Source organism: Microtus oregoni, unplaced genomic scaffold (assembly GCF_018167655.1).
Source record: "Microtus oregoni isolate MIOR12 unplaced genomic scaffold, Mior012 000061F_ref0000440, whole genome shotgun sequence".
Lineage (NCBI taxonomy): Eukaryota > Metazoa > Chordata > Mammalia > Rodentia > Cricetidae > Microtus > Microtus oregoni.
In genome coordinates, this window is record NW_024543871.1 from 1,354,209 (window position 1) to 1,426,297 (window position 72,089).

Consider the following 72,089-nt stretch of genomic DNA (forward strand, 5'->3'; position numbering starts at 1 on the left):
CTTGGGAGGCAGAGACCAGGTGATCTCTGGGAGTTCAAGCCCAACCTAGTCTATCAAAACAAGTAGCTGGACAGTTAGGGCTGTTACACAGAGACACCCTGTCTTGAAAAAAGAAAAGGGGGATGCATAAAACATGTAGCTGTCACAAAATAAAATGCGAACATTTAAGAAAAATTGAGAGTCAGTGCTAAGTTCCTTCTCCCACCAAAATATCCGAATTTATGTAAACAGAAAGGAGTATAGTTATTATTTAACCTAGTCATCTACTAAATGAGTGGGCAGAGGGTTGAAGGGAATTCAGGGAACCTGTCAGCTCCTCTCCTGCCCGTTGACAGCATCTATTGATCAGAATGAACTTCATCGGGGCTTACAAACATGTAAGTACATTTATCAAGAACTTAGCTTCAGTAGCTTGAGATAATGGCTCTATATAGCATTTGATGGCACTGGTTGGGGAAAGAGGGGGTTTCTATAGAATGTTTCTTGTTTCAGCTCCTTTGGTTTGGGTATTTTCTTGGCCTTTTCATGACTCTGTAGGACCCCATATTTGAACTCTCTATTAAAAGGGTTCTAGTGTCTGTCTTCCTTACAATGGGACTTGGTCAAGTTGAAGACCTTTGAGATCATGATTCAGGCTGGCACATCAAAAGAACAGGATCTTAAAGATAAAAATCAATCTAAGCTCTTACGGCTGTGCGCACAGAATAAAAATGAAGTTATCCATGGTGGCATGGAATATATATCACCTTTATTAGCTTTAATGTATCAATTCAAAATCACACATAGGAGATCAAATGAATACCACAGCATACTTTATTTTTCCACGATTCATTAGTTCCTTAAATGAATAAATCCAAAACTTTAAAGAGCAGCAAGCATCAGTTCTCCCAAAGAGGCTTAGGTGGAAAATGATTTGCCTATCATGAGTTCAAAGTCCTAGTCCAATCCACTGTTGCTTTGATAGAAAATGAACTCACCGAGAAGAGCTAATTGAACGCTCAAACTCGGTTCACAGCCTTTAAACTTCCTATATTCAACTGGAGTTGAAGCAGCTTTTTAACCTTCTAGAATTATTTTGTATTTTAATGCTCAGAGAATAAAAGACATGTCTGCTAATTATCTAAGATAAAGCCATGATTCCTAACGAAGCATTAGATACATTCGTTTCCTGCTCAAAAAGTAAAAAGGTTTTAAATAAACCCATACTTTTGGAAGCTGTCCGATTATTCAAGTCATATATTTAGCAAGCCAAAAAGTCCATTTACTTAATCAGGCTTCTAGATAATCATCCCAAATATATGTCAAAATGAAGCCATTGTTGTTTATAGTACCAAGTGACTTTTACTGCATAACAAATAAGCATAAGCCTTTGGAGGACATCTTTTTAAAGCCATTCTGTGTATACTGGAGCAAATGGAGCACTTGACTCTGCTAAAGGAGATGGGACTGCGTAATCTGGCACTCTACCCAGTTGGGAGTCTCTGCTTTTGGGATGGACATAGAGGTAAGATAGTAGGGAAGCAAACTGACAAACTTGCTTTCTTTTTAACAGAATTTCATAACCACAGTTAATGGCAAAATATCCTGGCAACAATTCACAACAGCAGCATAGTGTTGAGCAGCCGCACTGTGCTGAGAGGTAGATTGGGACTTGATCCTGGGATCTGCTACCAAACTGATATCACTTAGACTTTAGATCAATATTTTAGGCTTAACCAAAATCTCTGAAGTGAATCTCTGGATTCTTTTGTTTTTATTTGAGAGGGAAAAGGCTCGAGACAATCAGCATCTGCCTCCTCACGCTAAGATCAGGCGTGCAAAGCTGACATTTGGAACCTAAACATGCACAGCATTAAACTTCCAGGAATTCAGCAGCTGAAGCTCTTCAATCCAGAAAACATACGGATGAGTAGTCTCTTATTGCCCTACTCCAGAAGCCAGAGTCATCGGTGGCTCCTACAGGGATATATGTCTATCAAGATCAATACATTTCTAAGAACATCCCAGCCGAGTTTTGGTTGGCGGCCACTTGACGGGTGGCACGCCGGGGCCCACTAGATTCTACAGTTAGCATGAGCGTCTGTGAGAGGAAAACGTCAATGCATTAGAAATATCAATTTGAATTCACTGAGGCACAAAACGTATAGAGAAGCAGTTTTCTTTTGTTGTGCAGGATGAATTAACATTCTGAACAAGTTAAAAGCAGGGAAACAATTCTAAATCATAGCCTTAAAAACCACAGAGCCCATTCCAAATCAACACCTTACAAAACACTGAGTGCTGCTTCGTCTTGCAGCATAAATATAACCAATGCGTTCCAAACTGCAGAAGCACACCCCCCCCCCCGGAAAAAGAAAAATTCTTGTTGAAATATTATAGTTCTAATAGTTTTCTTTTGAGTGCATTTTTGTTTCAAAACGTTAAGCTTTGCAGTTATGAGGGCAGAACTTAACACTTCACATAGACATGCAGTACCACTGGGGTATACCCCAGACCTCCTCTGTAAGTAAAAGAATTACACAGGTTTAAATAATTCTCTTTAGAAGGGGAAGAAACTCATTATGAGTCAAATTTTATGTTTGCCAAAGAAGATGAATTGATTAAGTTTTAAACTTTATTTGGGGAAGCAAGTTAAATTCTCTTATCAGCTTTGATTTTGCAAATAACATCAAAGTAGCAAAATACAACTAACTGCAACATATAAAATTATACTTCAGTAGAAACGCTTTCAAAAATTGGATCCAGATGCTTAAAATGATTTCCTTTAAAGAGACGTAGTCTAAAGTGTAAGTGCTCTTTCAGTTACATCTTAACAAATGTAGAAGAAAATGAAGGGGGGGGGGGAGACTGGTCCTAGTACATTTTTCAAACACGACTCATGCCCAAGGCAGCCTGCAACTCACTGTAGTCAGTCTGGAAATCTGAGGCTAGCGCACAGCGATTCTTTGCTGCTAGCCACTGGACGCGCTAAGACTGAGCTGATTAGACAGACTGATAACCAGTACGACTTTTCCTTCTTCCAATCAGGTAAGATACAAACACAGCAATTATAAGGAAGCCCAAGGCCACACCCACTACAACAGGAATAAGAAAGCTGAGGTCAGAGTCAGCAGCACATTCTTCAGCTGTTAGAAAAGAACAGACAGACAGCAGAAAAAGGAAATTAGTAAGGAGTGCAATGAGATAGGGAAAAGCAAACAAGAAGCATTTTGAGAGTGTAGGCACACGCTAATCTTTGTAAAGTGTTCCCCTTATTTCCCCAATATCCACCCAAGCATTCCGTAGCCACGGATCATTGTTTCTTACCATTTCGTGTAAAGCCAAACAAATTTCTCAGTACACAAGGGGAAAATGGGAAAGGGTTCAAATTGAGAATTGAGGTTATATGATTGAGCATATATGATTTTAGAGTTGCCTGACAGTATTAGGGAAACGACTGCCTCTGAATCACCCCATTTCCTTTCTCCCTTGCAACACCTAGTCTTAAAGTGTTAAGTGTGAATGGGGACCCAGCTCAATGTTAAAGTGCTCACTCGCCTAGCATCCCTGAGGCTCTTAGGCTCTTAGGTTTCCAAGCACACTTGAAAAAGAAATTCTGTGTAAAAGAAAGGATCGTGATAATGTGCCATAGTTCTTTTAAAGATTAATTTCTTTGTATTTTATCTATGTGGATGTTTTGCATATACGTCTGTCTGTATACCGCCTGTTCAGTACCCTGGACTGATGTTACAGGTGGATGACAGCTGTCATATGGGTGCTGGGAACCAAACCCAGATCCTCTGCAATAGCAACAAATAGTCTTAGCAATCTCTCCAGTATCATTCCTTTAACACAGGTAGTAGGTAGCTCCCAAGTTACATGGAATTCTTTTCAGCTAATGGCCTGGCTGAAGAAGAATCTAAGGCCCACAAGTCCATCCCATGGTATGCAGACCACAGCATGAGCAATGTGGATACTAAACTGACTAAAGACATAACTGAACTGGAAATCAGACTCTTTGTGGTGCTACCTAACTTAAGGGCTTTGCCAAGTTATTTAAGCTAGGCCTCACTTCCTTCAAATACTAAAAGGGAATATTGACACCTACATTATAAGGTACTTCAGGATTAAAGGTATTTTTAATACCACTGCAATGGAGCCACAATTACTCATTCCCTTGCCTTTCCCTCCTATATTTGGGATCAGAAATCCTAGCAGGTGTGTCTTGGTAGATGACTGAGATGCCCTATATTCATTATTTCAAAATGACTGGAGCAAAACAAAGGACTACGCAAAGTGCCCGCCACTCTCAAAAGTTCACGTTTCACATCAGGCATCATGTTACTATTGAGAGGCTGCGTTTTATTGAGATTTTAAACCAAATACTAGCGAGTTCGTTGCCACCAGACAGGGAACGTCAGTGGAGTCGTGTCCCTGTCCATACAATTGTGGACTTCAGAGTAAATAATCTCTAAGGGCTTTTCAGTACAAGGCTAAAGCAATGAATAAGTGATAATGTTTTGTGTGATCTGTGATCCATTAACAGCCGGCATGTATCCTCTGAGACTTCCTCTCCTTACAGTGTTGTCATTCACAGAAACACTGGCATGGTGCGGAAGACATAATGTGAATTTCAGTAACTACAATTAGCCTCTCTTTTTTTTTTTTTGGAGGGCTACTGTTTTACTGAAAGCTCCCTAACAGACAGTGACAGCTGGGGTACCTAAACACATTTGTCCTGCTAATTAGTACGTGACAGAAACTGAACAAGCCAATACACACATTGGAATGAATTAATGATCGTCTCAGTGTGAACATGGTCTCATCTGCTAAATCTCTGGGTTTATTTATAAATTCCATCAGCCCCTCACTTTTACCATGAACATGTTTCACTGCCGATGGTCTAGCTAATTTTCAGTCCCTTTCTACCCCCCCACATGGTGCCCCTCAGTGGCTGTCTTGGAGAAGCAAGAGCGTAGCTGTTATGCTTCGCTGCCTCCCTTCTGAGATTGCTGTTAGCTTACATTTCATAAGTACCAGTCTGATGACAACACTAAATAGATTTTAATGCTCCAGAGATCAACAAGATGAGGTAGAGAAACACAACACAATCTGTCCTAATTAGCTCATAGAATCTTCTATTTTTCCATGTTAATCAGGCGTCCAAGGGGGAGGGAAACAAGGCAAGTGGTTAAATATCTGAATCTCTTCCATTTACACTGCTGAAAAAAATATTTTCTTAAAAGCTCGGGTTGGGCATGGTAACACGTGCCTGGGGTCTTTGCATTTGGCAAGCCAAGGCAAGTGGATCTGTGAGTTTGAAGCCAGCCTGAACTACAGAGCAAGCACCAGACCAGCCAAGGCTACAGAAACTCTTGACTCATAAAACAAGCCCCCCCACCACCAGCCAGGCAGTGGTGGCGCACACCTTCAAACCCAGCACTCGGGAGGCAGAGGCAGGCAGATCTCTGTGAGTTCAAGGCCAGTACAAGAGCTAGTTCCAGGACAGGCTCCAAAGCTACAGAGAAATCCTGTCTCGAAAAAACAAAACAAAAACAAAAAAAAAGAAAGAAAAGAAAAAAAGAAAAAGAACCCCCCCCCAAAAAAAAAACCTCTAATTAAGGAGCCAGTTTGAGTTCTGTTATAGCCTCCTCAGTCTGTTTTTAATCTATGGAAACAATCACAAGTTTGAGAATCTAATTTCATATTTAAGTGGAACTCAAAGGCAACAGTGGAAGTCATAACATTAAAAAGATGCAACACTCTGGCTTCTCTTCAGGCTTTATAAAAACTGTGGCTGGCCCTGATGCCTATTTCTACTTCATACCCTTGAAAACCAAGTCTGAGCCTATCTGCTGGGCATTTTCAGCATGGTAGTGATGAGCTTAAATCAGGACAGCTGTTACACACCGAAACAGAACACCAGTGGTGAAGCAGTATTTATTAATTCCAGTAAGATACAACTCCATTTATCTTTTTATTATGGGCATGTTAATAAGTTTAAGGCATCTCAGGTTAGGATCCCAATTTGGCCAAAGCTTCTTAAGACAGATCTTAAAACATTGCACATACATCATACATGTTCTTTTTCTTTAAAGCCAGTCTGCATTTTAAGCCGATCAGAGGAGAACATTTTTTTTTATGAAAGAAAGACTAATCTCAAAACGCTGGGGCTGATTTAGGAATGAAAGTTCCAAGGTGTCTGTTTTAAGGAGCAAAGTGCTTCATACACTGACAGGCAAGAAAACCTTGTTATCTGAATGTACTTTGGAATATAATCAATCAGATTGTAGGTTCTAAAACTGCTCATATCCAGTATGATGGCGCTTGAGACCAATAAAATAAGCCAGCAACACTAGAATAAGTACTCCTGCCAGGGCTGCTCCCACGACTATGGGCACAAGGAAGTTGTCTTCATCTGCACTGCAGTCTTGAGCTGGATGTGGAGAAAGGACAATTGAGAACAGAAACAATGACATTTCCAATGTCTCCATTTTAAGTTCAAATGACAGCACTTTCCACCATACATATTTTTACATCCAAACAGCAAGTCATTGGTATTCAGTATCAGTAAATGAGATGTTGCCCAAAAGAGATCCCTTTAAAAAACAAAAAAATAAATAAAAAAATAAACAAACAAAAAACCAGCACTTTTATGCAGTCACCCCTCCATAAAAAACAGTCACTGGGGGAGAAATGTGTGCAGTGATCACATATTCCCAGGGATCTTACAGAAAAGAACAATGAATAAATATAATTTGATTTCCCTAATCAGTCTTGAGCTTTCAGAGGCAGCTATCATGTTGAATTCTGAACGTTATAAGGCACTAAACTAACTCACCAAATGAACAGCTATTTAAGGCTGCCACGAGAGCTCAATACGCAGTATGTGAGCTCACTTGGTAATGAGGCAAGCTAATCTGGCCCTGCTGGCCTGTTGGCTTCATGATGTGCTTGTAGTATAGGGAAAGAGGAATACTTATTCACTACTGGTAGGAATGTAAATTTGGTTTCGCCACCATGGAAATCAGTATCAAGTTTCCACAGTGAGGGATTGTGAATCTGGAAAAGGGACTGGTCAGGAAGGGGGCGCACTGATAGGGATGGGAGGGAGAGAGTAATCAGGACACAATATATAGATATATCAAACTGTCAAAGAAAATTAATCTGAAAAATTAAAGAGAAATGCCATACACAGTGATCCAGAAATTCTATTAGTTATATATCCACAGAAAATTAATTAAAAAACAAGACACCCTAAAAATAGAATTACTGTACGATCCAGCTATCCCACTCCTCAGTATATATCCAAAAATGAAATCAACACGTCCGAGATACCTGCATATTCACATTTATTGCAGCAGCGCTAGTCATAAGATGCAGTCAAAACTTAACTTAGATGTCCCACAAGTAAATAAATAAGGAAAGTGTGCTATATATACAAACTGGAATTTTATGTAGCCATAAAGAAAAATGAAATTCCACTTGAAAAGAAACTGATGGAACTAAAATCAGCCAGTCTCAGACAAATACCACTTTTTATATGCAGATTCTAAATGTGTGTGTGTAAATACAAAGGAGACCATGAATGGCAGAGGAGCTTCTGAAGAGGCAGGATGATATAGATATGAGATATATATGCACTGCTATATAGATGACATGAAAGCAGAAGGGGAAGCTATTTGTCAAGAAGGGAGCATGAAGGACAGGGAAGACAGTGAGGAAGGAGAAGATGAGAACAAAATAGAATGGAATGTATAAAAATGCTACAACAAAACACTGTATTCTAACTTAAAAAATAATCTGTGTAGTCTAGTGTAAGAGTGAAACACAGAAATCAGTGGTTAGAAAAGCAAGATATGGCCAGGCGTTGGTGGCGCACGCCTTTAATCCTAGCACTCGGGAGGCAGAGGCAGGAGGATCTCTGTGAGTTCGAGACCAGCCTGGTCTACAGAGCTAGTTCCAGGACAGGCTGCAAAGCCGCAGAGAAACCCTGTCTCGAAAAACCAAAAAAAAAAAAGAAAGAAAGAAAAAAGAAAAGCAAGATATGCTACGGTGAGACAAGCAAAGCACAAGGTATGGAAGTGGTTCAGGGACCTAGACAACTCGCTTTAGTTACAGAAGAGAACTTGGAAAGGCATCTGAGCTGGGTTTGAAGACAAGGAATTAAGCATGCAGTAGTGGGAGGCATTGCAAGTGTAATAAACAGTGCAGACCAAAGCACAGAGGGTAAGAAAACATGGAACTCCAGGAGCAATGCAAGGCAGATGACATAGAACTATGGATGGGTTGGATGGAAGTCAGCTCACAAAAATACTTCACACTCTTAGGTGGTTCTGCCTTATCCCAATGGAAACAAACAAATAGCAAGAAAAATTCAGCAGGGTACTTGTTTCAAAATTGCAGATGGAAGATTGCAGGTAGTAAGCTAAGAGCCACCACATCTATTCCTAGCATCCAAGTGACCAATATAATTTTTCCTGAACTGGGTGAACGAAGTGTAGATGCAAAAGTGGGAGACTACAGACCCGTTTTGAAGGCAAAATTGACAAAAATGGGTGTAAAGTGTGCAACAGGCTGCAGTAACAGGATGGTTCCCTTGAGTGGTTACAGAGATGCTGGTGCCATCCATCGTGATAATCCAAAGGAAAGAAATGTGAATTTTAGTCTTGTTGCATTTGGAGTTATTGAGGATGAGTGGGACAGAAAGTGAAAGGGGATCCGGAGAAGAGAGAGATACTTGGTTTTGGATCGAATTTAAGATGGCTGTATCCCCAGGTATAGCATACACATAAAGGGGTCTATCCAATAGTAAATACCTGCACATCTTTATCTATTGCTGCACTGTACAGTAGTAAACAAATACATAGTAGGAACCAGCCTACCTGTCTATGAAAAGGGAACTAGATAACGAAAATGTGGTACATATACACAATGGAAATGAAACCATTCCACCCAAATGAATTTTGATGGGACTTAAAGTTAGCATGTTAAGCAAAATAAGCCAGACTCAAAGACAAATCCCACATTTCTTTCATACTCAGACACCATATTTTAATTTGTACATACGGTCATGAAACTAGACCACGGGAGGGGAAGCTATTTTTCAGGGAGGAAGAGTGGGATACAATACATGTAACACGAAGGCGGGAGAGGGAGGGGAGGGAAAGAGCATCAGCAAGAATGGGTGGTTAGGAAAATGTGGTAATGAAAACCCTTCCCCTATATAGTTGTATAAAACGCTAACAAAAGACGTCTAGGTACCAACCAAAATATCTATAAACTGGGACAAGTAAAATGAAAAGGGTCCATAGAGAAAACCCTAGGGATACTAGCATTACAGGGGCAAAGGTATAAAAAAGTAGGGAAGGCAGGTGTCACAGCTCAGGAAGGGGAGTGATCCAATTAGCATGGGAGAAGAGCTTAATATTTTACAGAATTCTGGAATGCTGCATATTGGAGAAAGCCATGTGGAGGATAAGGTATGAGTCAAACTACTGCAGAGACAGTGAATGGCAAGTGAATAGCTAGTGACCAGTCCTGATGCCCAGGGCTAAGGAGAAGGAAGTCGTTTGCATAAATTTAAGATTCCGAGAAAGACAGCAGGGTGGTACTTAAATAGAGACATAAAGAAAGGGGGGTGTCTGAAATGCATCTGTAAGATGAGATAAATGTTCAGAAAATGAGGGAAGAAAAATGTTCATAAAAAGAGCAAGGCTGGGCCGGGCGGTGGTGGTGCACACCCTTGATCCCAGCACTCAGGAGGCAGAAGCAGGAGAATCTCTGTGAGTTGAAGACTAGCCTGGTCTACAAGAGCTAGTTCAGGACACCCAGGGATGTTACACAGAGAAACAGAGAGAGAGAGAGAGAGAGAGAGAGAGAGAGAGAGAGAGAGAGAGAGAGAGAGAGAGCGCGCACAAGGCTAATGCTTCTCTTCCATTGTGTCACAGGCAAAGTGTACTTTGCTAGAATGTGAGTTCTCTGCAATATTTCAGCAGATTGAAGAGCAGATATGGAGTTATAGTTCCCCTTTATGAAGATATGGAAGTTTTTAAGACTTAGTGTCTTCAATTACTATCTTTGGTTTAAAGAAATAGTTACATTTAACAGAAAAAAACAGTAAATTTTTAAAAAGAGCAAGGCTAATGACATATTGAAGATGTTTAATGGACTGTTTCCTAGGACATAGAAGGAATGAGATTCCAGAAAACACTGATCAAAAAAGAAAAACGTACTATGACTGCAGGGAAGGATGGAGAGAAAAGACAATTGCAAAGATTCACAGAGGGTCAAGATACTAAAACACCACTGTTTAGTACTCCCGACTCCCCTACTTGTGTTGCCTGGAGTTTGCTTCCAAAGATTGGACTCTACCAGAGGTTGATTGACCACGTTGTTAAATAAACTTACTAGGATTGTGTCAAATAAGAATAAACAGGGTTGGAGTTAAGAGTACTGGCTGCTCTTCCAGGACCTAGGTTTGATTCCCAGCACCCACATGGCAGTTCACAACCATCCGTAACTCCAGTTCCAGGGGATCTGGTGCCCTCTTCTTCATTCCATGTTGAAAGGGTACACAAGTGGTAGACAGACATTATGTGTTGGCAAAACACTCATTTACATAAAACAAAAAGGAATAGGATGAAATGTAGCTCTGATCATGATTTGCCATCACAAAATGTGCCAAGCTCTTTTCTGACGGCCAGCCTCTAGGGCAGTAACTGGGAACCAGATGCAACCCTAGGGTTTATAGGCATTCTGACATTGACTTTGGCTGCCAACTTGATGGTCATTTTAAACTGGGTTCTACTAAGAATCCAGAGAGTTGACAAGGCCGATTTGACTTGTGAACAGATGGTACTAAGGAGTTCCCAGTTAGCTCCGCCCCTTCAATTTCCCAAATTACCAACCAGCTTATAAACTATTAGATGGCACATACCATAAAGTATTATGCCTTCGATTTAATAACTATTGGATTTTTAAAAATTCATTAGTATATTAATGTCTTATTTTGGCAAAAATCTCAACAGTCCTCTTGTCCCCAAATTGGGTGTTTGACCTAGTACTAAGATGACTTTCATAAATACTGCCAATAAGGCTTTCATGTAAGACAAATATTCCCAGAGCAGATCAAAAAGGCAATTCCACGAATACAAAGATCTTTCTAGATGTTGCCACTTACTTAAAATGCTCAATTAGTATGTGAAATATTAATTTATAATAACTATTGATTTTATGAATTCAACTTTAAAAGAACATGAAGGACTTGAAACGAATTTTGATTTTAAAAGTTGTTTTACTTTTTGTTCTTTGTTTTTGAAACAGGGTTTTACGCAGTCCAGATTGGTCTCAATGGTCTCAAATTCACTATGTGAGCAAGGATGACCTAGAAATCCTGGTCTCCTGCCTCCACTTCCCAAGTGCTGAGATTACGAGTGTGCTCCCTACCACAGTTCAGGTCAATAGGACTGTGTCCTGAAGAATAGCCTCAGCTATTTGCTTAACATACACTTAATAGTATAATGGAAACGTTTCTAAAAAAGGAAATAAACTGTATTTGTATGATTTTCTTAAGACAGGGTCTTAGTGTGTCATCTTGTTTGACCTTAAACTCGCTATGTAGACCAGGCTGGGCTTGAACTTGCAGGGATCTGCCTGCCTCATTCTCCTAAGTGCTGTGATTAAAGGGGTGAGTGGCACTGTGTCTGACTGTTGAAATCCCCCACCCCCGGCACTGGGACTTGAATTCAGGACCTGATACATGCTAAGAAAGTACTCTGAGATACATCACTGAAATATATCACCGAGATACATCTAATCCTGTGAAAATGTTTCCAAACCACAGGAGCAATAGAAATTTTTAAAGATTAAAAAAGTTTCATGCTCATTAAAATTTCAATGAAGTTACCTATAAAGAAAAAATAAAACCCTGCTAATCTTCAATTTTCTACTCAAAGATCTTTCAAAGATATTTTAGCCTAAGAATTAGAAAACACTTATCTATAACAATATGAAACTCCTCTTAAAAACTAATTATTTTTTGAAAGAGTCACTTGGTGACTCACCTTCTAATGTAACATCTTATGTATCTTTTAGATCTATATTCAAAACATTTCAAGTACATCACATGAAGCTAAACAGATACTTGGTACTAGAACAAGAGAGACGGCTCAGTGGGTAAAGTGCATATTGTGTAATATGCCTAGCATCGGGCTGGAGAGATGGCTCAGAGGTTAAGAGCATTGTCTGCTCTTCCAAAGGTCCCGAGTTCAATTCCCAGCAACCACATGATGGCTCACAACCACCTGTAATGGGGTCTGGTGCCCTCTTCTGGCCTGCAGGCATACACACAGACAGAATATTGTATACATAATAAATAAATAAATAAATATTTTCTAAAAACCACCTATGAGTGAGCACATGTGATAATTATTAAAAAAAAAAAAAGCCGGGTGGTGGTGGCGCACACCTTTCATCCCAGCACTCGGGAGGCAGAGGCAGGCAGATCTCTGTCAGTTTGAGACCAGCCTGGTCTACAGAGCTAGTTCCAGGACAGGCTCCAAAGCCACAGAGAAACCCTGTCTCGAAAAACCAAAAAATAAAAAATAAAAAAATAAAAAAAATATGCCTAGCATCCACTGTGTTCATCTGCAACCCCAGGTCAGCACAAGGGGAGGAGATGGTAGATCCAGGAGCACTCTGGCCAAGAAGTCTAGAGGAAACAGTGAACTCCAGGTTAATGAACACCCTGTCTGAAAAAATAAGGCGGAAAGAACACAGGAAGAAACTTGACCTCAATATAGACTTCTGGCCTTCACATGCTTACACTCAGACAACCACAACCACACGCACACAACATACACACATACAAGTACACACGCATGTACATACACAAAATAGTTGAAGCTGTTCAGTATAACTTATATATGTCAACACCAATTTCAAAGACATCATCGTTAAAAAGGAATTTAGCTACCAAGGTAAAAGAAAAGGAGATGAATAGAAGAGAAAGGAGGCCAAGACAATTTAACTTTCTCTACCTAAACAAACAGATGAAGGGCTACCATCTTAAAAATAGATGAATCTTCTAAAACTTCCCTCTGACAACATGCAGGAAGTGTAAGATGGTAAACTACTCCCTGAGTTTGAGTATGTGCTTGAAACACACCTTATGGCTTACCAGGTTTCTTCTAAAATACTCAAGGGTGTAGGTACCTTCCCTGAAATGGAAGGTAGTACTCGAGGAAGTTAAGAGTTGGCACAAGTTTCAAGTCTCCAATCCCTTAGCTGAAGAAACTGAAGCTAACAACCCCGAGGAGTCCAGCAACTGGGTCCAAGTCTCACCCGGTAGCTAACAATCATGTTGAGAAGGGTGATAACTAACTGTAATCCCAAGGCTTACCTCGGGAACCTAGGAGACAGCTACCAGCGGGGCTGCTACATTGTCGTGCATGGCATACTAGTAAGACTGAGAAACTATGTGGAGATTTTGGGGATGTTCTAACAGGCAGATTGTGTTATGGATATGAAATCCTAGCCTCAGCTTAGGAATTGAGAAAACGGTACCAAAAAGATGCTCTGAAGCTTTAACTATGAGACAAATATCCCTCGATTACTATTTTCCTCACTCGCTGTGACTGATTCAACAACGGTGCTTACATGCACACATGTGACACGCACACACACTCTGTATCATATTTGCCAACGAAAATCATACAGACCTGCAGTCTAGGTAAAGATGCATGTCTCATGTAGCTCTTATTCTGCAGCCATCCTCTGTCAGTCAAGCCTTTCATATGGGGTTTTCTTTCCAGACAGAGCAACACACAGACAAAATGTATTGAAAACAATCTAGTTCTACTTTTAAGCACTTCTTTCTAAGGCCGTTTTTTGTTTGTTTGTTTGTTTGAAATTACCATTATGTGATATACAAAATTTTCACTTTAATCAATGGGAAAAAATGTGAGCAAATTTTCCTTAAGAAATAAAAGTATCTTTATTGATTTAGAAGCAATTTTGGGCAAACAGACAGGCAAATATCTGAGAAGAGATATCGTACATCAACTAGCACTTTAAACATTTGAAGAAAAAACATGAAAAGTACTTACATGGACCAGTTGTTTATACAAATGCTAAAGCATGAAAAAACATCCCAAACCAAATAGAGTATTACCATCAAGGCGCAAAACCAGAAAAACAAAACAAAACAAAAATACAAAAGATACAAAGATTATGTGTCTCTAAGAAATAATATGTAAATAGCAGTACATAAACTGGCCCATGTAAAATACAAAAATATTCATTGAAGTCAGATCTTTCTATAAAACAGTGCTTTGGAGGTATTTTAATGTGAATCCGATATATAATCTAAATGTAAAAACTTTTAGAAACATTAACAGCATTAAGCCATTGCCACCCACTTGTGCCAATTAGTCTTTTAAAAAAAACAGTTTTGTTGATTCATGACAACTGTCTCTAATACCTATGTTCTTAAAAGCATAATCCTTTCTTTTACGATTAACAAGCTTATGCTAAAACAGTTTAAATGGAAAATAGTTTAAAAATCAGATTTGTTTTATTTCTAGCAAGTGTTTTAAGCTGGTCATGCATTTCCCTGTTTCTCTAGGAGACGGTTAGTCAGGAATATGATTCTGTAAGATTTTCAGGCTAAGTGGACAGTAAGTTAAAGTGACACAGCTCTCACTCCTATAGAACTCAAAAGACCGTTACAGACATACACATGCTAACATGCAATTGCCTTTATATGTATGCAAATGTACTACATATTCAACATAAGCATTTTGAAATCCAGACAGTTCATTTTTGGGTGAATGAAAGGCATATGATCTGCCCTCCCTAAATAATAAGAACCTTCTGTAAATGGCTACCGGTCAATATTTTAAGAAATGTTTGCTGGGTCATACCAATATATATGTATGCATGCATTCATATATGCATGCATATACGTATGAAAGATCTCCTAGAAGCTGCAAGGAATACATGATGTATTAACTATCCGGCTGAAATAATTTGCTCCCTCATGTAAGCATTAGGGTGCACAGCAAATGAACAACTGGTGCCATCTCTGAGCACAAAACTGAATACAAAAGCACCACAATGGACAGTAACAGTTAAGTTTTGATTACCACAGAACCATTTAAAAATGAAGCCAAATTAGTAAATGCTGTAGCAGTCAATGCGAACTGGAAATGAAGAATGTGTTGTTAATGGACTAAGGCAAGACCATGACTTTTCGGATTAGGTGCAAGGTATTTTATGAGTGTAAGTGCACTTCGTTATCTAGGTTCTAAGACATATTGACATTTCTTCTTGGAGAAAAAGGAAAGAACAAAGCACATTACCACCAACAAGGAAGACTGGAAGGTTCAAGAGAAATCTGCGTTCATCTGAGTGCTGCATGTAGAGGCGATTTCTGGGTACAGAGCACTAATGCCTTCATTTGGCACTGCCTAGCAATTATCTCTAAAGCACCTAAAAACAGACTGAAATGCCCAGTTGGAATTGCCTTGTGTCTTGCAATTTAAAAGATTGAAATATCCGGGTTTTTTTTAAAAAAAAAAAAAAGATTAAATAAAAAGATTAACATCTATTCTAAAATTTAAAAAGCTTTTGTGTTTTTGTCTTTTCAGCCACATTAAATACAAATGTATTCAAAAAGCATGAGAAAAGAATTGTACTGGCAAGAGCGTGATACTGCTGGGCTCTGCTCAAATCTACTGATATCTCTTTCATAGGTCACATATGGAGCAATGCCAAAGTAGCTAAGTCAACCTGCAAACAAAAGTCACAAACAATGCAAAAGAAGCAAGTACAAATTCTGGAGATCATGTTGTCCAAAGTCAACCTCATGTAGGCAGAGAAATCTCTGCTCTCTTTCCTACACTGTCCATTCTTGTCAAAATTTAAGTCAAAAGCTGCAGCACAAATTGCAGCAGTGAGACAGAACCTGCAGTCCAGGTAATTCTGTACATGTCTTTTGCTATAGAAGTTTTAAACTCCTTGGTCAGGGAAACCAAAATCACACAACTACTTGGTAGTTGATAGTATTTGGGATTCTTTTGTTTAAATTTGAAATCTACCATACCACCTAATCTAAGAGCAGGACTGTAAGTAAATGTACCTTCAATAATATTGCATACGGGAACTTGTACTTGCTTTATTATTTTGTAACAGATATCACATGTGGATTAGTGTTACAGAGTCTGATATCCAGCATAACTCTTTCTTCTGCCAATTAGGTAAGCAATCACTATAACAATAATCAAGCCTGAAAGACCAGCACCAACTATAATTGGTATTAGAATGGTGTCATCATCCAGCGAACACTCCTGGGCTGTAGGTGAGAAAAAGTGTGTAACAAATAATGAGTATAATCAAAAAGAAATGTCCCAAAGTAAAAGATGTTGATTCAAAAGTCAGAAATTCTTCTAAATTTCAACTAACGAAGGCAGGCATATATTTTTATGATAAAGTATAGAAAGTGGTGACCAGTTAAACCTAAAACCCTAAAGTGTATTTGTCTTTCATTTGTGAGTACATAAAAAATATTCCTATGTGTGGATAATGTAGACTCATTTATAGCTCTACGTAAAACCACATATCAAGTGATATACACACACTGTGTTATACTTCTAAGATGGGAAAATGACTTAGTATAACCTCTGAGTGGGAGAATATATCTCTGGGGAGATAGAGAACACCAGGGTTATCACTGGACTGAATAATTGCTGGCTCTGGAATGCTTAACAATGGGGGGCGAGGTCAAAACTACAGCCAATGGTCCAAACCTGGCTGAAGAGCTAAAAATAACATCGATATTTTAAATGACTGGAAAAGAAGACAGTCTTTTGTGAGACATGAGAGTTGCAAGAAATTCAAATTTTCATGTCCCTAAAGTTTTACTGGAATGCAGCCACACTCAGCTGTATGAATTGCCTAGGGCGGTTTCCAAACTCCAATGGCAGAGCTGAATAGTTGGGACACACATCTCATGACCTCACAGCTTGAGAGAGCAGTTTACAGACTTTTTCTCAAAAAGCTTGTATGTCCCTGGCTAAAAACATGTTGACTTGGGTGGGTGGAAGAATTAAGAAACTAGGACCCCTTACTAATTTGAGTGTGTTTACTACGTGTTTTATCAATCTGGCTCAGAATAGGAGGTCAGAGGGGCTGTTTTTTCTATTTATAGCAAGTAGTCTGAACTAATAATATCCAATCAACACTCTCCAACCTGACTGCAATTCTATTTCCTCTCTGAATACACTTAAGTATTACCTGGGTGTTATATTTATAGTTACGCACAACCAAGAACCTAGTTCCATAAATAGATCATGCATTCAATATCAGTATTAAATGTTATATATCTCTCTGGCACCGAAACGTTCAAATTAGGCAAAGAGCATAGCTCATCTGGGGCCACTGCCAACTAGATAAACAGACCTGAACTGAAAATAATACTGCGGTGGATTTTAAATTCTAAATACAAAACCTCAAATTAGGATAGTGTAGGGGAGCTAGATGATGACTTAGAAAATAAATCTATTTATAGGATCAAAATAATTAAAGTAATAGACAAAATAAACACAGGAAGAAATTGGATTCTGTTTTGGTTTTTTTGAAGCTGGATCTCATACACACCAGGCTAGCCTCAAACTGACTACATAGCCAAGGATGACCTTGACCTCCAGATACCTGTGCTTTGACTACCTGAGTACTGTTGGTCGCCACTCCTGGCAAGGAAAAGGAGTCTTGAAATTTTTAAGCTGTGATTAACCTTTCTTCCCCCAAGAATGGGAGGGTACAGGGCTTGTGTCTTTGGGCTGCAAGCGAGACCACTAGGCTTTTGGTACCCACTGCAAAGGCCGCTGAATAGTCCATAGCACATACGCTTTAATCACAGCTTCTCCATTTACTTATCGACCTCCAGATTAAGTGTTTGAATGGATGGGGATGACTGGAATAGCTCTGCTCAGCAAAGATCTGCTCCACAAAGCCCCAATTTTAAGTAATTGGCTTAAAAGCATAAGTCACTTAAGGAATTTGCTGTACTTTCTTTCAGTCATGCAAAATTTAATCTGCAATACCAAAAACATCTTTCTCATATTCACACAAATACAATATAATTAACCCCATATGAGGATTTCATTAAAAACCTGATAAAGGCCATCATTAGCCCAGAGCAGGTCTTCAAAAAAAGCCTTATTTGAATTAAGACGTGCTTTAAGAACTGTGTATCATTTTGGCTAGCAAGACTAGAATTCATGGGATGTGAGATCTACCTACCACTCTTTATCTTGTGTCTTAAGCAAATCAAACCAAACTGTTTTCATTTGGGTATGAAAATGTTTCCCAAGAGGATGGTCTCAAGAAGGCAGATGTAAGGTACTTAAAGCTGTTGCTCCAAGTGTAATCCCCACCCAAATTCAACCTTAGGTGAGCACCTGTTTTTGTTTTTAAGCCAGGGCTTCTCTGTGTAGCCCTGGCTGCCCTGCAACTCACTCTGTAGACCAGGCTGGCCTCAAACTCAGATATTCACCTGCCTCTGCCCCCTGAGTGCTAGGATTAAAGGTGTGCGCCACCACAATTGGCTGCACCTGTTTCTTAAAAGGGACCCTTAAATACTTTAAATGATTTTCAGATTTTAAAAAATTACATCTATTTTGAGCAAATGAAGCTAGAGGCTTCCAGGCTGTGAGAGCTCTTTATAAGAATCAAGAAAGGAATTCATAGTTCTCTATGTTCATGTACAGACTCAGAGGAAAGGCCACCATAGAGTGATAGAGCAACATAGTAAATAAAGTTTGCTTGACTCTTACCTGTGGAATACTTTCCTTTTGTCACATTAAAAGGCTGCACCTTTAGGTTAAAGGTGTTTATCTGAAATGTTGTAGACACGGATATCACCTGCTCTTTGTTGCACATGTAAGAACTTCCCAGAGGGGCATCCCAGAAGCTAAGGTTGTTATTTGCAACACTGAAAACTGCAGGAAAAAGAACAGGCAAGTTAACTACTTAATCTATCAACAAAAGAAAAATCAGTCGTTAGGGTTGTGTCTCGTGTGTGTGCGCGTGTATGTCTGTGTCTGTGTAGATGCACCTGGACCTACATGTGTATAAGCACGCAGTGATAGCCAGATGACATCCTTCAGTGGACAAAAGGTCTTTCACAGGCTTATGGTTTGCCAAGTAAGCTGGCCAGCAAGCTCCAGGGATCCACCTGTCTCTGCCTCCCTAGCACTGAACGCCCAAGTGCACACCACTGCACACACTTTCTTTTACTTGGGTTTTGTAAAAGTTACAAGCTCTTGAACAACTAAGCTATCTCCCTAGCACTTTCTTGAGGGTTTTCACTAGAACACAGCAATTTTACCATCACTCAGTTCAACAGCAACTCTTGCCATCACTGAGTTCACTTAACTTGTTTGTTGTATTTTCTTTGGTTTCTGAAACAGGATCTCACTATATAGCCCAGACTGACCTAGGGTTCACTATGCATCCCAGACTGTCATCAAACTTATGATCCTGTCTCTGCTTTCCAAGGCTGCAGTTCCAGGAATGCACCATCACATCCACTTCTCCCTAATCTTTCTGTAAATGGTTCTGTAGTCTAGAATGCAGTTGTTTCCTTAACAATTATCCACCATACTTTGAAAAGATGACCCTGCAAGGGAGATGATTTTGCAAGGGATAGTATACTATAGAGTTCTATATTAGATTTTAAGTTGTGATCAAGAAATACTTTTTATATAACATCTTCTATTTCATAAGACATGATCTTGCCATTAGCTAATTATTTCCACTCCTTCCACAAAACCCACACTCCTCTCCCCCAGGCCAGTGCTGTGCTTACCTGAGCCATTAGCCAAAAGCATGCTGACATTCACTTCCTTCAGATAGAATCGGTTTTCACTCTTCTGTTTGAAAAAGAGCTTCCAGTTAATCACAGCTGACTAAAGAAACAGTCAATAAATATCTTCAGAATAGCAATGTAGTACTGTTATACAGACAAGGAAACCAGGAGACATCAGCCAGCAGTATAAACTACAATTTAAATCTTCTTGCTAATTGTAACAAAACTATTTTCCAATCCATTTCATTTCTAAACTCTTTGATCATGGCATTCAAGCATTCCTGAATACAGGATGGTTCATCTCTCCTATTCTACTTGTCACTTGCTAAGTCCATACTAGCCTAGGTCACAATGTGACCTTTTTTTTGGAGACAGGGTTTCTCTGTGTAGTCCTGGCTATCCTGGAAGTCTGCAGACCAGACTGGACTTGAACTCTATTTTCTGAGTTCTGGGCTTAAAAGCATGTGCCACCATGCCAGGCTGGCTGCCCTTCTTTCAGATTCTCCAGTTCTGTTCCTTTATATGGACTGGATACTGCTGTGCTCAGGCTTCACAAGCTATGCCTGAAAGTCAGACTGAAGGCCTGCTGGGTATATTATTTTAACGTGTGTTACTTTTGTTTATGTTGCATTTGCTTAACTCTGTGAAGCTGTGTTATTTGCCTATTTAGAACACCTGATGGTCTAATAAAGATCTGAACAGCCAAACACCAAGGCAGGAGAAAGGATAGGCAGGGCTGGCAGGCAGAGTATATACAGAAGGAGAACACTGGCCAGGTATGGTGACACACGCCTTTAATTCCAGCACTAGAGAGGTAGAAGCAGGCAGATCTCAGTAAGTTCGAGGCCACATGGTCTACAGAGGGAGTTAAGGGACAGGTTCTAAAGCTATACAGAGAAACCCTATCTTGAAGAGAGAGGGGGAAGGAGGGAGAAAGAGGAGGGAGGGAGGGAGAGGGAGGGGGGAGAACTGGAAGAAGGGGTTCTGGAAAAGTTGGAGGACATCCGGGGTCAGCCACTCAGCTACACAGCAATCCATGGAGTAGGAATAAGATTTACAGAAGTAAGAGAACAGGAAAGCCAAGAGGCAAAAAATAAACAGGATAATTTATAAGTTGAGGAAATCAGGCAAGAAACAAGACAAGCTAAGGCTGGGCATTCATAACTAAGAATACGCCTCCATTTGTGGTTCATTTGGGAGCTGGGTGACAGGCCCCACAGAGAGTCCGAAGAGCTTACATACCACTACTACTACAAAGGCCTGTGTTGTACGAGGAGGGTGGCCCTTTGCTCCGGCAGCCCGGCTAGCCTACACCCGAAATAACCACACAGAAACTGTATTCATTTAAGCACTGTCTGGCCCATTAGCTCTAACTTCTTATTGGCTAACTCTCACATCTTGATTTAACCCATTTTTAATAATCTGTATTCACCACAAAGTTGTGGCTTACTGGGAAAGATTCAGCGTGTCTGACCTGGCATCTCCATGATGGCTCTCTGACTGCTTTCTTTCCAGTATTCAGTTCTGTCTACTCTGCCTAAGTTTTGTCCTATCAAAAGGCCAAGGCAGTTTCTTTATTCAACCAATGAAAGCAACACATAGACAGAAGGACCTCCTACACCAGGCCTGTCCTTTCGGTATTGAAGAGCCTGGTGAAATGAGATACTGACATTTGTTCTTGGGTGTTATTTTTTGAAACAGTGCCTACTGTCCAGTTAGCCTTGGACTCTTAATCCTCCTGCTTCACTATAGGTAGATGTATACCACCTTGCCTTGCCTTTATTTATTTATTTATTTATTTATTTATTTATTTTTGGTTTCTCAAGACAGGGTTTCTCTGTGGCTTTGCAGCCTGTCCTGGAACTAGCTCTTGGAGACCAGGCTGGTCTCAAACTCACAGAGATCTGCCTGCCTGTCTCCTGATTAAATCTCTGCTGGGTTTAAAGGTGTGTGCACCACTGCCCGGCTGATAGCTACTTCTTATATATCAATACTGAGACTCTATCCCCATCCCTACATATATAGTAATATGAATTGAAAGCAAAAGTGGTTTTTTATACAATTATATGACAGTACTGCTTGAGAATGGTGGTGGCTCGCCCATAACGATCTCCTATTCTTCATTCCCATTTGCTAGTATTGCACACGTACATCCACCAATCACATAAAATTAAGACTAGTAATTGCTTCTGAGATGTTAGAAATTAAGGTCAACTATTAATGGATGCTAGCAAGTAGAACAGGTATGCCTAACTGCTCAGAGTTCAGCTCTTGACATAAGCATGAGCAACATAAGTCTGAATGCTAGCACTATAGAGGATCCTGATTTAATGAGTCAATGTATGCACTTAACACAGAGCCTGTATAACAAAAGAATTGTCCCTCACAGTCTCAGAGGATTAGCACCAGGATCCACCAAAATCTAGGATGCCCTTTCTCAAAATGGTGCTATTTGCTTATGACTTACACATGTCTTCTGTATAATCCCTCAAATTACTTAAAATCCTTAAATATAAATGCTATGTAAAAGGAAAATAGTGTAGGGGTCTGGAGAGATGTGTCAGTGGTTAAGAGCACTGACTGCTCTTCCAGATGGACCCTGATTCAATTCCCAGCACCCACATGGCAGCTAACATCTGACTGTGACTCCAGTTCCTGGGGACCCAAAACCCATGGCAAAACACCAATGCACATTAAAATAAAAATAAATTTAAAAAAAAAACCAACTCCCAAAAGTTGTCTTCTGACCTACACACACACACACCCTGAAGCATGTAAAAATGAGAGGAATGGGGACCAAACACAGGGTCTTGAGCATTCTAAGCAAGAGTGTCTGCCACCAATCTTGAACCCCAGACCATTTTACTTAATATTGATTCAAGGTTGGTTTAATCTGTGTATGCAGGACCTAGAGAAACAAAGAGCTGACAATGCTCATTAATGCTAGCTATTACTAATACAGACACTATTATAAAAAATCTTAATGAAGACTGAGAGATGGTTTAGCAGTTGGGAGCAGTGGCTGCTCTACCAGGACTCAGGTTCAATTCCCAGCACCCGCATGGGGACTTGCAGCAGTTTGGGGCTTTAGTTCCAGGGGATCCGGCACCCTCACACAGACATACAGTTGGCACTCACCACAGCGAAGATAAAGTCAAGATACTTAATTTGGCTGTTGTTCAGTCTGAGTTGAGCAGTTTGAGGATGACAGCTGCCAGTGAAGTTAGTTGTAGTGGGGTTGATGTTAAAAATGAAAGGCACCTTCAGGAGAGAATAAGCAGAAAGAAGGTATGATTAACTAAAAGTCCATAGCACAGCCTTATACTCTGATAAAACCAACTTCGATGCACAGCAAAAACTCCTTTGTTTCAATACTTGAATTCATGGTGTCTTACTTTCAAGAAAACTTGGCACAAGTCCTCAACCTATGACTCAGTTAACTTCAACAACAATAACAAGAGGGAAGTTTCCTCAGTAATGAGCCAAATAAACACATTTTTACAGAGCACAAGAGCCATCTGTCTCGCATGTTTCAATCACAGGATCCTGAAAACAGAATTTGTTCAATGGCACTCCCCCTGGTGCCCCAATGAGGTACTGCAACCAAACGAGAACTTGCGCATCTATCTGGGCTCTGACTCATCAAATAGCTTCGTTCCGGCACATCAACCTACAGTGTGGTTCAAAGAAAAGGGTGAAAGAGCTTTGGTTTTATTTTTATTGTTTGGTGGTGCTGGGATAGAACCCAGGGTCTTGTGCATGTTTTGCAAGTGCCCCACCACGCAACTGTATCTATATCTATCCACATTCCCAACTGAACTATGTATGCTGGGCTACTGAAGGCTGGTGGAATGCATGAAGAAGTCTTTTAAATAGGCAGGTTTTCTACTGGTCAGGTTGCCTTGAGGGTGTCATTAACTCTTCATGGTTGTACTGGCATTTGAATTGTTTTTTTAATAAAGACTGGCAGAAGATCTGAGAGTAAAACAGTCCCACTGGTCAGCCTTACAGACCAGATTATGGTAACACACGCCTTTAATCCCAGTAGCCACACTAGTTGCCACAGAAACTGAACGGTGCATGCCTTTAATGACAGTGGTGCGCACCCTTAATCCCAGCCCTAGAGAGGAAGACAGCTCTCAATGCAGTCTCCCTCTGAGATTCCGGGAGGCAGGATTGCCATTTTCGGACTGAGGTGGAGGTAAGAGCCAGTGGCTGGCTGTTTTGCTTTCCACATCTTCAGATTGAATCCCAATTTCAGACCTTATGAGTTTTTATTAATCATGCTTCACATGGTTATAGCTATTCCAAACTAATCAAAACTCAAATCTGCATTTAAACTTGAATGATTCTAATAACAGCGCTGAAGTGCGTGTTAAGGGCTATACATTACTTGTGATGAAATTTTTTTGCTTTTAAGAACAAGCCTACCTTCTCCTCAGTGATGTTCAGCTGAAGCCCCATGGTAGCCAGCAGACAGTAAGTATTGCCATTAGTAACGGAATAGTTTCCAACCTTTGGAGTTGGAGTGGGTGTTGGAGTGGGTGTCGCAGTAGGAGATGGCACAGTAGTGTGAATGACGGGCACTACAGTGGTGACAGATCTGTCTTCCTCACACACGTATTCTAAAACAAAGGATAACACGATCTATAGTGGTCATCTTGCTTTACTAGGCCAGAGGAGAGCAAACTACTTCTGAGAGTTAGGTTCTCACAGTCTACAGTGTTAGTTCAAGCATATGAAGACCTTGGTGGTATATTTTTAACGTGGATGGAGAAGGGTTCTTAAACTACTGTTTCATATACAGATAATTTCTTGTAAGTTTTGGCCAGAGTAGACAAACTCAGAACACATGAAAAGGTTGTAGCTACTCAAGTGTGGCCACATACTCTTCTTTTTCTGGCCCACAAAGGTCTTTGTTTCAAAGAACTTCACCTGCCTCTGAGGAGAAATTCATAGCATGTTTGAAAATACCCCACCCCCAGCTAAAATGTCCTTTTCCCTCCAACATACAACCACTGTGAGGAAGAATACTGCTTACTTAAAAAAAAGAGTTTGTAAGTCGTTTAAGGATTTAAATACAAAGGAATCTTTCATTTCCATTACCCCTACAGCAGGTCATAGGCATTTAAATCCTTCTTAGGAAGTGTTAGTAGTTTTGAAATAATGAATATGAAATTATGACATTTCTATTAAAAGGCATATAAAATTATTTTAAAATCAACTTCTAAAAAGTCAAGGTTAGAACACAGAAATCTAATGGGATAATAGATTGGTACTTGTGAGTTATTATTTTGAGACAAATATATTGGTATCGATTCTTATATAGATACAAAGTTAAATTAAATTGACTATTGTATACATACATGTTTCTACCTCTGTTTAAAACATTCTTATGTATTGACATATATTGTATTGGTATATATTGTATATATTTACCATATTGCAGTGTACATTTCTACCTCTGATTAAGATACTTATATATTGTTTGTGTATTGATATATATTTACCATATTACAAAGTATATTTGTACATTGTTTATATTTGGAGGTAATTATCCTCATTTGTTACACAGTTGTTTATTATCTTAGTCTTTAAGTTAGATAGATATTGAAAATTATATAGATAAACAGTCATCTAAGTTTGTCATTTATAATTAGACTAATCAGGTTCTTTAGATACATAGAGATTATACTCAGTATAGATAGATAATCTTCAACCTCTTCAAAGAGTTGCAAAAAATGGCCTTTAATCTAACTCAGAGTTTCGTGATAGTGAGACACAATTGCTCCTGGCAGCACCGATCTATTCCTGAGAGAATGTTGAGCACCAAAGACACTCCACCTGGAGCCTTTTTTTTTGGCAAAACTGGCATTTGGGCAAAGAAATGCCCATACCTCAACCACTGACAGAGATACAGAATATCCATGAATGGAAAAAACAGGATTGTCATATCCTGCCAAGACAGGGTAAGATAGTTTTAAAAAATTGCTTGCCTTAGAAAATGGTATGTCAGTTAGGTTAGGCCTTAGCCAAAGTTGGTTGCTTCAACACTGCAAACGTGACTTTGGGTGATTGCCCAGGTAGTTGGTTGTCTCTGTGATTTGTTGCATGTTTTGGAAGTTGTTTTTCTGAACTTCCTAATTACCCAGGTAACATTATTTCCCTTCTCAGATCTTCGATGGGGTTGAAGACTATATAAATGTAGTTACTTTTCTCTCATGACTTGGCCAAGTTATTTATTATACAAGACCTAAGCTAGTTAGAAGAAGATATTTGTACTTATTATATATAATTTCGTAGTAGGTTTAAAACTCTCTTACTTAAACAAAAGGGGGCACAGAACTAAACTTTGGGCACAGAACTGTTAAGAGTACATGGCCAATTATTTGAAGATTTGATCAATGGTCAGGTTTTATAAGCTGAAAACATCATAGAAAGTATTTTTTAAAGACTATTCCAAGGGCTAGTTAAATGGCTCTATCTGTTCTTCCAGAGGTCCTGAGTTCGAGTCCCAGAACCCACATGGTGGCCCACAACTGTCTGTCACTCCACTTCCAGGAGATCAGACACCAGGCATGCATATGATGCACAGACATACATGCAGGCAAAACATCCATAAAAATTAAAAAAAACATCAAAAATGACCATTCCAGAGTCAGGCATGGTGGTATACATCTCTAATGCAAGCAGTCTAAGAAAGAGGAAGAAGCAGGTAGATCTCTAAGAGTTGAAGGTTAGCCTGGTCTCTATGAGTTCTAAGTCCTTTCTCAAAAACCAGCCAAGGCTGAGGCTGGAGATATACCTCAGCTGGGAAAGTTTGCTCTGTAAGTCTGAAAGCTGAGATAGTAACAGAACTCCTGTAGAAATCTAAGCATGGAGGCATATGCTTGCAATACCGGTAGCTCTCCACAACTCACTGAACAGCCAGCCTAACCTACTCAGGACTATTTTCCAGGCCAGTGAGGGACCCTATGTCAAAAACCCATGTGGAGTAGACCTGAGAAATTACACCCAAGGTTGACTCCTGGCCACCGGAGTGCATGCTCTCCCACTCCCCCCTCTACACACACACAACACCCCCCACACATATGCCATCCCTTGTGTATCATAAACTTGCAGCTGAAATTACGAGTAAGAACTGGTGCAGGAGAATTGTCTGTATTCTGTCAATCATGTTATAAATAAACGCTGATTGGCCAGGCAGGAAATATAGTCAGGAAAACTGGACAGGAAGTAAAAATGATGTAATGAGAACAGGAGAATTCTGGGAAGGAGGAAGTTGATTCCTCCCACTCCTGCCCAGATCACCAAAGCAGCAGGATGTGATCTGCCTCACTGAAAAAGGTACTGAGCCACATGGCTAACCTAGATCAGAAAAATGGGTTAATCAAGATGTGAGAGTTAGCTAGTGAGAGGCTAGAGCTAATGGGCCAATCAGCTTTATAACTTATAGAGATTTCTGTGTGATTTATTTTGGGGCTTGCCTGCTATGGGGTACCAGGTGGGACAAAAACCCCAACAACTAGCAGGACCCCTCATGTTACAAAGAACGACTATCACTTTTAAGTCAGGCATGCATGGTGACCATACCTTTAGTCTCAGGAGGCAGAGGTGGGAAGATCTCTGAGTTGGAGGCCAGCCTGGAATAACAGCATGAATTCCAGGACAGCCAGGACTACAGAGAAACCCTGTCTTAAAAAACCAAAACAAACAAAGAAGAATTTCTATCATACTGAAAATATTTAGACTGTGCCTTTAAGAAATGTTCTCAGATGATGCCCTCAATGAATGCTACCTGAAAATAAGAGTCATATAATATAAATCCATACTTTAGGACTCACCATTTTTACTCACTGTGCCATTTTGAACAAAAGCCTGTACATGAATGTCCCAGTAGTGCTGGACCACAGAACTCACATTGAGAGTTAATAAACTATTGCACCTAAAGATGTCATTCAATGGAATTTTGAATCTCTGAGAACTTTCAACAGCAACACTTCCTATAAAACAAAATTAACAATGGCATTTACAGGAAGACATGAGAAACTGTTAAAATGTTTATATTAACATACAAATGTAGATTTTCTTTTCTTCTAGGCCTCCCCACCCCATGCCAAAAGTGATAAAATGTGGGGCATGTTGAGAGGAATGACAAGTTCACTGTCACTGACACTGTAGAGAGCAGGGAAGACCATAAGGGTTAAGAATGAAAGCAGTAAGACTGGAGGAGATAGTTCAGTGGTTAAGAGCACTGGCAGTGCTGGGCGGTGGTGGCGCACACCTTTAGTACCAGTACTCGGGAGGCAGAGGCAGGCAGTTAGGGTTGTTAAGCACTGGCAGCTCTTCCAGAGGTACAGAGTTCCATTCTCTGCACCAACACGAAGGCTCACAACTGCCTGATTCCAGTTCCATGTGATCTGCCACCCTCTTCTCGCCTCTGTAGGCAGCAGGCACACATGCGATGTGCAGCCATACGTGCAGGTTTTCTACTTTGTCGGCACTGTTGTCATTAGTTTGGGTGCATGTGCATTCATTTGCAAGCTGGTTATAAACACATGTGGGGAGGTCAGAGGATGAACCACAGGAGATGGTTCTCTCCTATCACGGGGTCAACACTCAAGGTGTCAGACTTGCGCAGCACGGACTTGTACACACGAAGTCATCTAGACGGCCCCACATCAGTTTTTCTCATACAATACAATACATTTTCTTCATGTTTTCCTTCTCCCAACTCTTCCCTGGCCCTCCCCACCTTCTTCATGTTCCTCCCTCTCCCTATTTCCTCTCTCTCAAAACAAGCAAGAACACAACAATAAAAACTGAAACATGGCCGGGTGGTGGTGCACACCTTTAATTCCAGCACTCGGGAGGCAGAGGCAGGCGGATCTCTGTGAGTTCGAGACCAGCCTGGTCTACAAGAGCTAGTTCCAGAACAGGCTCCAAAGCTACAGAGAAACCCTGTCTCGAAAAACCAAAAAAAAAAAAACTGAAACAAACAAAATATAGTAAGATAAAAAAGTGTCAAAAAGTCCACAAAGAAACACACACAAAAAACAGGAGTCCATTTTTTTTTTGCAGGTACCAATTACAGATAGCTTCTTGGTTAGAAATGGGGCTTAAAAGAGGAAATAAAGCCTAATTTATTTTAAGAACTGTAAGAAATATGCAGCAATAGGCAGAAAAAAACCCTAACTTTTAACTAACAGGGGAAAAGGACAATGGGTTGCTTAGGTGAAAAGTGAGAGTGGAAGGGAAGGGGCTGCTAACACTAACACAGTGAGTGAGTGATTAATTAAAGATAGGGCTTAGAGACCATAAGAAAGGAAGAGCGCTGAGAATGTAGTTCAATGGTTAGAGTGCTGGCCTACAGGTACACCAGAAGTCCCAGGTTCAATACCCAGTAAACTGCACAATGAGGTGGTAGAGCCACACAGGCCAGTACTGAAATCCCTGGCACTCCAGCGCCAGAAACTGGAAGACTGACTTCAGGCTCATGTGTGGTTTCAGCCAGCTAGTGGCCCATCCGGGCAACATTAGAAATGACAGATCTTCCTTTCTCTTGGGCTACTGAGATGGCTCAGCGACTTGGTGCACAGCCTAGTGACCTTCGCTTAGTTCTCAGGGCCTACACAAAGACGAGAGAACTGACTCCACAAAGTAGTTCTTGGACCTCTACATAACATGCCACAGCATACACATTCACACATGCACACATAACAGTGATGATAATAATCATAATTTCTCAAAGAAAAGATAGAGTTGGATTAAACACAGATTTTTGTAATAAATATCCTTGTGCTACTTTCCACAAGCATGCTGCATCAACTGTTAACTTATTTATGAACTTTTTTCCTAGATGGAATTTAAAGATGATTCCAACTGGGCAACAGTGGCAGTGCCTTTAATCCCAGCACTCTGGAGGCAGAAGCAGGCAAATCTGAGTTCAAGGCCAGCCTGGTCTACAAAGCGAGCTCCAAGGCAGGATAGCCACGGCTGTTTACACAGAGAAACCTTATCTTGAAACTCTGTCTCAAAGAAACAAAAAATGAATGAATGAATGAATGAATGAATGAGAGAGAAAGAAAAATAAAGATGATTCCATCTCAGGAAATCTTTAGGTAAAAGAAATTTTTACTATGCCACTGTGAACAGACTTTTCACTGTAATGCCTATAGTCAAACTGCAAAATACTGAGATCATGCAAATCTAAATGGTTTAGTGTCTTAGAGAAGCAGAAAAGAAAGTATTGTTAGTATTCAGGCATCTGGCCTGGCCTGCCCTTGGGGTCCTGACAGGGTACATCCTCAGCTGCAGCCACTAAGAGCACCTCCTGTGGACATTCACTATGTTCCCTTTTAAAAGGGCCCTGCACACTTCCCCTCCCCACTTCCTTCTCTTCTCTCCTGCCACTCCTGTTTCCAAAGGCCGATCCCCCTCTTCCTTCCCCCTTTTCCCCCAATAGAAAAACCCCTTCACCTGAACTCTGTCGCAAGGCATCTTTCTCTCACATGCAGCATTTTTAATTCACAACATTGGTTCCCTGACCAGGAGTCAAATTCCGGTCCTCTGAAAGAGCGGCAAACACTCTTAACCACCTAGCTACCTTCTGTGCCTCTCCATCATATAACAAGGTAGCCACTTAATGTTGTCTTGGCACCCCCTAATGGACAGATGAGGTTTGAGCGTTTTTTGAATTTAAATTTGTTTTCCTAAAATTGTCTCCTTGTTATCAAAAAGGAACAGATGTGAACTTGCTATATAAAGACAGACCTCAAAAACAATGAAAGGGAAACCAGGCATGGTGGTGCACGCCTTTACTTCCAGAACTCAGGAAACAAGAGGCAGATGGATCTCTCTATATGTGAGGCCAGCCTAGTCTACATAGTTGACTTCCAGGTAAATGAGAACTACTTAGTTTTGCCCCTGTTTCAAAAACAAATAAATCAAACAAGCAAAAATACAACGATAGGGAAAAACAAGTTCTAAATATATTAGGGTTATACTAAACTATATAAAATTACAACTATTATTCATGAACATCGATAATATACATACAGGAATGCTACACCCTAAAGTTGAAAGGCTAGTTGTTTCTTGCAGGCAGGAAGGAAAGGGGAGCCAAGGAGTACCTTAAATGTATCTGTAAAGTTTTATTTCTTTCAAATAATGAAGCAGACAATTTAAAATTATATCTACTAGGCCAGGCACACTCCTTTAATCCCAGCACCCAGGAAGCAGATGCAGACAGATCTCTGTGAACTGGAGACCAACCTGGTCTACAAAGAGAATTCCAGAACACCTAGGACTATACAGTAAGACTCTGTCTAAAATAAAAAAAAATAATTCTGAGTAATGGATCTCAGTAGGTCTGCTATATTAGTCTGTACCTTTTTTGTATTTTAATCATGAAAACATTTTTAAATAGCAGTTTCAAAGTTACTTCAATTATTAAATGCCTAAAAATTAGTATTTCAAAATACTAAATTATTTCAAAGGCAATTCTCTAAAGTGCATATAAGGAAAGTATTTTAAATTCCAGATAGTTTTTGATAAATACAGAAGATAGTCATAGAAAAATTCATCAAGCACTTGTTTAAAATAAAACAAGGAAGGGGGTTAGTATGTCAGTGATTTTATCTAATGTGTCAGACTAAAGCCATCCTCCTTTAACGGTTGCCCACGTAGTTGGGACATGCATTGTGTCATCTCCTGATTAAAACAGCCTCTGAAGCTGGCTTCTCTGCTTGTAGTCTCCTCACTTCCAAATTAATCCAGCAGTATATATTCTCTACAAACCATTCCCTCTGCTATGCTTGTATCATTTTCTGGCTTAGGAAAACCTGCCACAGTTTCCCTAGTGCCTATCCCATCATGCTAAAGACCCTTTCTTGGCTTCCCAGGTCCCTATAATGAGGCCCACTGCACTGAGCCAACAGTCTTTGCGGAATTCCTGTTACACATACAGACAGCGTGGATTGTAGTCAGGCAACTCTCCAATGGCCACTGTGTATCCTCTGCTTCCCTCTGATGGAAACATCCTGCTCACATTTTTCCACTTACATTCTATCACTCGCTGCCGCAACTCAGGACCCATTTCTCCACCAAGCTCTTTCGCTCCTCCATCATAAACTGGCCTCTCTTTCTGTTTCCAATCTCTCTTCTCTCTCTGCTCCTCATCAGGGCTACTAGTGAGAACACTCCTAAAGCAGGCATTCAGTCCAGGGATCCACAGATGCAATTGTGAAATGCACATTACATTCTAAATTTACTGTGTGCTTTGAGAAATTGAGTCTAGAACTGCCCTAACATGCTCAGAAAAGATTTACGAACTCTCTACCCACTCAAGCAGAAACTAGAAACAGCAACAACAAATTCAGACTGAGCTCAATGTTCTCCCTATCAATTGGGAGCACAATTAGGCTTTGTCTCCCTCAACGATTTCTACACCCCTTGAAAGTCAAGGACAAATCTTATCCTAGTTATTAAAGATAATGCAACCATGCCTCATCCACAGAGATAAATATCTAAAATAGCCAATAAGATCTTGCCTCAGTTATTCTCTCAAATGAAGAGATTAGTCGAATTAAAACTTGGATGTGCACAAGAAAACCCACAGAATCAGTTAACCTGGGTTCATAGGAGCTCACAGAGACTAAACTGACAACCCGGGAGCCTACATGTGACTGACCTAGACACTCTGTGCATTTGTTATGATATGTAGCTTGGTCTTCTTGTGGGACTCCTAACAGTGGGAGCAGGGACGGTCTCTGGCTTTTTTGCCTGCTTTGGAGACCCTTTCCTCCTACAGGATTGCCCCATCCAGCCTTAACAGAAGAGGAGGTGCCTAGTCTCACTGCAACTTAGTATGCCATGGCTGGCTAATAGCCACGGGAGGTCCCCCTTTTCTGAAGAGAAACAGAGGACAAGGATTGGAGGTGGGGAGACTGGGAGGAAAGAAGGGGAGGAAAACTGCGGTTGGGATATAAAAAATTAATTTTAAAAACCTGGGTTTGATTTTCAAGTGCTAGCTCTCGTTTAACATGAAACTCATTCACTTCTGAGTCTTTTGGGGCAGGGTTCAAGACAGGCTTTCTCTGTGTAGCCCTAGCTACCCTGGAACTTGCTCTGCAGACCAGGCTGGTTAAACTCCAAGATCCACTTGCCTCTGCCTCTTGAGTGCTGGGACTAAAGGTGTGTGCTGCCACCACCCGGCTTACTTCTGAGTCTTTAAAATATGATTTTTCCATCCACAAGTTCAAAGGTATTATGAAACCCCAGATATAGGCACCTGATGTTGATCCGTCAGTGTTCCTGTAGTCAGAATGGAGTCCTACGAGTGACAGGAGCTAACTACTCCGGACACCTTATTAATCTAATCTCACTGGAGGGGGTTGAAAGGTGAGAACTGTGTCCCTATCAGGAGCTGAGGACCGGCCCCAGCACTCTCTCAGGGTTCAGAATAGGACTGAGGGGTAAAACAAACTGACTGACTTAGGCACGTTTTTCCTGCAAGTTTCCTTATTCCTTAGGGGAAGATGAGTATAAGGGCGTAAGGCTTTAGGACAAATCATCAGACATAAGGGTAAGGCATAAGGGTAAAAGATAAGGCTTAAGTGTGATCTCCACAAAGCTTTCCGTTTATATAGGCAGTTAACAATGGTATCAAGCATGCATTTTCACAAAGTCATAAGAAACCAGCGATCTAGCAAGAAGGCACCTTATGTCTCAGAGGGGGAGTGGCTATGAAGTTCCCCAGTGGTTGGGAACACATTCTTGGCAGCTATACTAACCTGCAGGCTTAATTTGCATTAGCATCTGGCTGGCTGAGTTAAAAGGAATCTCTTTTGGGGACCATGCTTTTGACTCCAGCAGGGTGCCCAGGTGAGACTTTTTCTCTCTGAAGCTAGTTTTAGTGACTCGGGCCTTTTTCCTGTATAAACAATTAATTTCCTGGGTTATGATCCTATGTTACTCGAAACCAAGGTGAAAGGTAATTCAGAATATTAGTAGCCTGTTAAGTCAGAGCAGAAGACCAGGAGATCATGCTTTCCTGAGTCTACTGTTACAGCAGACATGTTTTTTGGTTTTTTTTTTTTGTTTTTTTTGTTTTTTTTTTTTTTTTGGTTTTTCGAGACAGGGTTTCTCTGTGGTTTTGGAGCCTGTCCTGGAACTAGCTCTTATAGACCAGGCTGGTCTCGAACTCACAGAGATCCGCCTGCCTCTAGAGCAGACATGTTACCTCCTATATGAGGCTCCTTTCTTATCTGATACTACTGTCTATAAAGAAAGTCTGTGGGGGACTCCTGGCAAAAGCGACTGACTACAGACAGGTCGGCGTCTTCCTGCTGAAGTGCAGTCATGTTTCTCCAGTATTACCACAATGAATGACCCTATGGGACAATAGACTTGTTCTGCCCATCCTGCTCGGTTCTCCCCAGACGACAAATACTCAAGACACTGAATCACCATCAAGAAACGCTTCAAGGTGCTCATGACCCAGTAACCATGTCCTGTTCTCTGAGAGTTCGTAAATTTCATCTGCTGCCTGCCCCCAGGCCAATTATCAGTAACCAAATGCATCAATCCGTGAGCAGTGATGCCTTCCCGTGCTGTTTGGAATCCGATCTCATCATGTGATTTAGTCAATCGTAATGGGCACCTCCTATACAATCTTAACTTTGTTTTTCATGCTTTGAATTAATGCCAGGTTATTAAAGATAGATTTAAAAAAAGGAAAGTCTGTGGGGATTATTTTTATGTAGATTTTGGCTATGAGAACAGACTTGACTGGATCCTTTTCACGCCCTGGATCTTGTTGTGAGGGGTGCCCTACAGGAAATGTCAGGTTTCTACACTACTGGGGTACTACAGAAGGGAGAAATGCCGTGATTCCACAAGATTCTACAGAATTGACAGTGACTTATCCAGAGGACAGATGTAGCTCTGTAAAAATGGGATCTCCGGGTGGAGTGTACGTATACACTTATCACAGATAGTCCAATGGATCGGTCAGCTGTACATTTACTGTATAAAGCTTGTGGGCTCACCACATGACCCTAATAAAATCAGTATCATAAACTCAATATGTTTATGATACAGGTGTGCAAACACCCATAACCTCAGTACTCAGGAGTGCTGAGCTAAAACGAGTGTGCATTTTAGGTCAGTTTGACTTGCTTTAGAGACAAAAAATTTAAAATCTCCACTATACACACTTAAAAATATTTTAAGGCATATTTGTTTTAAGAATGACAAGACTGGCCTAATTATCTAAGTTGTTCTTGACCTGATGGTGTCTCAAAATAGCAAATGCTGACCTTAGTTATTTTAACTGTAATCACTATTTTTCTATTTTTATTAAGATTTGTTTGTTTATTTAATGTACACTGATGTTTTGCCTGTATATATTCTATGTGAGGGTGTTGGATCCCCCAAAACTGGAGTTAGACAGTTATGAGCTGTTATGTGGGTGCTGGGAATTGAACCTGGGTCCTCTGGAAGAGATGTCAGTGCTCTTAAGCACCGAGCCATCTCCCCAGCCCTACACTATTTACTTTTCAAGTAAAAGTTCATCTTAATAGTAAAAAGATCTGAGGTATTTCTTCTAATCTCAAATGACTGGACTTGTATACTTCCAGTAAAGAATTTTCTCATTCATCCAACATTTGCTGAGTTTCTGCTAATGAATAAATGTATGAACTCTGCAGCTCAGGAAACTTTGCTTCAAGCACTAGCTTTTCACTCACTCACTAAATTTAGAGCCTTTGGGAAAGTCACCAAGCTTCAATCCCTTTACTTACTTCCCAGGGTTGCTATCAATTGTTCACTCAGTAAAACACTGCATGTGACAATCAGGGTAATCAATGGTAGAGAGTAAGAGACTCCAGCAATGACAGTCACTATCACGTTATACCCAACACTGTTCTATTCATGGAGTTAGGACTGAGATGGGTTGAAGACTGATTTTTTTCATTCTTATTGAGAAGATAGACGAGCACACTAATGATTATTTTGTTTACATTTTTTGTTACTAACAAAAGCAAGAGAATGTAACACAAATCCAACACCTAAGGTTACCTTTATCTACAGCACCAGGAAATGTTGTGTTATCACTAGTGTTGTAAGAAAGCAAGATGCTGTCGATAAAATAATCAGATGCTTCCTTGGTAAAATTCACATTCCAAGAGACAGAGGATCCAAATTGTAGCACTATTTTGGCACTATTCTGGTCATCCCCGCAGCTGCTTCCATTATATGTCACTCTGGGAAGTTCTGAACTGGTTACATTTTTCTAAAAGACAAAAGACAAGTTTAGGAGTAGCAGTGAGTCCTACCCCTTTACTTGGTATACTATGAAAACCATTCTCAAATTCTTTAGTTACACACCAGGTATTTGGGCAAGTTCATGTATGTCTAAAGAAAACAGGAAAAGGCACCTGGATGCTCTTTATCTAGCTGTGTACTAACTTCTGCAGACCTGGAGAGGGAATCATGGTCTCCTGCACAACAGGCAACTGTTCTACCACTGAGCGCTTTCCTAGCTTATAGACTGTTTTTTTTAAGTGATGCTATAAATAGGGCCTTAACAAAACAAAAATAAGGCAAAGAGGCCAAGAAAAGAAAAACAAAAAGGGCTGGAGAGATGGCTCAGAGGGTAAGAGCACTGACTGCTCTTCCAGAGATCCTGAGTTCAATTCCCAGCAACCACATGGTGGCTCACAACCATCCATAAAAAGATCTGGTGCCCTCTTCTGGCATGCAGGAATACATGAGGCAAAATATTGTATACATAATTAATTTAAAAAATCTTTAGAGCTGGGCGAAGGTGGCGCACGCCTTTAATCCCAGCACTCGGGGAGGCAGAGGCAGGCGGATCTCTGTGAGTTCGAGACCAGCCTGGTCTACAGAGCTAGTTCCAGGACAGGCTCCAAAGTCACAGAGAAACCCTGTCTTGAAAAACCAAAATAAATAAATAAATAAATAAATAAAAATCTTTAGCCGGGTGGTGGGAGTACACACCTTTAACTCCAGCACTCGAGAGGCAGAGGCAGGTGGATCTCTGTGGTCTATAGCCTGGTCTACAGAGTGAGTTACAGGATAGGCTCCAAAGCTATAGAACCCCCCTTCCCCCAAAGAAAGGTAGACAGAAATAGCAAACTAGTTCTTAGACGTTGGAAGCTGGACAGATGGCTCAATGGTTAAGAGCACTGGCTGCTCACCCAGAGGACCCAGGTTGGATTCACAGAATTCACACTGTGGGCTCACAACTGTCTGTTGACTGCAGTTCAGGGAGAAGCAATGACCCTTTCTCTCCTTCTCTGGCACCAGGCATAAGTGGTACACAAATACACAGAGAAAAAGATTTCTAAACCCACACACCTATACATATACATATTTTTTTAAAAAAAGATCAAAATGTTTTAAAGATGAAAAAAAGAAATTTAAGATTTAATGTTGTATATTACTTCAGAAGTGGTTAAAACTGAAATATCATGAAGTTTCCTCATTGGCATATAACCATCTCCAAGGAAAACTCAAAAAAAATTAATGAATTAGAAGTATCCACTCCAACCTTAAACAGTGTACATTTAAGAGTTTAATAGTTTTAACAAACACAGGCTTTAAGGGTTAGGTCAATTAACATGAAATCATGAAATATTTGTACATATCTTTTTTTTTTGGTTTTTTGAAAATGGGTTTCTCTGTGTAGCTTTGGAGCCTGTCCAGGAACTAGGTCTTGTAGACGAGGCTGGCCTCGAACTCATAGAAATCCTCCTGCCTCTGCCTCCCAAGAGATGGGATTAAAGGCGTGCGCCACCAAAGGGTACAAAAGTCTAAATGTAAACCCAGATGTGGTGGCGCAAACCCTTAATCTCAGCACTTAAGAGGCAGATGAGGCTAGCTACCCTGGTCCGGAGTTCCAGGACAGAGAAATCCTGTCTCAAACAAAAAAAAATCCAAATGTAAATAAATCCCTACTATAAGACTCAAGACAAATATGGGACTGGGAAGTAGGACAATTAACAGAGTGTTTACCTAGTACCACCTAAAGAGACTCTGGGCTCAAACCCTAACACCAAAACAAAAAAAAACCTTTTTAAGGGACTAGGAAGACTGCTCAGTGGTTAACATCAGTGGCTACTCTTCCAGAGGATTCCCGGCACCCACATGGTAGCTCACCATCATCTGTAATTCTGGCTCCATGGTATTCAATGTCCTCTATTGACCTCTAAGGGCACTATATGAACATGATGCACAGATACCCATTCAGGCAAAACACCCATCTACATAAAAAGTAAGTCAATCTCAAAAAAGACAAAAAAAGTTTTTTACTTACAAAAGTTTTGTTTGTAGTTTCATAAAATATTGTGAAATTTATCTCCCATTTTGCAAAAAGGCAAGTACCGTTTGAATTTGTCAAATTAAGTTCCAATGCAGAGGATTGAACAGCTCCTAGATTAAAAAAATAAATCATACAACATAAGGTAAAAATAAATTCTAGCCACTGCTGAAGTTCAACTCTAAAATGAAACCCATATGGTCACGTATATGGTGTCCTGGTGGTTACTTTCTTTGTAGTTTTGATTTTGGGGTTTTCTTTTGGGGGGGGTTCAAGACAGGGTTTCTCTGTGACTTTAGAGCCTGTCATGGAACTAGGTCTTGTAGACCAGGCTGGCCTCAAACTCACAGAGATCCGCCTGCCTCTGCCTCCCGAGTGCTGGGATTAAAGGCGTGTGCACTAGTAATAAAGGTAGCATTTTCTCTTCTGGAAATAAATGTTTACTAGATCCTTGATGCTTAGGTGATGGCAGAAACTGGTGACTTTGATTTCTACATTCACTTGAGCCTTGTCAGGTCACTGTTAGACAACTACAGTTGCCTTCTTGCTGTTCTTGTTTGTTTCTTGCAATGCTGTGGATCAAACCAGGGCTTCACACATTGGCAGGTACTCTACTGAGCTACAACCTTTGCTTCTTTTCATTTTTGAGGTAACTAGGGTAGGGGGAAGTCTGGAAAGTGGATTAAACTCCTGCTTCTCTAAACCCATTCAGTGAAACCTTCCTACAATAATGACAGGTCAGATGTCTTAGGCTCTTCTCGGAATTCTGTTGCCAACTATATGACCTAGGGCACATGGAAGTCTTCCCAAATGATGTTATTCTGATGTGATCAGGGTTAGCTCTTGAAGCAACATCTCAATGGGCTGTTAGAGCCTGGATCGATAAGAAAAGTCAATCTTTACAAATGCTGAGTTCTAATTATTTCCCTTTAAAACTGCACTGATGAACTTTCCACATGGACCTACAATTACTTTCTAAATTCTCAGCCTGCTCCTTCTGCAAATGGAGAAACTTTTCAGGAAGAAATGTTTTGGGACTTTTCATCTAACTTATCTCTCATCTTCTATACTTAAAAGGTTACTGAAACATTGCCTACTAAACTCAAGGGTCTAAAGCTTCAATATCCTAATAGAGAAGGGGTAAATATGCCAGCAAATCCACCTGCAACACAAATAACAGTCAACCATCTGAGAATTGTCTTGCCTGTCTCATACATTACCCAAGGGGAAAGTTGTTTCCTGTTAAGATAGCTGCACACCCTTTAGTGCTATCCGAGCGATCCAGTGTCATCTATCTACAAGCAGGGACATGTTATTAGACTAAAGAGAAAACTCCTGAGGAATACCAAAGTGGCACGCGTCAGCAACAGCGTTCGAGTTATACACAAAAGCTTACCTTTCATGCTCCAGAGATCTGGCTGTCTTAGCAAGGCCGAACGCTATGCTAAAGCTTGTGGCTGCTGACAGGGACTAAGTACTGGTAAGGATTCATTCAGAACAAGTTTGGATGAGGAACACAGGTTTTTGCCACTTCCTTTTCTCCAGACATGGAATGGAGCTAGCTGTCAAGCAGATCTAAGTCTACCCTTACAATCTTCCTAAACACCTAGAAGTTTGCTTTGCCTGTGCTTGCCCTCTCAGCTTGGCATAACATCCTAAGCTTGTATCCCTTGTATAAAGCCTACTTGGTCATGACAAAAGATCTTTTAATATGTTGTTGCAATCAATTTGCTATGATTTCATTACGAGTTCTGCATCTGCATTCATTACTGGTATCAGTGTACAGCTCTCTTCTGTGGTAGTCCTTACAAGTTGAGGCTAGAACTGTGGTTATAAGAAGCTGAGCAGAGTAGATGAGAAAAAGGGGTGGAGAGATGCCAATCAATGGAAACGAAGTTCCAGTTAGGACAGCTAGGAGAGACGTGCTTCACGGCACTACACAGTGGGGCGACTAGAGACAGCAGCAATGTACTGAATGTCTCAAAAAGACAGGCCTTTCAAAGCTTTCCCCATGAAGAAATGAGCAGCACCAGGGGTCAATGTTTAGCCTGATTCTTTAAAATTACACAACACTCATATGTATCAACATAATACCCCATTTTATTGCGTACAATTTTATGTTTATGTATTACTTAAAATCAATTTAAAAATAAAGGATATTCTTGTTCTACTCAAACCACTCAAAGCGATTATGAAAATAATTGAGAAGCCAGGCATGGTAGTGCTCACTTACAAACCCAGCAGTCAGGAAGCTGAGGCATGAGGCTGCAGTGATGGCTGAGCAGTTAAAAACACCTGTCTTTCTTGCAGGGGTCAGGGGTTCAAATCCTAGTACTCACATAGCAGCTCACAGTCTATAACTCCAGTTCCAGGGGTCCCATATCCTCTTCTGACTTTTATGGGTACATAATTACATACATGCAAAACACTAATATACATAAAAAATAAATCTAAAATACTTTTTTTAAGAAAAAAGGCTGGGCTGGAGAAATAGCTCAGTGGTTGTGAGCACCAGATGCTGTTCCAGAGGACCTGAGTTTGAGTCCCAGTACCATATGGTGGCTCACAACCAGTAACTCTACCTCCTGATAGCCACTTCTGGCCTAGGCCAGCGCCAGGAATACAAGTGGTACACAGACACATACGCTGGCAAAGCACCTATGTAATGGTCTGCCCTGCCCTTTAAGAGACAAGCCCAGCCCACTTCCTCCCCTGTCCTCCCCCGAAGCAGGCAGATCTTCCTTCCCCTTGCAGCCCAAGTCCCTTCCTTTCCATCTCCCAAAGAGGTAGTAGCTGGTGCTGTGGCTCCTCTCCTCCCCCCTCTTCCCACCTCTGCCTCTCTCTGCTCTTCTGCCTTCTCCCCTTCTCCCCCCTTTCCCTTTCATAACCCACTAAATAAATATCCAAGCTCAATCTGCATGACATGCCTATCTGTCTCGGTCTCTCATCCGCCATGCAGCTTCTTGTCTGGGACTCTCTGCCCCTCCTGGCCACTCGGGGCTATCTGCCTGGGACTGGCTGCCTTCGTAGTCTCGGGACCCACTGCCCACGGCCGCCACTGGGGGACCTGCAGCGAGGTCTTTTGGCCCGCTACCTGCTGCTGCCACTTGGGGTCCTTCAGCATTTTTACCATTACAACCTATGACCATAAAATTAAAATTAAATTTTAAAAATGTAAAAAGAGGCTGAGGAATGTGAATTACATGTTCAAAACTAACCTAAGCTACAAAGAAAGATGGTCTCACAAAACAATATCTGCAGGCAGGCGGATCTGTATGAGTTGGAGGCCAACCTGGCAGGCGGAACAAGTTCCAGGACAGCCAGGACTACACAGAGAAGCGACGTCTGGAAAAAAAAAATTAATTAAGAAAAAAAAAAGTGTCTCATGATAACTATTTTCTTCTCAAAGACTTTAAAATGACAGGAAGGAAGTTGTGGAAGATAGTGATCAGACCACTTTGCCCAAGGTAAGAAAGTAAAGGTTCCCAGAAGAGAGTTCAGGTTGGAGTTAGTTCATTTATCACTTAGAATCCAACTCAAAGTAGCTAACACACCTCCAGAAGCCTGAAAACAAGACTGCCCTGTGGCCCCCAGACACACCTGGCCACCTCTGCAAGGCCACCAGCACCAGCACCTCTGCAAGGCTCACTCAGCAGTTTCAAAAACCAGATTCGCTTTCACTTCCTCCTCCAATGGGCTGTCTCCTCAACCTGTACCTTGAAAAACAAAGGCAAAGCCTGGCATTTTGGTCCTACTTCTATTCCCAGTCTACCACTCCATCCTTCCAGTACTTCCCACCCCTCCGGGAGTCCCTGAAACACACTGCTAAACACCACTCCTTCTCCAACACTCCCTTTTAAACGTTTTTACTGGGTCCCAAAATAAATTTAATTCCTGTCTGATTTTCAAAGTAATCTTTAATCTTGTCCCACCCTATGGCTTCAATCACTCAGACCATTTTCCCAGAACACACCCTTTATTTAATCTGGTTGAACTTGTTTCCAATGGGCCCAAAGGCTACACTCCACTCAGAGTGGCTTCTATTGTGTCTAGCACTTGAGAGCCACTTTCTTCTGCTGGCTTAAATCTTCCTCAAGAAAGACTGTAAATGTGAAATAGCTGTATCCTTCAGCTTGATTCTAACGGCTGGCCCACATTCCTGTGCTATCCAAACTGAAAATGGTGTGCACTTCTTCCCACTCTCCCTTACAGCTAAACTGTTCCTAACCAAGAATTCCACCCCAGACTTATAAAGTACAAGGACTGAGAATGGAGCCCCAGCTATAGATAAAGCATTCTATGGTTAAGGATGGCTTGGCAGGTTCAAGTGCCCAGGAAAAAGGTGACACTAGCCAGTGGTAGAAGCTGAAGTTTTGCACTTGGTCATAACAGTGCAATCCAGTAACAGGGCAATTCAGTATTGAATCAAGTTTTGGTACACACGGCCAAAGGAGTTCCTCTTTCTAAGTAATTTAATCTATGCACCTTTTTCTATTTCTATACATTATTTATTTATTTTGTGGTTTAGTTACTGAAAATTGAACTGGGGAGCAAGTGTGCTAGCACTCAACTACATGACCACCCCTTGCTCTCTTTTTAAAAAAGCAAAATGTTATTAAGATGTCACATATACAGCATAACATGCAAGGAAAATCTGTACTCAGTGCTAAGTACAGCTCAAAGCATTTTTTATTACATGAGTAAATGAATCCTCCTTCAAGAAGCAGAACATTCCAAGTACAGTCTCAGTATCCATGGGAACAGATTCAACAGATTCCAGGACTCTCAGAGGACACCGAAGTTCACAGATGCTATAGTCCCTGACATAAAATGGTGTATAAAGTATTTGCATTTAGCCCATCCACACCCTCCTATATATTTTAAAACCTCCCTAGATCACTCACATAATGCAAAGTAAATGTGATGTAAATAGTTGTACTATGTCGTCTAGGTAGCAGCAACCAAAAAAAGTCTATACTTCAGCATAATAAATACTATGATTTTCTCTCATACTTTGATCCATGGTTGATTGAACTTGTGAATTTGCAACCTAGGGAGAAGAAAGAAGGCTGACTATACCTTCAAAGTTCCTATAGCTCCACGGTAAAATGCCACCCTGACTTGTAACAAGATAGATACTGCTGCCTGCTTTTTAGCTTGATAATAAACAACAATTTACTATGCTATCTTTTAGGTCTGGCTTCTTTAGATTCAAAGTGATGTGTGTAACTGCAATTAATTCGTTATTTCTATTATACTGCTTCTGATTATGGGGCGATCTTGTTATTTATCTGTGGTGTTGTAGATGGACAGCTAGAAGGTTTTCAATCTGCCCATCCCTAATGCTGTTGTAGACATTCTTTGTGTATTGGTATACCAGTGTGTATTGAATATTTATCTAACAGTGGAATTGTGGTTTCAAGGGAGTATGCAAATGTCCCATTACAGTTTGAGGGCTTGTTGTTATTGCTATCTGGCAGTGGGAAGTTGGTTTGTCTGCTTATTTTAAGTCTTTTCTTCCTTTCTTCCCCTTTCTTTTTAAGGCAGCAGCACCTCACACTAAGTAGCCTAAGATGGCCTTGAACTCAGTCCCAAGTGCTTCCACCTCCCGAGTGCCAGGATTAAAAGGCGTGACCCACCACACCTAGTCAGACAATTGGCTAAACAATGCAGAATGGCCTTGAACTCAGTTTCCCAGGCTAGCTAAGAATTACATTCCCCGCCTGGAATTACAGGTCTGTGTTCCCTAACCCTGCCCCCACTGTTTTCAATAAATTCCCTTTCTGCTTCAAATCAATCAGGTTTTCTTTCTGCTGCTTGTTTGTAACTGAGAACCTGGACTGAAGCTGGGTGTGGTAATGCATGCCTGTAAATCCTAGCACTTGGGAAGCTGAGGCAGGAAGATCAATTCAAGGCTGTAGTCTAGGATAGTAAGCCCCCTCAAACCCTGTCTAAAAAAAAGGAAAAACCCCACAGACCCCATGCCTGCATGCTATCCAGCTCTCAGTTAGCAGTCACTTCTCTGAGAACTTCCCGTTAATAAGAGCCCTACAGAGCTGTCCACAGTGCATATAAGTACATCTCAGTTGACTTTACAGTATCTTGATTACCCTTATTTTTTTATTCTTTCAAGATTTTTTATTATACAGACAAATGAAAGATAATTTTCAAATGAAGAACTACAAATGGCCAATAAATACACTGAATAAGTATTCAACATAATCATTTTCTATCATTGAAGCCTGTCTCGCCTACCGGCAAAGGCTCTAAAACAGCACTTTTGAACTGTCCCTTTGAAGCAAACTAAGTACGCTGTGGAAACTGAAATACAGTAAGCGGTTTGTTATTAATAAAACACTAGAGTCTGTGAGCGAGTGATATATGTGGAGAGAGATTCTCTTTTGCTAGTGTTTCCATCACTCATTTGAATTCCAATTTGTACCTATAACCATAAGATCCTATCTAAGCCAGTCCCTAGGAGTGTATCTTTTCTATGAATGTCACCTATCTTGTCTGTCACATTAGAGGAGATCTATTACTTTTCCTCTATCTCCTATCATTCCTAGTAGTGTTGAATAGATATTAGGTTTTCAATAAATACTGATTGATTACATCAAAATTAAAATACCCTGCAACGTGGACCTGAAATCCAGCTGAGTCTAATAACAGGTGAGACGGTTCTCTTGGCCTTCCAAACCATGAACTTAGCAATGTGTGGATGCTGCCTCAAACCTCATGACAGCTTTCCATAAACTGTGACTCAGATTTCAAGCTAGCAATAATGCTTTTCCCATAACATAAAAGATTAATTTTGAAATGTTACACTTGAGTAGAATGTCTCTAGCAAGTCAATTCCACATTTAACCGCTATGCGTGATTTTTAGAATATCCAAACTATTTTAAAGGCTAGAAAGCCTTTAAAAGAGCCTTTAAAATCCATAGCTGAATATATTCTGGAATATCTGATTATAGAGCTGAAAATTTATTCTCAAAAGAAAAGAAAGGATGGAGAGATGACTCCGTGGTTAAAAGTACTGGCTGCTCTTCCAGAGGACTGAGGTTCAATTCCCAGTGCCCACATGGCAGCTCACAACTGTCTGTAACTCCAGTTCGGGGGTGGAAATTGCTCACAGAGATATACATGTGGACAAAACACTAGTGCACATAAAACAAAAATAAATTCAAATATATACATACATACACACAAAAAGAAAAGGGTCACGCCTCAAAAGTTAACATTCGAGTGCAATTATCTTCTTGGTACTGCTCTAACCAGGTCATTTAGAGGTTCATTTAGAACTAACTCAGCCACAGTTACCCAAACACAAAGTATTGTATTAAAAAAAAATAGTGGCTAGATTTTTTTCAAGTCTATTTGGCCCAAATGTACCTGAAAGGTACACAGATTAAAAACAAAGGCCTACTGGGCAGTGTTGGTGCATGCCTTTAATCCCAGCACTCAGGAAGCAGAGGCAGGTAGATTTCTGTGGGTTCGAGACCAGACTGGTCTACAGAGTTTCAGAACAGCCAGGGCTACATGGAGACCCTGTTTCAAATAAACAAGAAATATAGATGGAAGATAGTGAAAAAAAATCATATAAGAGGGGATGGAGAGATGGCTTAGTGGTTAAAAGCATTGGTTGCTTTTCCAGAGGACTCAGGTTCAATTCCCAGAGCCCACAGAAGTTTCTAATTCTAGTCCCAGGAGATCCAACACCCTCTTGTGGCCTCCTCAAGTAACAGGATAAATATGATACATAGACATACAAGCATGCAAAACACGGAGATAAAAATTTTAAAACTGAAAATAAAAATAAAAAATTTATACGACACAGTGACCTCAAAATCAATATAATGAAGCAATGAAGAGAACCATCTGTGGACCTGAGAAGCTAAAATTCCACTCAGGAAGCCACGCTTACTAGCTGTGAGACTCTGGGCCAGTTACCCTGCCAAGAATTACAGTGTCTATTTGTCTAACGGGTTTTCGATGGGGTATAAACAACACTAAGAGCTAAGAGATGTTTTCCAAGCAAGTTAGACGTCCTGTTTAAAAGCCTCCCTTTCAGTAAACAATGGAGCTTAAAGAAAGGGACCCTTCCCATCTTAAGCTGTGTCTTCACTTTCATCATATTAGGTCCTATCCTAAACTTTACCCATTTACCTTGAGGTTGGTCAAAAGGGATTTGGGGGGGGGTGAGAGAAGGCATATGGAGCTGGAGAGATGGGCCAGTGGTTAGAGCATTGCTCTTACAGAAGACCTGGGTTCAATTCTCAGCACCCATATGGTACTCACAACCATCCAAATCTATCTTTGAACTCCGAGGTCACCAGGCATGCATATAGTACACAGACATACATGCAAGGAAAACATACATATAGAATAAACCAAATCTTAAAAGGCATAGGGCCAGGAAGGTAGCTCAGCAGGTAAAGGTACTTGGTACCAACCTGACATCCTAAATTCAATCCCTGGGACCCACAAAAGATAAGTAACTCCTGCAAGTTGTCCTCTGCTTTCCACATGCATACCACGCACATATATGTATAAGTATACACATATACTATACAAAACAGGGCAGGGCCTACAATCCCAGCACTCAGGAGGTTGAGGCCATGAATTCTAGGCCAGCCCAGCCTACACAGTGAGCTCCAAGCAAGCTTGGGCTAAGGAATGAGACCACTAAAAAAAAAAGTAGGACATAAAGGCCAATGCTTTCTTCCCTGTCTAAGGATGGCCTTCTTGTACGTTCCATCCAAAGAATTGCTCCTGTTTATTGGGCCTCACGTTTTTCCTTCTGTTAGGTCTGCTATGACAGAAAATAATAAGGTTTTAAGCAATAAATGTTGGTCATGCAAAAAGCAACATTTAAAATTAACAAAACATACTATTCTAAACACCATGAAATGACTTCCTTGATTATTTTTAAGGTCAGAGAGTAGGTAGACGACTCTTGCAGTAATGGAAAGTGCCTATTGCTGAGCTGCATTTGATAGACCTCCAGAGTGCTTTTGCAATGCACAGTGGGATACCAACAAGTACTCATAATATCATAATACACTTTTGGAACTGAAGACTCTCTGGCCACTTTAGTACAAAATTGTGACTAGAAAGTACAGCCTTTCTGAACCCGGGTCGTTGAAGTTATCTCCAGTGCTATGAAACAATGCTAGGTTACAGACAAAAGTCCACTGTACATTACTGGGAAAGAAGGCTAGATACACAGAAAAGATCTGATATATATCAGATATGCCAACCAAAGACTAATAATGGATTAATGTCAAGCCTGTCCTTTCAAGTATCTCTACTACAAAGAGACAAATTTTATCTGAACCAGGAATTCAACATTATCAGGGAAACAAAATGTGCTAAGAGTGTAGAAAAAAAAAAAAAAACAGTAACAACAAAACCGTGGCTTTTGGCGCGTGGCATCGCCCAGCCCAGGCTATCTGGGCGCTGGGTCCGAGTACTCGGGGCTCCCGGGCGGGCAGCAGTTCCTTTGTTTCTGTGGCCTGCCTGCACCAAGCGGGGTAGGCGCTTTGTCTGCGAGCTGCCCAACCAGCACGGAGGCCTGATCTTTCGGCGCCAGGAGACCCAGCATTGGGGTGAGTTTCTGGCCCACGGCGCCAGCCTGGGACGGGGAGCTCGGGGGTTTCTTGGCCCCCTGTCCTGCTTGGGCTCTCTGCTGCCTCTTTCTTCCTGGCCCACCCAGCTTCCGTCCAGAGCCCTCCCCACTTCGCCCCCACTGCCCTCTTTTGGCGCGTGGCATCGCCCAGCGCAGCCTATCTGGGCGCTGGGTCCGAGTACCCGGGGCTCCCGGGCGGGCAGCAGTTCCTTTGTTTCTGTGGCCTGCCTGCACCAAGCGGGGTAGGCGCTTTGTCTGCGAGCTGCCCAACCAGCACGGAGGCCTGATCTTTCGGCGCCAGGAGACCCAGCATTGGGGTGAGTTTCTGGCCCACGGCGCCAGCCTGGGACGGGGAGCTCGGGGGTTTCTTGGCCCCCTGTCCTGCTTGGGCTCTCTGCAGGGCCTCTACTCCCCGGGTGCTGCCTCTTTCTTCCTGGCCCACCCAGCTTCCGTCCAGAGCCCTCCCCACTTCGCCCCCACTGCCCTCTTTAGGCGCGTGGCATCGCCCAGCCCAACCTATCTGGGCGCTGGGTCCGAGTACTCGGGGCTCCCGGGCGGGCAGCAGTTCCTTTGTTTCTGTGGCCTGCCTGCACCAAGCGGGGTAGGCGCTTTGTCTGCGAGCTGCCCAACCAGCACGGAGGCCTGATCTTTCGGCGCCAGGAGACCCAGCATTGGGAGAGCCAACATTGGGGAGAGACAGCATTTGGTAGGCAAGGAGACCTAATCCGGTAAAAGAAGATCCATAGGGAGCATTTGGAAGAAGAGATGGGCCGACGTCAAGGCAAGAATTCGCCCAACAAGCTGAAAAGCAACATGAAGCTACCAGAAACAAGCGACCTCACAACGGGAGGACAAGAACCCCTTAATCAAGAGGAAGGAGAAAAGATTGACTTCATGAAAGTGATTGACACCCTTAAACAGCATGTAAAAAACGCCCTTATAGAAATGGATGAGAAATATAACAGAAAGTTTGAAGAATTGAATAAATCAGTGAATGATACCCTAGAAATCCAAGGAAAAACAATCAAACAGATAATGGAAACGGTTCAAGACCTGAAAACTGAAATAGAGGCAAAGAAAAAAACACAAACAGAGGGCCGTCTGGACATGGAAAATCTAGGTAAACGAATAGAGACTACAGAAACAAGCATAACCAGCAGAATACAAGAGATAGAAGAAAGACTCTCGGATTCTGAAGATACCATAGAGAAAATAAACACACTGATCAAAGAAAACAGCAAGTCCAACAAACTCTCATCACAAAACATTCAGGAAATATGGGACACAATAAAAAGACCAAACCTAAGAATAATAGGAGTAGAAGAAGGAGAAGAAGGGCAACTCAATGGTCCAGAAAATCTATTTAATAAAATTATAGAAGAAAACTTTCCCAACCTAAGGAAAGATTTTCCTATGAATGTGCAAGAAGCATACAGAACACCGAATAGGCTGGATCAAAAAAAAACATCCCCTCGCCATATAATTATCAAAACACAAAGCATACAGAATAAGGAAAGAATATTAAGAGCTGCAAAGGAAAAAGGCCAAATTACTTATAAAGGTAAACCTATCAGACTTACACCTGACTTCTCCATGGAAACCATGAAAGCCAGAAGGTCCTGGATAGATGTACTGCAGAAACTGAGAGACCATGGGTGCAAGCCCAGATTACTATACCCAGCCAAGCTTTCATTCACTATAAATGGAGAAAATAAAATTTTCCAGGATAAAAACAAATTTAAACAATACGCAGCCACAAATCCAGCCTTACAGAAAGTAATTGAAGGAAAATCACTAACCAAGGAGTCCAACAATGATCACAATAACTCAGACATCTAGAGACCCTTCACAAACACAAAACAAAGAAGGGAAACACACAAACTCTACGACTAAAAAAAAATGACCAGAGTTAACAACCACTGGTCATTAATATCACTTAATGTCAATGGACTCAACTCACCTATAAAAAGGCACAGGCTAGGAGATTGGATAAGAAAACAGGATCCAACATTCTGCTGTTTACAAGAAACACACCTCAACCACAAAGACAGGCACCTACTCAGAGTAAAGGGCTGGGAAAAGGCCTATCAAGCAAATGGACCTAAGAAACAGGCAGGTGTGGCCATACTAATCTCTAACAAAGTTGACTTTAAACTTAAATCAATCAGAAGAGATGGAGAGGGGCATTTTATACTCATAACAGGAACAGTTCATCAGGATGAAGTCTCAATCCTGAACATCTATGCCCCTAATATAAAAGCACCCACGTACATAAAAGAAACATTGCTAAAATTCAAGGCAGCCATCAAACCGCACACACTAATAGTAGGAGACTTCAACACTCCTCTCTCACCAATGGACAGGTCAATCAGACAGGAACCTAACAGAGAAATAAGAGAATTAGTGGAGGTAATGAATCAAATGGACTTAACAGACATCTATAGAACATTCCATCCAAATAGGAAAGAATATACCTTCTTCTCTGCAGCTCATGGAACCTTCTCGAAAATCGACCACATAGTCGGTAACAAAGCAAACTTCCACAGTTACAAAAAAATATTAGTAACCACCTGTGTCTTATCAGATCACCATGGATTAAAGTTAGAATTCAACAATAATGCTACCCCCAGAAAGCATACAAAGTCATGGAAACTGAACAGTCTACTATTGAACCATAGCTGGATTAAGGAAGAAATAAAGAAAGAAATTAAAGTCTTCCTGGAATTCAATGAAAATAAAGAAACAACATACTCAAACTTATGGGACACTATGAAAGCAGTCCTAAGAGGAAAGTTCATAGCACTAAGTGCCCACTTAAAGAAAACAGAGAAAGCTCACATTGGAGACTTAACAGCCCACCTGAAAGCTCTAGAAAAAAAAGAAGCAGACTCACCTAGGAGGAGTAGAAGACTGGAAATAATCAAACTGAGGGCTGAAATCAACAAAATAGAAACACAGAAAACAATGCAAAAAATCAATGAAACAAAAAGCTGGTTCCTGGAGAAAATCAACAAGATTGACAAACCACTATCCAAGCTAATCAAACGGCAGAGAGAGAATTTGCAAATTAATAAGATCAGAAATGAAAAGGGGGACATAACCACAGACACAGAGGAAATTCAGAGAATCATTAGATCTTACTACAAAAGCCTATATGCCACAAAATTGGAAAATGTAAAGGAAATGGATACTTTTTTAGATAAATATCATATACCAAAGTTAAATCAGGACCTGGTGAACAATCTAAATAGACCTGTTAGTCGCGAAGAATTAGAAGAGGTTATCAAAAACCTCCCTACCAAAAAAAGCCCAGGACCAGATGGTTTCAATGCAGAATTCTACCAGATCTTCCAAGAAGATCTAATACCTATACTCCTTAATGTATTCCACAAGATAGAAACAGAAGGGTCATTACCAAACTCCTTTTATGAAGCCACAATTACTCTGATACCAAAACCACTCAAAGACTCAACCAGGAAAGAGAACTACAGGCCAATTTCACTCATGAATATCGACGCAAAAATCCTCAACAAAATACTGGCAAATCGAATCCAAGAACACATCCGAAAAATTATCCATTATGATCAAGTAGGCTTCATTCCTCAGATGCAGGGCTGGTTCAACATACGAAAATCTATCAATGTAATCCAGCATATAAATAAACTGAAAGAAAAAAAACATATGATCATTTCATTAGATGCTGAAAAAGCATTTGACAAAATTCAACATCCATTTATGTTAAAAGTCTTGGAGAGATTAGGGATACAAGGGTCATACCTAAATATAATAAAAGCTATATACAGCAAGCCGACAGCTAACATCAAATTAAACGGAGAGAAACTCAAAGCCATCCCACTTAACTCAGGAACACGACAAGGCTGTCCACTCTCCCCATACCTCTTCAATATAGTGCTTGAAGTTCTAGCAATAGCAATAAGACAACATGATGGAATCAAGGGGATTCGAATTGGAAAGGAAGAAGTTAAACTTTCGTTATTTGCAGATGATATGATAGTGTACATAAGCGACCCCAAAAACTCCACCAAAGAACTCCTACAGCTGATAAACAGCTTTAGTAATGTGGCAGGATACAAGATCAACTCCAAAAAATCAGTCGCCCTCTTATACACGAAGGATATGGAAGCAGAGAGGGAAATCAGAGAAGCTTCACCATTCACAATAGCCAAAAACAGCATAAAATATCTTGGGGTACATCTAACCAAGGAAGTGAAAGATCTATTTGACAAGAACTTTAAGGCATTGAAGAAAGAAATTGAAGAGGATACCAAAAAATGGATGGACCTCCCTTGCTCTTGGATTGGGAGGATCAACATAGTAAAAATGGCAATTCTACCAAAGGCTATTTATAGATTCAATGCAATCCCCATCAAGATCCCATCAAAATTCTTCACAGATCTGGAGAAGACAATAATCAACTTTATATGGAAAAACAAAAAACCCAGGATAGCCAAAACAATCCTATACAATAAAGGATCTTCTGGAGGCATTACCATCCCTGACTTCAAACTCTATTACAGAGCTACAGTAATGAAAACAGTGTGGTACTGGCATAAAAACAGAGAAGTCGACCAATGGAATCGTATAGAAGACCCGGATTTTATCCCACAAACCTATGAACACCTGATTTTCGATAAAGGAGCTAAAAGTATAAAATGGAAGAAAGAAAGCATCTTCAACAAATGGTGCTGGCACAACTGGATGTCATCTTGTAGAAGAATGAAAATAGACCCTTATCTATCACCGTGCACAAAACTCAAGTCCAAATGGATTAAAGACCTCAATATCAGCCCGAACACACTGAACCTGATAGAAGAGAAAGTGGGAAGTACCCTACAGGAGCTGGGCACAGGAGATCGCTTCCTATGTATAACCCCAGAAGCACAGACATTAAGGGCAACATTGAATAAATGGGACCTACTTAAACTGAGAAGCTTCTGTAAAGCAAAGGACATAGTCAATAAGACACAAAGGCAACCTACTGATTGGGAGAAGATCTTCACCAACCCCACAACAGACAAAGGTCTGATCTCCAAAATATATAAAGAACTCAAGAAACTAGACTTTAAAATGCTAATTAACCCAATTAAAAAATGGGGCACTGAACTGAACAGAGAATTCTCAGCAGAGGAAGTTCAAATGGCCAAAAGACACTTAAAGTCGTGCTCAACTTCCTTAGCAATCAGGGAAATGCAAATCAAAACAACTTTGAGATATCATCTTACACCTGTCAGAATGGCTAAAGTCAAAAACACCAAGGATAACCTTTGCTGGAGAGGCTGTGGAGGAACGGGTACCCTCATCCATTGCTGGTGGGAATGCGATCTTGTGCAACCACTGTGGAAGTCAGTGTTTCGGTTTCTCAGGAAATTCGGGATCAACTTACCCCTGGACCCAGCAATACCACTCCTGGGAATATACCCAAGAGATTCTCTATCATATGACAAAAGCATTTGTTCAACTATGTTCATAGCAGTATTATTTGTAATAGCCAGAACCTGGAAACAACCTAGATGCCCTTCAATGGAAGAATGGATGAAGAAAGTATGGAATATATACACGCTAGAGTACTACGCTGCGGTAAAAAACAATGACTTCTCGAATTTTGCAGGCAAATGGATGGAAATAGAAAACACTATCCTGAGTGAGGTGTCCCAGACCCAAAAAGATGAACATGGGATGTACTCGCTCATAATTGGTTTCTAGCCATAAATTAGGGCCACGGAGTCTACAATAGGTGAACCTAAAGAAGCTAAGTAAGAAGGTGAACCCAAGGAAAAACATATAGTTATCCTCTTGGCTAAGGGAAGTAGACCCAATTGCCGGGGAGAAAATTAGGATCTTGGGGGTGGGGTGGGATGGGGGTAAGGGGAGATGGGGAGAGAAAAGGTAGAAGGGAAGGAGGGGGGATTTGGGGAGTCAGGAGAATTGGGATAAAGGAAAGGTGGATAGTGGAGCACGGAACCACAATTCTTAGTTAAGGGAACCACTTTAGGGTGAGCAAGAGATTTGACCCTAGAGGGGCTCCCAATTGCCCAACATGAGGTTCCCAGTTAGTTCCTTGGGCAGCTGAGGATTGGGAACCTGAAATGACCCTATCCGAGAGCAATACTGACGAATATCTTGCATATCATCATAGAACCTTCATCTGGTGATGGATGGAGACAGAGACAGAGACCCACACTGGAGCACTGGACTGAGCTCCCAAGGTCCCAATGAGGAGCAGAAGGAGGGAGAACATGAGCAAAGAAGTCGGGACCACGAGGCGTGCACCCACCCACTGAGACAGTGGAGCTGATCTACTGGGAGCTCACCAAGGCCAGCTGGACTGTGACCGAAAAAGCATGGGATAAAACCGGACTCTCTGAACATGGCGAACCATGAGGGCTGATGAGACGCCAAGGACAATGACACGGGGTTTTGATCCTACTTAATGTGCTGGCTTTGTGGAAGCCTAGCCAGTTTGGATGTTCACCTTCCTAGATATGGACGGAGGGGGGAGGACCTAGGACTTACCACAGGGCAGGGAACCTGGACTGCTCTGTGGACTGGAGAGGGAGGGGGAGAGGAGTGGGGGGAGGGGTAGAAGGGTGGGAGGAGGGGGAGAAGGGTGGGAGGAGGGGGAGAAGGGTGGGAGGAGGGGGAGGGAAATGGGAGGCTGGGAGGAGGTGGAAACTTGTTTTTTGTTTATGTTTTTTTTTCTTCTTTTCTTAATAAAAAAAATTATTAAAAAAAAAAAAACAAAACAAAACCGTGCTTAACATTTTGTCTTTCTGATGCTAGCTGGCTGAGAAAACCTAATTCTCACCAAATCCTTCCAGTTCTCCACATTAATCCTCATGCCTAAGCAATGAAGCTAAATGTGATGCTGCACCCCTTAAATCCCTGCACTAAGGAGGCAGAGGTAGGTGGATCTCTAAGTTTGAGTTTCAGCGCTTCATAGTAAGACCCTGGTCACTCCTAACCTCCAAGAAGGAGCACAAAAGTAAGAGAGACTAGAATTGCCATGTGACATTATCCTATAATTATCTGCATTCTTACCACCGATTTGGAAGTTCTTGATCCAAAGACACAAAGGAGCTTTTGGGAAACAGCCTTTATGGTCCACAGAAAACATCTGGCCTAATTCACCATCTTATCTGCAGTATCCAGTGAATATCCCCAGCAAAAATTTACTGACCTTTAACCACTAGGCCTGGTGCTACACAGGCCAAGGGAAGACCAGCAGCTAAGGTCATCGTATCCTCTCAGAGACTAACACCATAAGGTAAAGAACAGAAAATAGACTAGTAACCTAAGATTTTGGGAGACAAGATTTATTCTTTTATTCTTTTTTTAGCTTAAGTAATTTCTTTTATGTTTTATTTTTATTGAAAATTCGTAATATATTCTGATCAGTTTCCCCTCCCCCAACTCCTCCAGATCCTCCCCACCCATATTATCTCAAATAGTAACAGGTAAGACGGACCTCCTTCCAGCAGCAAGGTTGCTACCAAATGTCACTCAATCCTAGAAAGCCCTATGATCACATAATATAAACCCACAGAGCATCCCTACCGCCCAACTATCTAACCTAGTCATTTTCATTCCTCATTATCTGCTTCCTGTTTGTTAGGCCCTTGTCACTATCTGAAAATGTTATTGTTTACCTGTTGGGCTATCTTCCCCTTCTACAATGGAGATCCTATGACAGCAGACCCTCCACTGTCTTGTCCACTGCTGTCTCCCTTTCATCTTCTTGTAGTGGTTAGAATGTAATAGGCAGTTAATAAACATCTGGGGGAGAGAGCGACCCAACCTGGACTACACTCAGGATGCTCATCAAAGCTTTTTTAGCCCTAAGAGGGGCCTTGAAGCTTTTTTAAAAGTCTCATTCAATCCCTTAAAAACAGAAGTTAAGCCAGGCATAGTTACACACGCCTTTAATCCCAGAACTCAGGAGGCAGAGGCAGGTGCATCTCTGTGTGTTCAAGGCTAGCCTGGTCTAGAGTGAGTTCCAAGACAGTCAGGGATACACAGAGAAACCCTGTCTCGAAAAACAAAAAACCAAAGTTAAGCTAGTTATAAAAATTGATGACCACAGAATTCTGTCACTAAGGAAATACAATTAAGCGATGATATTAGGAAAGGAATTTCACCTGTTGCCCTTTTCATGTTTCTAACTCAGACTTTTTTCCCAGCATGGTTTTTCATTGGTTATAAGTCATTTAAATGAAAGGCAGCGAAATTTTTTTTTGTGAGCAGTGGTGGTGTATGCCTTTAATCCCAGAACTCAAAAATCCAAATAAATGAATAAATTTCTGTAAGAAACACCAATCTAAAGTCTAAAAATGTTTTCTCTACTTATTTAAAACAAGGATTTTGATATGCCTTTTTCACAGTGCTGGAGAGTCAACCTAGGGCCTCTTACATTCTGTGCAAGTGTTCTACAACCAAGGTATAGGCGCAACCTTGTAGGGTTTTTTTTTTCCTTCTAGTTTTTCAAAACATAATTTCTCTGTGTAACAGTTTTGGCTGTTCTGGAACTCTCTCTGTAGAATAGGCTGGCCTTGAACTCACAGAGATCTGCCTGTGCCTCCCAAGTGCTGGGGTTAAAGGCGTGCGCCACTACTGCCTGGCTAAAGTAGATATTTTTAAGAGGCTACTAATAGAGCTGGGACAGTTAGGAAGTTGCAAATGAAACACCAGTGCACTACTGGTAATGAGAGCACACATTCAGGATTGGCATTCAGGTAAGTACCAGGCACACAGTAAGTGCCTACTGAGTTTTCAAACCCCTATTATTGAGTGTCCATTATGACATGGAAATATAAAAACACAAAATCCAGAAAAGAAAAAAACTGAAGGCTTGATAAATTCTTAGAAGCAAAAGGCACACAGAATCTTGAACCTCACATCAAAATCAAGAGATGTCAGAAAGAACAGCAGAGCAGACTTTGACAGGGTTTCTCTGTGTATCATTCCTGGCTGGCCTGGAACTCGCTCTGTAGAACAAGCTGGCCTCAAACTTAAGAGATCCGCCTGCCTCTGCCTCCCGAGTGCTGGGATTAAAGGCGTGCGCCACCACCACCCGGCTTCAGCTAGACTTAAAAACTGGATCCTGGGTTGGAGAGGTGGTTTAGTGGTCACTCTTCCAGAGAACCCAGTTTTGGTTCCCAGTGCAGCTTACAGCCGTCTATGGAAACTCCAGTTTCAGGGGACGTAAAATGCTGTCGTCTTCAAATTACCACAGGTGCTAGGTACACCTGTAGTATACAGACATGCAGGCAGACAAAACATTACATAAAATAAAAAAAAAGATAACTCAAGAAAATGTTTACCCTTGAATCTTATGTTGTTACACATTGCTCCTATACATCCCTTTCTGAATGAACTTGGGAAGGGAGGAAGTCAGCTTTGGAAACTATGCAAAAGGATGAACTGAGTAACTCCAGATTCACTAGGTGTGAGCATTTCTTCTATGTACTGTTTCACCTGTTAAATTTCCGCTGCGAGCAAGGTCTGCTTTTGTAAACACAAACCGAAAGATTTCATTTAAAAAAAATTAATGGCACAAAAGCAAACATGTAGGTCAACTATGTTTCTTTCTCTGAACAATAACAGCACTGTGTTGGTGCAGATTCAATTGGCAGGGAATTACTGGTTGATAGCTGCTTTTGTCAGACGTGTTCTTGTCGCTGATAAGGTGTTTTCCACACTGTAAACAAGCCTCTTGTTGGGTCGGCCAGCCTGCAGCAAGTGCTCCCCATGTAAGGGTTCGAATGAAGTGTCACAGCCCAATTTCAGAAGTATACAAGGAGTTGCTTACACAATGTGGTCATCTAGGCCAGATCAAGGACCTGCAAATGTTTTAGAGTCAGAATGTCCCATCTCTGGAAGACCTCCCAGAGATTTGGTTTAGGTGAATTATATTTTGCTGGCACTTCTGTATTAGAAATGGAAGTTAAGGACACTGGAGTCATGGTGGGGGGTGATATCATCACGTATTATGTAGCTTCTGGAAAATTCTACTGTATATAAGCAAAAGGCTGAGAGTGAAAAGGAGAAAGAGCTCGGTACTGCTGGAGAAAGTTGTGATTGCAGAGGCTCCCTCGCAAGGTCCTTCAGGGTTACTGGATAAACTCCTCTGGTGCCATGCTCTGAAGCTGGGCTCCTCACAGTTGCCACTGCTAATGTGTTAAAGGAGATAACTTTTCTTTTCTTTTGGTGTTGCTCTGCGTAACATCTCTAGCTGTGCTGGAACTCACTCTGTAAACCAGGCTAGACTCAGAAATCAGCCTGCCTCTATGTCCCGAGTGCTGGGATTAAAGGAGATGCCACCACGCCAGGCTGGGATAACTCTGAGAGGCACTGTCCGTTCTTGCAGGCAGGTTAGTAGGATTCCTGGCCTCTGTTAACTAGACACCGCCCTGTGGGACATGCAAAACTGCCTCTAGGGTATAGATGTATATACAAATACATATATGCATGAAATTAGAATAAATTTAAAAAGGGGTCATGAAGGAGAGCAGGGAGAGGTATATGGGAGAATTTAGAAGGGATAAGGGAAGAGAAAAATGTAATCTCAATACAATCTCAGAAATAAAAAAACTTAAAAGCTATTATGGAAAATTTTTAAATGCCTCTACAAGATATTGCCAAATGCCCACTGGGTGAGAACAGACTGTTCCAGCGGATTCTATTCCACCAAAATGTGAATTACAAACGTACCTATTTCTACTCCATTCCAATCTGGGTCTTTACCTTCTATCCCTTTATTAAAGGACAAACAGCCAGAGCCACTGAGTAGCAACAAGCAGAGTAAATCAGGTCAGGAGGACACACTGTGATCAAAGTTCAAGTTTAGGCTATTATGTTAGTCTACTGGGGCAGATCACAAGCAACCTTAACCCATTTCCTCTTACCACTGATCCTTAGGCTATTACCTACCACTTTTAAACCACAAATAAGTCAACTGCAATGGGAAAGGAGAAAAAAAAACCAAGAGGCTCTAAAAAAAATGGAGGTGGGATATAAAAGTCAGATACACAAACTACCATCTTGGAAGCTCCCCCGGCTTTAGCGTCTAGGAGGGATTTCTCTGTCAGAGTCTGGCGGGGAGGAAGCAGCAAAAAGTTACAGGGGAAAGAAAAAACCCACCTATAAGTCGGATATTCACCCCCTCCCCCGCCGCCGCCCCGCAAAGTTCTCCCTCATCCTGTTTGTCTCCGGAGGTTAGGTATAAATTTTCTTTGCAGTAAGTTACTCTAGCTACTTTAGATCCCTCTGCTCTAAAAACTCCAAGACTATCCTTAAATCCCCACATCGTTCCCCATCCTGTCACCTTCTCTCCTAGCCTCGGATCTCACCTAGAAAGTCCCCAACGCTGTCTCCGCCCCCTAGGCCCTACTGTCCTATATCTGAACCCTGTACTCTGACCCCCAACAATTTCCCAGGGGTACAATGTCTTCCGTCGGTTCCAAATTTCCTTTCTCAGGCTATAGTTTTTCCACCATCTTCAAAACTCTTCCCTGAGACAAATAACCTAGACTCCCCGGTGTCTGCTCCCCTGCTCCACCAGACTGTTTTCCAAGTTGTTCCGTCCATGCCTGGTGTCTCGAACTCTTCATTCCTCTGGCCTAATCCGATGCCGTCCTCCTCCACAACCCCTTACTTGCACGGTTGTTACTCTCAAGGGCCCTCCTAGCCGGCCATCCCTTAGCCAGGCCTTCTCTAGGTCACTGCTCAAGGCATCCCCACCCCGTTCCCCTCCGTCCCCCCCCCCCCCCCGCCCCGCGCCTCGGGCCGCTGGCCGCCGCCGCCCAGTGTCAGCTGCTCTGTCTCTCAATGCCTCCCCGCAGACCAGTCTGTCAGGTTGTGGCCTTTGAACACCCCCTCCCTTCCCCCGGGCCCAGCTGAAGACACTAAAGGAGAGGGCCCGAAAACTCACCCAGGAGCAGACAGAACAGGATGAGCCCCGAGCCCGAAACCGGAGAGAGGCGGAAGGGCATCATGATCCCGCGGGGCAGGCGACGACCTGACAGGCGATGGCAACGAACACCCTCGCAGACCCGGGAAAAACGAAAGCACTGGTAACCACCGACCACAGCACCGCAAAAGCCAAGAATCGCCGCTGGGGTTCCAGTCATAAGACCAGGGGCGGAGCTCTTTCTTCCTTTCAGCCAATCACCATGCAGGAAAGCAGTGCGAGGGGCGGTGATGTCCGGGAGGGAGCACGGGGTGGCCACGCCCTGACGTTTTGGTTCACAGTCTTATTGCAGTAGGAAGAGATAGGCGCGGAGGGCTTTTTTTTTTTAAAAAAAAGGCTAATAAGAGAGGAGGAACTTTTAAGGTTTGTAGATAGTGGGTTATTTCTGTTCCCAGTCCTTGAGAACAAACGGAATCATTTTTCTGGCATCAAAACAGTCGCTGGGTATCTCAAGGTAAATATATGTAAAAATATAACATGGTTATTTATATATGCAGCTTATGCTATTGGTGGACGGGGAAGCTAGGGGTTAGTGTGGAGCCACTGACCACCCGATCAGACCCTGCTCTTGAAGTTCACAAAGTTACAACTCTCTTTCCCAGATGGGGAAATTGAAGCTAGAAAGGGGAAGGGTATTTTTAAATCAAGGAAGAAAAAAGTGAGAGAAATAAAACAAGACTAAAAGGAAATAAAGAACATCCCCTATTACTACCCAGAGGCGTTGTTTACAAACATCATAAGCTTCCAGATATTTTTCTATGCATATATAACAAATGTTGTCTAATGACTAAACCATATTCTGTACACTTGCCAAATGAACAGTAAACAGACACAACTTAAGCCAACATAAGAAAACATTCAAACATAAAATTCTAAAGTCGGAATAAAACATTGACCCTCCAGTGTTTGGTTTCCAAAATGCACTATATGCTACACACACACACACACACACACACACACACACACGTCTTGGATTTAGAAGGTTGTTTGTTGTTGTTTCTTATCTGATGCCTCCCACTGAAATAAATGGCCTATGTCTGTCCCACAAACTTACTGTTATTTTTTTCTTTTTGACGATACTAGAGGTTGAACCCAGGGCCTGATCACACATGCTCACCAAGAACTGAGTCCTTTTTGAAAGTTGTTTTGAGAGGATCTCACTAAATTGCCTGGCTTAACCTTAAACTCACAGCATAGCTGTAGCTCAGGCAGAACTTGAACACATGATTCCCCTGCCTCAACATGACAAAAAGCTGGGACTGCAGGCTTTTGCCTCCAGTCCTGTCTTACTACTTTCTTAAACAAACACCTAGAGCGTTTCTGTCACTATTGTCCATGGACCACAATTTGAGAAACACTAAAATATAACTTCAAAAACTTACAGTCCAGAAGATCTTAAATCTGAGGGTTCTGTCTATAAGTTAGTTTGAGCAAAAGCTGAGGGGGCAGCTAAGTGAATTTCCACAAATTCCTGAAACACTGATGAGGATTTTTCTGTGGAACTTTATAGATTTTTTTTTTGTTTGAGACAGAGTTTCTCTGCAGCTTTGGAGCCTGTCCTGGCACTTGCTCTGTAGACCAGGCTGACTTCAAACTCACAGAGATCCTCCTGCCTCTGCCTCCTGAGTGCTGGGATTAAAGCCTTAGTTAATTTTCTAATGGGACTGGCGACTACCCATCCTAGCTCTCACTCCAGCACAGATATTAATAGCCATAGATCTGCATTCACTATTATTCCCTTTAATGAAATTAGTTCCTGAAAGTCAGAACACTAGCTGACAAGTGCTCTCTGTCATGGGCAAGTGACTTGCTGAACATGGGACTAACATGCATGATAGCATTAGTCTTAGCTTTAGCAAAATGTCATTTGACTGTTCTCCCTCTGCTAAGATCTGGCTAGAGCTGTGTCCTGGATCTGTAGAGAATACATGGCTGAATCAAGCCCTCAGAAGTTGTGCCATCAATCCTTATTCGTGAACTCTGTCCGTTTCCTCAACTCTCCTTTTTTTTTTTCTTTTGGTTGTTGTTTTGTTTTTTGAGACAGGATCTCACTAATGTGGCCCTGGCTGGCCTGGAACTTGTATAGACCAGGCTGGCCTGGAACTCACAGAGATCCTCCTCCCTCTGCCTCCAGTGCTGGAATTAAAGGTTTGCACAACTAACCTGGCTGGAAGATCATTGACAAACCCTTTCACCAGTATCAGGACAGTGAATGATGGAATAAAGACGTTGAAAAGACAAAGTTTGTCAAATGTGTAATGGTCTGTCCTGTCTATTTAAGAGACAAGCCACGCCCACTCCCTCCCCCTCCCCCCTCCGCTGAGGCAGGCAGACCTTCCTTCCTGCTTGTAGCCTGAATCTCTTCCTTTTCTATCTCCCTCTTGAAGAAGTAGCTTCTATCTATCCCTTCTCTCTCTCTCTCTCTCCCCTCTCTCCCCTCTGTCTCCTCTCTTTCTCCTCTCTCTCTCCTCTCTGTCTCTCCTCTCTCTCTATCTCTGCTCTTCTCCTTCTCCCCTTCCCTGCCATACTTCCATAACCCACTAAATAAATATCCAACCTCACTCTGCATGGCATGCCTTCAGAGACCTGCGGCATGGTCTCATGCACCATCCCTGCCGGGGACCTGCTGCCTGCTGCCACTTTGGAACCTGCAGCGTTTCTGCTGCTGCAGCCACTTGGGGATCTGTAGCATTTTATTTTTACCTTTACAATATGTACATATGAAAAGATCACACTGTCGGGGCAGTGGTGGCACACGCCTTTTATCCCAGCACTCAGGAGGCAGAGGCAAGAGGATCTCTGTGAGTTCAAGGCCAGCCTGGTCTGTGTACTGAACAGTAACACTTTGTCTCAAAAAGAAAGAAACCACACTAGATTTGGTAAAGGATGAAATCCAGACCTTAGCCGAAGGAACCGAATTTACAGGTGCAGAGATTAAGAATTAAGAAGCAGGGGCTGGAGAGATGGCTCAGTGGTTAAGAGCGCTATTATTACAGAGGACCTGATTTCAATTCCCAGCACTCACAGAGAAGCTCACACCTGTCTGTAATTCCAGTTCCAGGAAATATGAAACGCTCGTACAGATATACATGCAGGCAAAACAGCAATGAACATAAAATAAATTATGTATTAAAAGGAAGAATTAAAGCCAGGTGGTAGTGGCACATGCCTTTAATCCCAGCACTCAGGAGGCAAAGGCAGGTGGATCTCTGTGAGTTTGAAGCCAGCCTGGGCTACAGAGCAAGTGCCAGGACAGGCTCCAAAGCCACACAGAGAAACCCTGTCTTGAAAAAAAAGGAATTAAAAAACAAACAAAAAAATTAAAGAAATTAACAAGCACTATTGTGATCATCTACTCGTTACCATGTGATCTCTATTATTACCATGTACTAATTGTTCAAAATAATGGCCTTTGTTATGATGACATTTTCATATCTGTATATACAGTGCTCTGCTCATGCTCACCCTCTCTTGCTGGTCCCCTTTATCTTCCCAGATATTCCTCCTCTACTTTCTTTCTTTCTTTTTTTCCTTTTTAGATATAGAGTTTTCATGTGGTATTTGAATTTTGGTTTTTTGTTTGTTTGTTTGTTTTTGTTTTGTTTTTTCAAGACAGGGTTTCTCTGTAGTTCTAGAGCCTGTCCTAAAAGTAGCTCTTGTAGACAGGCTGGCCTTGAACTCACAGAGATCCACCCGTCTCTGTCCCGTTGAGTGCTGGGATTGGTATTTGGTTTTTTGAATGCGGCTTTTTTCACTTTTATCTGTTTTCCTGAAAATAGCACATCCCTGTCTTTATTTTTATAATGATCACGTTTATTTATTTATTTATTGGGGTTTTTTTATTTGTTTGTCTTTTGTTTTTTGAGACAGGGTTTCTCTGTGTAAGAGCCCTGGCTGTCCTGGAATTGGCTCTATAGACCAGGCTGGCCTCGAACTCACTGAGCTCCTCCTGCCTCTGCCTCCCAAGTGCTGGGATTAAAGGTGTGTGCCACCACTGCCTGGCATGTTAACTATTTTTATTACATTTTCCTCTTTTTCTTTGTTCCTGTGTAATGTATGCCTTTGTATGCACTTGTGTGTGCATATCTCACATGTTGCATGTGTGTGGGGAGGCCAGAGGTAAACGTTGGCTGTTTTGCTCTATTGCTCTTCTATCTTATTATTTTTGAGACAGAGGCTTCCATTCAACATGGAGCTTATTTTAGCTAGATTGGCTAACCAGTGGGACCCTGGAATCTACCTGTCTCGGAGCCCCCATCCCCAGTTTTGCAGTTGCAGATGCACCATGCCCGGCTTTTCCATACACATAGAAACCCTGTCTTTTTTTTTTCTGGTTTTTTGAGACATGGTGTCTCTGTAGGTTTGGAGCCTGTCCTGGAACTAGCTCTTGCAGCCCGAGCTGGCCTCGAATTCACAGAGATCCTCCTGCCTCTGCCTCCCAACTGCTGGGATTAAAGGTGTGTGCCACCATCGCCCGGTGAAAGCCTGTCTTAAAAAGAACCAAAAACAAGAGTAGGACAGAAAAGATTTTTGTTTTGTTTTGAGACAGGGTTTCTCTGTGAAACAGTCCCAGCTGTCCTGGAACAATTTTTGTAGACCAGGCTGGCAATGAACTCACAGAACTCCGCTTGCTCCTGCCTTCCTATTGCTGGTATTAAAGATGTGCGCCACCACCGCCCAGGCCAAGAAAAGACTTTTATTAACTTCAACAAATTTGTAGAAAAAAAATTGGTTGGTTTATAGTGATGTTTCTTAATTAATGAAAATAATTTAAGAAACTTGGGCTGCGAGTATAGCTCTTTGGTCGAACTCTTGCTTAGCATGTGTGAAGCCTTGGACTCCATCCCTAACACCAAATAAAATAAATAAATATTTAAAACTATAACATTGATCTGGTCTAGAAAGATGGCCCAGTAGATAAGAGAGTACGCTGCTCTTCAAGATGACCCCAGTTCAATTCCCAGCACCCACAAAAGACAGCTCACAGTCACCCGGAACTCCAATTCCAAGGTATCAATTTGAAAATTCCTCAACAAGCTCAAAGCAGAGCTGCCATATAACCCAGCTCTGCCATATCTGGACATATGGCCCAAGGAGCCCACACCCTACAATAGCAATGCCTATACTTCTATAGCCATTGCTCTATTTACAGTAGCAAAGAAATAAAATCAGCCTAGATGTTCATCAATGAATGGATAATGAAAATATGTGTATGTATATATTGTGATATAAATATATGTGATGTATATATTGTGTATATATGTGATATACATGTGTGTATATATATGTATATATAATTCGTGGTACAGAAGAATGGAAATGTGAAATTTGCAGAAAAATGAATGGCTCTAGAAAACATTATTGAGTGAGGTAATCCAGGCCCCAAAAGACAAATACCATATGTTCTGTCCTATATGAAGTGCTTACCATTGAGAATTGCTTTATTCCAAAAGAAAAAGATAGTAAGAGGCCATTGGAAAAAGGGAAATGGGTCTTCGGAGCACATGGACAATTGGCAAAGATGTGATACATTTGTTCAGGCTGCATTTGTTAAATTATGTAAAGATGTGTAGCACTTGTTTCACCTTACCTGCCTAAGGCACCTGATTGGTCTAATCAAAAGCTGAACAGCCAATTGTTGGGCAGGAGAAAGGATAGGCGGGGCTGGCGGGCAGAGAGAATAGGAGGAGAAATCTAGGCTAGAGAGAAGGAAGAACTAAAGAGAGAAAAAGGAGGTGAGAAAGAGTGACATGCCTGGGGCAAGAAGCTAGGCAGCTACTAGCCAGCCAGACTTCAAGAAGCATTGAAAGTATATACACAGAAATTTAAAAGGTAATAAGCCATGAGGTAAAAGGTAGATAAAGAAAAATGAGTTAAGTCAAAAGAACTAGACAGAAATGAGCCTAAACTAGGCCTAGCATTCAAAAATAGTAAGTCTCCATTTCATGATTTGGGAGCTAGTTGGTGGTCCAAAAGAAAAAGCCTGCTACAGAAAAAGAAGATGGTCAAGGAGAGAGAAGATATTGAGCATAGACAACTCTAAGCGGTGAAAGGGGGAGAGGATGATGAAAAGGGGGAGGAGAGATACCAGAAACTAAGCCATATAGAAATCTACTGATCTAGACACTTATTTATAAAATATGAAAGTCAGTTTGGATGACATAATTTACATGTGGAGAGGAGGATAAGATAAGCAAAGGGAGAAAGTGACTTTCCTGACGTTACATGGTAATTTAAAAAAAAAAAAAACATTTCTGGATTGGATAGATGGCTCAGAGGTTAAGAGCACTGCCTGCTCTTCTAGAGGTCCTGAGTTGAACAACCACATGGTGGCTCACAACCATCCATTCTGAGATCTGGTGCCCTCTTCTGGCGTGCAGACATATGTGCAGGCAGAACACTGTATCCATAATAAATCTTTTTCAAAAAATTATTTTAAAAAAATAATTTCCTTGATATTTGGCATTAAATAATGTGTCCTTCCTTCCTTTCTTTTTTCCTTTGGCTTTTCTTTTTGTTGTTTGTAGTGGTGGACTTTTGTAGAAGCAGAGATCCACCTGCCTCTACTGAGAGTAAAGGTGTGTACGACCACCACACCGAACCACTTTGTCATCTCTCTTGGTTTTTTTGTTATTGTTCTTTGTTTGTTTGTTTTTTTTAGGCAGGATATCACTATGTAGCCCTGGCCAGCTTGGAACTCTCTGCTACTTAGACAAGACTGTCCTTGAACTATCTGCCTCTGCCTCCTAGAGTGCTGGTATTGATGTCAGACACCACCTTGTTCAGGTTTGGTTTTTTTTTTAAAGTTGTAAGCCAGGCAGTGGTGGCTCATATCTTTAATCCCGGCACTCAGGAGTCAGAGTCAGGGGAATCTTTGAGAGTTTGAGGCAGCCTGGTCTAGTGAGTTCCGGGACAGCCAGAGATACACAGAGAAACATTGTCTTGAAAAACCAAAAATAAATAAAAGAGCAGGGTGGTGGTTGGTGTGGGAGAATTGTCTATATTCTGTCAATCATGTTTTAAATTAATGTTGATTGGCCAGTAGCCAGGCAGGGAGTATAGGTGGGGCAATGAGAACAGGAGTATTCTGGGAAGAAGGAAGGTCTTTCTGCAGTCCTACCCAGACCACAGAAGAAGGAAGATGTGACCTACCCTGCCAAAAAAAGTACCAAGCCATGTGGCTAGCATAGACAAGAAAAATGGGTTAATATAAGTTATAAGAGCTAATATGAAGCCTGAGCTAATGGGCTAATCAGTTTATAACTTATGGAGATCTCTGTGTGATTTTTCTCTGGGGCTTACCAGCTGTGGGAACTGGACAGGACAGAAACCCCAACAAGTAGGCCCTCATGTTACAGGTGGTAGCATAGACCTTAAAAGTCTTAGCACTTGGGAGGCAGAGGCAGGCAGATCTCTGAATTTGAGTCCAGCCTGGTCTACAGAGAGAGTTCCAGGATAGCCAGGGCTACACAGAGAAATCCTGTGTCAAAAACAAACAAACAAAAAGTCACATAGTTTTTCCTCATTCTTTTCTTTTAAGGCAAAGCCTTGAATTTCCTATGCCACTGAGGATGACCATTAGAGGCCATTCTTTCTACCTCTACCTCCCAATACCCTAATTTACAAAGGGCTCAGTAAACTTTATTTGCATAGCTTTACAATGGTTTATTTAAAAAATAAATAAATAAGGGGCTGGAGAGATTGGCTCAGTGGCTAAGAGTACCAGCTGCTCTTTTAGAGAACCCGAGTTCAATTCCCAGCACTCATGTGGTAGCTCACAACTGCCTGTAACTCCAGTTTCAGGGGTACCTGACACCTTGACACCAATACACGTGAAATAAATTTAAACAAACAAGCAAACAACACCCTCCTAAACCAAAAATAAAATAAACCAATAAATAAACAAACAAACATTCTTGCTAGGCATAGTGGCACGTGTTTGTAATCCCAGCATGAAGGAGACCACAGCAGGAAAAAGATCAGCCTGGGCTATACAGCAAGACCCTGCATAAGAAAAGAAGGTAGTTTTTGGTGCCTGTCCTGCAACTCTCTTTGTAGACTAGGCTAGCCTCAAACTCATCGAGATCCACCTGCCTCTACCTAACAGTGGTGGGATTAAAGGTCTGTGCCACCATGCCCAGCATAAACCACACTCCCCAAACTCATATGTAGTTAATAGAAAAATTGTATCACAGCTGGGCAGTGGTGGTGCACACCTTTAATCTCAGCACTCAGGAGGCCCATTTGGGAGGCAGGTCTCTGTGAGTTGATGACAGACTGGTCTACAGAACAAGTTCTATGACAGAACTGGGCTACACAGAGAAACACTGTCTTGGGAAAACACCCCAAAAATTGTATCACAGGACAGCACAATTTTATTTTATTTTATTTTATTATGAATTTGAGGCCTGATCTGACTGCATTATCTAGACTGGTTTTGAAAGATTAGATAGGTTCAAGCAATCCTCCTGCCTGAGAGCCCTGAATAGGTGCTCTTAGCATATGCCATCATATCTGGCTTGTAGCCATTTTACTCCACAGGAAATTTGAATCAACAACTTTAGACTTAGTGTTCATTTTTGGAGATCTGGAAATGTGTCACAAGGTAAGGACTTGGTAAGATTGGAGCAAAGCTGGTCCTGGCTGTCACAATGCTAAGCTAGACTTCTGGAACCCATTGGCCCTCAGATTATCACAGCAACTTCTCAAAACCATCAACGAGTTGGATTGGGCCTGCCTTTCTTCTTTATGGAGCTGCAATTCTCCTCTGAATACCTTTGCACTACTTGCATTATGACCACAGTTTATCTGGCATAACTCCCATTCCTTAAAGTCAACAGATTAACAAACTTTAATAGCATTTGAGCAATGTTGTCGCAGTAACAACGAGGCTAGTGTTAGGCTGATGAATTAGCCTTACTGACACATCAAAAGGTCCTCAAAAAGAAGCATGCTCTTTCATTTAAAAAAAAATGTCAGAGGCCCGTCCATGGTGGCGCACACCTTTAATCCCAGCACTCAGGAGGCAGAGACAGGTGAATCCCTGTGCATTCGAGGCCAGCCTGGTTAGTTCCAGGACGGTTATGACTGTTAATCAGGGAAACCCTGCCTCGAAAAAAAAATCACCAGAACAGTATTGTTCCAAGGAGGGTTCGATCCGTGGAACAGAATGGACAGTTTAAGGTTACACCTATGTGTGTTTAGATAGGACCGTTTATTTTGTGCAGGAGTTGGGGTGCTGTGCATGCTGGGCAAGCACTTTGTTACCGGGCAATAGCCCCAGCCCTTTCTGTTTTTATAGTTTTACTTTTGAAACTCAGTCTTACTAGGTTGCTCAGGTTGCCCTTAAATTCCTTCTGTAGCTCTGGCAGGCCTGAAGTTTATAATTTCTGCCACAGCATCCCAAATGACTGGGTTTGTATACTTGAACCACCAGTCCATGGCTCTAAAGTAGCGTATCAGTGGCTCTAAACATTCCTAATACTGCAACCTTTAATACAGTTCCTCGTGTTCTGGCAACCCCAACTAGACAATTAGTTTTTGTTGTTATTTCATAACTGTAATTTTGCTACTGTTAAGAATTATAATATGAACATTTTCAGAGAGAGCAGTTTGCCAAGGGGGTGGAGCCCTACAGGCTGAGAACCACTATAATGTATACTAAACGGAGCACTAGAAAGGAAATGGAAGCGCTGGGAGCACTGGCACAAACCTTTAGTCCCAGCTCTTAGAAGACAGAGGCCTGCAGATCTCTGTTAGTTCAAGGTCATCCTGGTCTATATGCTGTTAGTTCCAGGCCAACCAGGATTACATAGTGAGACTTGCCTCAAAAAACAAATAACAGCAACAAAAAAAGGAAAATTACAAATTCCTTAAATTGGGGGAGATGATTCTTGTAAATTATCACGCAACACTGAGAATGTCACTTTGTCCCTTTGTGCATCTCTTCCTCTTCACACATAAATTATTGCATCCAAGTTGACTTTCCTATTTTATAGTTATTCCATACAAATTGTGTAGGAGCTAAATGTATACCATTATAAAGCCACTGCTAAACACAGAAACAGCTTGAAATCACCTATAGCTCACAACTTCTGCCGAGCACATTCTTTGTCCCTCACTTCTGCCTCCCCAGGATGGCTTCTGCTTCTCCTTCAGATGACCCATTTCTTTCCTAAGCCAGCGAAGGAACGAAGACCTTGAGCCTATGTATTCCCCCAGGAACGGGGACTTCACCAAAGCAGATGTGTCTTCACTGGCCTAATGAAGAAGCTGTTTTTGAAGCTGCTTCAGGGCAGAGAAGGTGGCCACATCTGTCAACAATCTGTTCTCATAATCTGTGCTCAGGAAATGTTTCTTGAATTAAGTAAACAGAGGCTATAGGAATATTAGAGAGCATAACAATGACAGCACTGAGCTGGAGAAATTGTCCCAGCCTACTTCCTGTTTTTTTCCAGCTGCTTCTATCAGGGAAAGTGGCTGGTTTTTTTCTTGTTTTCCCACTTGACTAACCAGCAGTAACACACTTCTGAGTCCTACTTTGACAACTTTCTCCTTGAGAATGTTGTTGAGTTTGGGTCTTGGCGTGCAGCCAAGGCTGACTATGGACTGTTTCTGTTTTGCAATGGCATTTCACTGGTTAGTCTTGCCTGGCCTGGAACTCTGCTATGTAGACCAGGCTGCCCTCAAAATGCATAGAGGTCCACCTGCCTCCGCCTTCTGAGGACTGGGATTTAAGGCGTGGGACACCACACCCTGCTGTCCTTGAATGAATATATATATATATATATATATATATATATATATCAGTCTTTTAGGCTAAAAGACAGCGTCTGATGTATGCATAACTTTATCATCTGACATGATGTCTGACCTGTACATAACTTTATCATACTCTTTCTTCCTTTTGGAATCTTTATTTCTCTGTCTATTCCCACGTTTTCCCCTCTCTTGTGTGCACCCACACACATACACTTGCAGACAGACTTTGTCATTTCTCCTCTCTGTGATTTTCTTCTTTTTTGAAAGGTGTGTGCGCTCATATATATATATATATATATATATATATATATATATATATATATATATATACCTGTATGGCGATGACCTGGAACCAGAGTTACCGGTGGTTATAAGCTGCCTGACGTGGGTTCTGGGAACTAAACTCAGGTCCTCTGGAAAACTAATAAGCAGTTTTAAGCACTGACACTTCGCTCCAGCCTCTAATTGTTTTTCTTTTGAGATAGCATCTCCAGCTGTGCTGCTGCCTAGGCTGGCCTTGAACACTCTTTCCCAGTATTAGAATTACAAGCATGTACTATTGTGCCTTTCTCTGTGATCTTCAGTTTTTGTTTTACTTTAGAACCCAGGATACCTTTGAACTTGAAGTGATCCTCCTGCCTTAGCCTCCCAAATGCTGGAATTCCACGTGAAGCCTACCATGCCTGGCTTTAATATTTGTCTTTATTTATTCATTAACCAATGAAAAAAATATTTGTCTTTATACTCAGTAGGCTATGGAAGAGATAGATCCTGAGATATTATAATCTAACAAGTTTTGAAATGGCACACTGCGGGAAATAATGCCATATTGTTCCCTTCCTTCTTAGTGGTGGTTTAGAGGGGGACATCAGATTGAGAAAGACTTAGCCCCCCACCCCCGCCATTGATGATAGTCACCTGACCAAAGAGCTAACTGAAATGACTCCAACAAGCTCTTTGACATAGAAGGTGGCCACATGCTGCAGATTTCCTGCTACAGAATAGCAGATATTTTGAAATCAGTAAGGGCCCTTATCTGTGTCAACCCCGCCACTTTGCTCGCCAAGGTCAAGTTGCTTACTCAAGCTGGCAGCAGAGCTGAGAACAGAACTCTTACCTCGGAACTTCTTGCCCCCTGTTCTGTCCCCATTTGGCTCTAGCTCCATGCTCTAAAAGGCTCCCTTCATTAAAGTTTCATTCATGTGAGTGAGAAAGGCACAGGAAACGCTGAAAGCCCGGCACACTTCTGCTGCAGAATTTAGTTAATGGTCACCTTAGCACTCTCAGCAAACGAATGCAGAAGGTTCCTAGCAACTTCACTCCACAGATGTTCTGCTTTCCCAGTGCATGCTCATGGAAATAGTTGTTGACTTACAATAGGCTTTTAAAAAGACAGTCCAAGCCAGGCAGTGGCTCACACCTTTAATCCCAACACAGAGGCCAGTGGATCTTTTTGAGTTCAAGGCCAGCCTAGTCTACAAGAGCTAGTTCCAGGACAGATCCAAAGCTATAGAGAAAGCCTGT

General features: G+C 41.5%; 1 protein-coding gene across 3 annotated transcripts; it reads right to left on the reverse strand.

Moving 5' to 3' along the window:
* Positions 1 to 733: 733 nt before the first annotated feature.
* Lamp2 (lysosomal associated membrane protein 2) lies at positions 734 to 59,953 on the reverse strand. 3 transcript variants are annotated; one of them, XM_041639916.1, is made up of 9 exons: positions 59,766 to 59,953; positions 38,190 to 38,305; positions 35,930 to 36,143; positions 27,694 to 27,852; positions 24,281 to 24,474; positions 22,988 to 23,110; positions 19,850 to 19,913; positions 18,816 to 18,980; positions 734 to 3,125 (listed from the first exon to the last, which is right to left on the reverse strand). In XM_041639916.1, exons 1-9 carry the CDS (start codon positions 59,827 to 59,829, stop codon positions 2,983 to 2,985), a joined length of 1,242 nt encoding a protein of 413 aa, XP_041495850.1. In that variant the 5' UTR covers positions 59,830 to 59,953; the 3' UTR covers positions 734 to 2,982. The 3 variants fall into 3 exon arrangements, with proteins under 3 accessions (XP_041495850.1, XP_041495851.1, XP_041495852.1); XM_041639917.1 differs by lacking the exon at positions 734 to 3,125 and adding an exon at positions 5,904 to 6,415; XM_041639918.1 differs by lacking the exon at positions 734 to 3,125 and adding an exon at positions 15,556 to 16,333.
* Between the last annotated feature and the right edge of the window lie 12,136 nt (positions 59,954 to 72,089).

Excerpts from the sequence above, each read along its gene's own strand:
- Lamp2 (XM_041639916.1), bottom strand. The coding sequence starts at position 59,829 with ATGATGCCCTTCCGCCTCTCTCCGGTTTCGGGCTCGGGGCTCATCCTG. Across the intron at positions 24,475-27,693 it reads TGGCACAGTGAGTAAAAATG|AATACGTGTGTGAGGAAGAC; the intron begins GTGAGTCCTAAA and ends CCTTTGTTTTAG. Across the intron at positions 18,981-19,849 it reads GCTTTTGGCTAATGGCTCAG|TTTTCAGTGTTGCAAATAAC; the intron begins GTAAGCACAGCA and ends TTTTTCCTGCAG.